Source organism: Drosophila takahashii, chromosome 3R, assembly GCF_030179915.1.
Source record: "Drosophila takahashii strain IR98-3 E-12201 chromosome 3R, DtakHiC1v2, whole genome shotgun sequence".
Taxonomy (NCBI): domain Eukaryota; kingdom Metazoa; phylum Arthropoda; class Insecta; order Diptera; family Drosophilidae; genus Drosophila; species Drosophila takahashii.
Window position 1 is genome coordinate 22,313,770 of NC_091681.1, and position 72,089 is coordinate 22,385,858.

Consider the following 72,089-nt stretch of genomic DNA (forward strand, 5'->3'; position numbering starts at 1 on the left):
ATCCCACAAATCCAGCTCATGAGGACAGGGCCTCGCGATAATGACCACCTATAGAGCACACGCAGCATACCGAAGGAGAGACAGACGGGCGCATGAAAAATCCCAGCCACAGATTGGGAAAGGGCTTGCTGGGACCTGCAAATGCGACTGGAACTGCGACTGGAACCTGCTCATGCTGAGAACTGCAAGCTAAGAGATCCGAGTTGGTACTTAGTTAAGGCCTTCTCGCTGATCGTCGCCGGCTGATTTTAGTGACGACCTTTGAAGAGGCGAACACCATACGCCATATACCATACGCAATGGCCGGTCCAGGGCAAGGCACTTTTCATAATCTTAGAAATGGCCACGGTTCGGGTCCCAGCAACTTGCTAAAAATTGCACTTGGGTTCGGGGCACACACTTACACTTTAAGAAAACATATTTAAGTTAAGTGTTTAATAAAAAATATATGTTTTCTCACTTTTGTTGCCTTTTGAAGTGTTTAAAATTAAAATTTAAACTTAAAATTTACTTAATGTTACTTAAAAAAATCTATTAAAAATATATGAAAAGCGGTTTATCCAAAACCTTTAACTGAAGTAAACCGAACTAAAACTTAAAAAATATTTTCAACTAAATTTTTTCTCAGTGCGAAAAATCAAATACTGGCATTAAGATCGAACCACGATCCATGCTGTGTGGCTCACGTTCGCCTCATAAGTTCCTCCCCGCTTCGGACCCACAAATTCCACATCCCAGAATCCAAATCCCAGACGCAGGCGCTCCCTTGCCAAAGAATCAGCAGCAGGTTAATGAAATGCGTTTCGGCCACAGTTTCGGCCAATGATGTTGTTCTTGGCCCTCTCAGTGCTCGCTGGGCCATCCTTTGGCTTTATTGCATTCGCTTTTGGGTTTTTGGCCGGCATAATGTTTCAATATTGTCGAAAGCCGGGCCAAAGGATGATGATCAATGATTGTTAGCTTAGCGTGTGGCCATGCACGGGTAATAAGTTAAAGTCAGCGCAGAGGTAATATTTCTGCGCTCGGGCTTAGGATACAAATTGTTTCGGATCGAACGGGCAACGGCAGGTTCAAAAGGTACGAGCATTTGGCCAAAAAGGAAAGCAACGTGAGAGGTCGCGCAAAGGTCGCGAATAGCTTCATTAGTGGTCAGGTGTCCTAGCTGGGAGTTTTCCTTAAGTGATTATTCAAAGTCATTGGTCATGACTTCAAAATCTTTAAATTGATTTTAAGATGAAGAGTGGTTCTGAATAAATAAAGAAAATTTTTGAAAGATAATAATAGTAACACAGAGCCTCTTAAAATACTTTGCTAGAAACTAAATTAGTTAATAAACCATATTCAAGGCTAAGCTTTTTGAGTTTTAGACCCTTAATTTTAAATAGCAATAAATAATATTTCTAATTTATGTGATAATTACCGTGATAACTAAACTCTTTGAGGTTTTTGGGGAAACCCGAATGAATAAACCACTTTCCCCTCTTTGAAACACAATGCCAAGTTTCCTCCCACAAAATCGAAACAAAACCCAACACCGATTCCTGGAAGCGAATGCCTTTGGCTGCGAAAGCCACCACTACCATATCCTGCCTATCTATGACTCATCAGCACCAAGCAAGTCCAAATTCAGGCCCAAATACGAACGAATCTCTGCCTGCGGGCAATCTGTCAACTGGCGTCAGACGATCTTAGACACCATTGGCCCCGGCCAAAAGCGAATCAGAAACTACAACTCAACTGGGAAGCTGAGGAGCGAGGATTGAGGATTGTGGGTTTCGTAGTGGCAGGTGAGGAAAGAGCCGGGACCCAAGGCGATTTACACCGCGTTACGCGTCCAACTCGGTTACTTGGCACTCGGATAGTAGGATAGGATAGTCTTTTCTGGTGACGATGAACTGGGCAAAAGTGGGATTGGGATTGGCACTGGGCTGCTGACTGCTGACTTCTGCTTCTGTTCGTGCTTTTGCGCCGATGCTTTTGCTCTTTTGGCTCTTTTCGCTCTGCTCGCGGCTATCAATTGCCCAAAAACGTTGCACAAATTGAAACGTTTGACTATATTTGGGTCAGCTAAAGTGATCACATTAACAAGTCAATAGGAGTGCAGCATCCTTTTAGGGCATTGCACGTCAGCGAGTCAGGATGGTGGCCGTACAGCCTCTACTCCAGTCTACTCTACTGTATATATATATCTTCAGCTGGACGATGTCGCCGTAGTCGGGGTGTTGACACAAGCAGATTGATGTGTACTGGTTTCCCCAGCACTGGCCAACTGGTCAAGCCCAAAGGTGAGCGCAGCGTGAGAACTGGGATGGATGGGATGGGTGTGGGCCCAAGGGAGCTGCCCTGGAAATCCTGGCCAAGATGACTGAAACTGTGCTGTGGAAGTGGAAGAGAGAGTTCGTCTGAAAAGCAGTTGATGGAAATTAGAAGATATGAGTGCTAAGCTTGCAGAGATACTGATTGGATGTCTTATGATAGGATTGTAGTATTCCTCATATATGAGGATCTAACATATATGTTAGATCGTGAATAACTTCAGTTTATGATCCATCGGATCACTTTTACTTGCTTATTGACTGTATTGTGTCACTTTGTAAATTTTTAAATTGGTGAAGATAATTTTTAATCGACTTCTATTAGGTGTAACTCTTATTTATGTTACCACCAACTTTCAAAGTTAAACAATTTTATAATAATGAGGAAAATAAAAAGTATAATTTATAAAATATTTTACCCATAATAAATACATCTAGTTCTTTTAATATGTCTTCCTCTACATATCGTTTATTTCAGGACTTGCAATAAAGTGAAACCTCGCAACCTACTAGACCATAATTCAGGATTCCTCGCACTGAACCCCCATATTAAATATATGTGAGATCTGGCCGAGGAGTGCTGGCTGGCAATGTAACCTTTAAACCGTTTAATCTGACAAAGGAAATAAATAAAAGAATTAACATTTATTTTTAAGTACGCACACAAGTATGTGCCTCCACCTCGACAACCTCCTTTGCCTGGGTGCAACCACCACGATGACGGCGAGATGAACCGCCAGAAGAACAGAACTGAAGAACAGCCAACCGAAAACGCAGATATACAGACACACAGAGCCGCAGAAAGAGCCATGTCCGAAGCATTTTTGAAACATGCGAATTGCTTGTACGTGACACGCAACTGCAAAAGGAACAACCGGCCACAAGGAGTGGATAGGATTCGGGATCGGCATCGATGTGGATGTGGATCGGAGGATGCACCAAGACGAGGCCGCAAAAAGAGACGAAGACGCAAACGAAGACGACCATGTCCAGTCAACCACTTAGCCATGAAAGCGGTAACTACATGCAACAGATGAAGCATGCGCTGGGGCATGCAGCATCATCGGCAGCAGCCCGGTCAAAAGCAAAAGCCAAGGCAGGCTGGCCAAGTTGAAGGTAAAAAGGTAAACTTAAATGCAAAGGCAGAGGCAAAGGCAAAAGGTAAAGTACTTGGAATGTGGTCGAGCTGCAGCAAGGAGCAGAAGCTGCGGCAGACGCGGCACGTCGCCTTGGATCACACAGAGTGAACTGCGTCGGGAACAATGAGCACAGTGGGTTCGATTTGGCTAACTAATGATAGGTATATAGCATAAACAAAACCGCACTTTCACGAAAAAGAATTGAATTTTATGGATTATGTGAAAGAATTTATTTTATTTTTTAAAGTTGCTGGTATAAACTTTTAAAAATATTTATTTTTTCAAAGTTTCCGTTATAAAATTTTATAAATATTTATTAAAAGACTATATATATTTTTTGCTTAACTCAATAGACTCATCCCACTGTGCAGAGATGCTCAATGAAATTTATTTGGTGATGGTTGAGCGAAGCGTGAAGTTGACTGCCGCAGAAGCCCCGCCAAACCAGACGCTCGCACACAAAGGAGACTCCTCTGCGCGGATCCCGGGTCCCTCGCCCTGCCACTCCCCCCATTGAACTCCTCCGCCTCCTTAGATTGCCCTATTCGCGATCAATTTAATCGCACAAATAATATGCCTCGGCCTTAGCAGGAGTTTGCTTTGGCTTTCGAGCGGCGAGTAAAAATAAGTAAATATGGAATAATCGTTATGTGTGTTCCATATGCATTTTGGTAAAAAACACTGTGTGATTTAGATAGCTTGCAACTAGACAATACCCTTTTAAAATATATGTATTACTTGTAAATTTTTTAAAAACATTTTCAGAAAGATTAATTTATATGTTTATGGCATAATTATATTATTCCGTTCTCGTTAGGACTCAAAATTTAACTCACAATATTGTTCTTAGGGAGTGTCATTCCGTTTAACAAAGTTTTGTGTGGGATATGAAATATAATAATAAATGGTTCCCAAATCGATTCTATTATTATTTATAAAAAATATTAGTAACTTTGTCAGTAAATGGGAGTATTATGAACCCACATACCCTCTCTGATTCCTGTGGTTCCCGGGGTCCAGAAAGAAGGGCAAGAGAGCTCCCACCTTATCACTCGGCAGAGATCAGAAAGTGTGTGAATACGAGGGAATACGAGTATGAGTACGAGTACGATTATTTGCGACTGCTTTGCATTTCTCGGGAATTTCGTTCGCTGGTCAACCTGTGCACTCGGAAACAAGGGACTTGGGACTCAGGTGACCCCAATCGCCTTCTCTTTCACTTTGACACTTGTCCGCGTCCTCTGCGTCGGCGGTGATCCCAAGAAAATTACGCTAATTTCGCAAGCCACTTACGTATTGAATGCCATGGCTGGACTCGGACTCGGACTCTGACTCGAATTCGGACTCGGAGTCGGACTTGAGCCAGCATCTGGGATAATCGGCAGAGTTGAAAAGGCAATTACATGGCCTCAGACGAGCCGAGTCGAGCTGTGCTCCAATTTTCCTCCAATTTAATTGGCCTTTACACCAAACGCTTCTGCAGCAGGAGCAGCACGTCGCTCGAATCACTCAAATGTCACCATAAATTCCGCACATGCGCACACATTGGTATGCCTATTTTTGGGATCTCTCTCCTCTTTCACTTGATCTTTCCCAGCGCGGTGAGTCGCTCTTGTTACCACATCCACATCCACATCCTCAGTGCCACTGGTGATGGTGATCTTTTGTTACCATTTTACCATGTGGCCGGGCGACTACCTCGATTGCTTGGCGCTTACAAGATGCCTATTTTGGGAGTGGCGCCTTTTTACGTTTACGCGCACCACTTCCACAGGCGGCTCTCATTTACGCCGCCCCAAAATGTGACCAAGTGTGAATATCCAATTAGCGGGCTTCTGCCACAAATGGTCAGCGGACTCCCAAGTGGGTGGCAGCCAAAGCGGTGGATTGCCACTCAGCGAATCCGGATGGAAATGCTAAATTTACTTGGGTTTATTTCCTTTTTTTGGGGGGTATGTTGTTATTTAAGTCCTTTTTTCCGGAAAATGAAAGACGTGTTATAAATGCTTTTTCAAAGTAAAGATATCATTTTCTATTTAACTACTTACTTAAAATATAGAAAGGGAATTGAATGGGCTTAAATTTAACATGCGGACAAGGAAACGGGCCTTAGTTTTAAAATTCTTATTGTAATAGATTTTCTATTCAATTATAACAATTTCCTTAAAAAATACATCCGGAGGTCCCATGCTCCCCAAAATCGTCTTTCAATTTAGCCAACCTATCTTGCCATTTTAGCTCAATATTTATGTCCCGCAACTAGCAGCAGTTTAAGTCAAAATTACGCTTATTAGTGGCAATCAAAACGGCGCAGCTTGAGTTCAATATGGATCTCGATCAATCACCCAGCCGCAGATGGGGATATTTACGGGGACTGAGAAACCGATCTAGAGACAGGGACACACATTTCGAACACGCCTCCGATCGAAGGAGTGCGATTATATCATACAAATTAATAGACGAGTGCGGGAAAGACTGGGAAAGGAGTCGAACGGACACGTACCGCTGGCAATCATGTTTGGCAACGTAAACGGCAACTGTTGTTCCATGGGAGAGGAGAATCGAAAGTAGACCCAACAAATTTGCACGCACCAAATGCAGGTGCAAAAAACTATGCGAGCCTATTAATTAGATCAGCGGTTTTATGGGCATGCCTGCGCCATATATCTTGTTCCCAACGTCATCATAACGCTAACTATGAGCGCCACAAAAGCAGAACCTGCATCATCGAAGTGCTGAGGTCTTGGTACTCACGTGCTCATAAACGGACCCCGTTTGATCTTTTGACGGTCTGCATGCAGTATGTAGTCGCACCACCGAATCCGAATGGGAGTCCCAGTCCAAGCCCAAAGTCGCACCACCACCACTACTTGCACCATGTGGCGCCTGGCTGGAGACGGCCAAAACGATGGCGTTAGATGGCGCCTGTTCGGACCACAAACCAAACCGATTCGTTAATACCAAATGCGCTTTCAAGGCGGTTGTAAAGACGCTTTATAGATACAGATACTTTGCCTCATTTCCACAACATATCTTTATTTTTGGGGCGGGGTAATTGAGTTATCCCTTTCAGCTTGGACAGAAAATGTGTTAATTTTTATAAGAATTATTGTTAGCAAAGAAAACAGACGATTCAAAAAATATATAGGTTGATCTTGAATTTTTTTAACCTAAACAATTTAAATATGTTATCACCTTGGCTAAATTTAATTTATAATACTAAACTTTCTTTAAACTACCTGCCAGCAAAGGCCCAATAGTTTTTGGCTTGTGAAGATCGTTGTTGTTTTTAATTAAATCTCTTTTGATGGCCTGCTGTGACTAAACGATAAACACACACAAAGTAATGTGATCGTGGTGGGGTAATTATTTTGTTCATGGGAAATCGATGAGGCCCCCTATTTGGCAGCCTTTTTACCACACGGACAGATGCAAAGTCCTTGCTGAGAACACACAAAATAAAGTAAAAGCCTGGGGTTTATAGACATTTAATTGATCTTCTCAGGCAGTTGAAAGCTGGTTTTGTGTAAACTGCCAAACCAACTTTATTTGCTAGACTTGAAAAACAAACTTTATGAGCTCAAAGATTTATTGTACGCAAATAATAGGAGCTTTAAAACACAAAGCATTTATTTTTAAACTAAAGAGGTTTATAGGTTTTGAACTTCATACCATTGTTATTTAATTTAATCAGTTAAAAACTTGTAAGACTTAAACGATTTTACAGCTAATTTATGGCTTTATTTTGTGCAATACCTCACCCACTTCCATGCCGAAAAATAATTGTATAATTCCTTTCCTTTTGCACTCTCATTACGGCGAACAAAATGCCAATTATTCAGCAGCAATTGTCATTAAATGAAAATCGGTTAATAACATTAAAATATTTCGGTGGATTTCAAACAGAATGAGCCAGAAGGAGGCGGAGGAGTGGGATGCCAAGAGCTGGAGAGGAAAGGAGGACAAGACATTATAATGACGAACGCTTCATGTTTGTATCTCCGAGATTTCCAATTTCGAGGCCCGAGATTTTCAATTGATATTTGTCTGGCAAAGCCAAAGCAAAAGCCAGCGACCGGGGGAATCTCTCAGGCCCAGACGCTCGGCTCATAAATTGAAAAAATAATATTTACACAAAGTAAACGCATTGAAAACAGTTTAAACAATAATCGGTAAGCGGCGATCAATAAATGCAACGAGCAACGGATGGCTCACCATCTTCCATCTTCAGCCGCTGGCAGCTCCTTTTCCCCATCTGCGAGTCTTGCTCTTGGCTCTCGGCAGCGGCAACTTCTCACGCAGTTGTGTGGAATTTTTTTTGCTTTGACTCATTTAAGTTTTTCTTAATTTTTCTCCTCGACAACACCAACCGGCGAACGCACCGCACCACGTTCGTCGATATTTACTTCTGGTTAACTTCTGCGTCGCTTTTCGAAAGTTCAACGTTTACGAATCTTTCAAGAAATCAGCCAGTGCTTCGCCCCACCGGCTTAGTCTTTCACCTACTTGAGGTGGGTACACTCATAGAAATTTTTACATTAAATCGCCCTAAAAAACTGACTTTTCGCCCGTGGATTTAGAAAATCGCCCATAAATCGTATCCGCTGGCGATTCGCCCGTGTATTTAGAAAAATTTTCTAAAAAATCCCGATGGAAATTTTGTTTAATTTAGGGTGATTTTTCTCGAATTAAGAAATATTTTCCTGTTTTTAGGGTGATTTGCCCTAATTTTAAGGTGTATTTTTCTAAAATTAAGGGCGAATTTTCTGTTTTTAAAGGCAAATGCCCTAAAAAATTAGACAAATTAAAAAAAATCGTGTTTGAGCATGCTTAACTGAATTTGGGAAGCATGTATTTTTTTAATCGTGTATATTCTGGGAACTGGGACTGCTTTAATTACACAACACCGGCGGAGGACACCGTTTCATATTGATGTATTGGTGTGTAGCTTATATGGGAGTCGCGTTAAGAGGGGGGCCCGATCTATACAGCACAGCCGTTAGAACTGAAAAATCATGTTTGTAAATGAATTAGGGAAATAAATATGAGGAGAAAAAACAACTTACTTTTTTTGGTCATTGCGAGAATCGAACCCACGACCTCTCGGTTTAGAGTCTAACGTCCTACCGCTGCACCACAGACCCATCGCGCAAGGCGACGTACAAACTCTACACACATATTATTTTCTTGAGGTCTACGTTATAATTTGACTAAAGGCAATTAAACCTTATATTTTTTCCTGACGACTGTGACAATTAGGACCGTATCTTGCCCGCAAACACGAAGTATGCTTTTAACTCAGAACTCCCATACGTTTTAAAGGTTTTAAGACTACTTTAATTTAAAATTCGGACGAAAAAATGTCCTTAGTATTAAAATGTTTAAAAAAAAAAAACATAAAAATCAAGTTGAATCACACAGGGTTCGAACCCACAACCCCAAGACCTTAGTCCTCATATAGCAAAGTTGAAAGCGCAAGTGATTAGACCGCTGGGCTACCGAATTTCACACTTTTGGAGTGATTTTTAAGGCGAATCGCCCTTGTATTTAGAAACATTTTAGAAATAAAATTAGGGCAATTCGCCGTTGGATTTAGAAAAGCTCAAAACGAAGCAAATCGAAAAAAATCGCCCTAAATATTAGAAAAATAGAAAAATTAACCCTAAAAATATTTTTTTATGGTTACCTGCCTTGAATTTATGGCAAATTTGTCGTGAAAATAGAAAATTTTTCTCAGTTCAAGGGCAAAAATTTTTTTAGGGCGATTTTCTAAAATGTAGAAAATTATTTTTATGAGTGTAGAACTGGGATCGAAGTTCCCTTCACTCAGAAAAACCTTGCCAGTATACTTAGGGTAATTCCAAGTTTAGAAGCATTCAAAATAACAGTCGTAAGAGATATTTTGGTTCAGAAAGGCTAATCTTTAAATTAATCGTTACCAAATATTATACTTGAATTTCTGATCAGGAATATTTAAGAAACTTTAGCTCATTAAAATATAAAAAAAATTTGTATCTAATGTTTATTATTCCTAAAGTTGGTACTTCCTTGATAACAATTTATTACTTCTTACCACTTTTCTAGAATTATCCATAAAAAATCTACGAAATTCATTACCAATATTGATTTCTGTTAGTGTTTTCACTCGCCTCAACTTGTCTCCCTTGGACAAGTTTGCGTTTTAATTACACGCAACGTTGTTGCCGGGCCGAGACCATTGGCCAGGGGTTCCTCCGATTCCGATTCCCATTCTCTCCCAGGGTTCCACCGATCCCCCATCGGTGCACTTGCACTTGCCGGCCGAGGAGAGGCGACCCATCGACCACGACAACCGTCGCTGTTGTCATCTTCTCCTCGAGTGTTGTCCCTCTTTCTTTGCGTTTAGCAATTAGAGTCCAATGAAGCGTATTCCTTATTTTTATGCATTATCGACTTAATGCCATCAGGAAGGTTGCGGGTGTGCAATGCCAGAAAATCTCAGAAGGGCCTCGCTCTCAGGCGCTTAAATTGCAGTTGACTTTGGTGAGTCGCTCTTTCCGGTTACCGCCAAAAGCTGATCGCAAACATTGATCACTTCCACGCCAGTTGGATTCTTCACATCTTGGAAACACAGTCGATTTCGTATAAATGGAATTGATATAATAGCACTTACTAATTAATTTCACAAGGATAAATTTTAAAATTCTAATAAAGACTTATTTCCTAAGGTCTGGTCACACTTCATGCTTTTTATCCAACACTGGTCACATGCACGATCTACAGAAAACTGCTGGCTTAACAAAATCTTAAAGGATATTAAATAACTTTGAGAAATAAATAAGAGAAAGCAGAGAAACATTTCTTTCCCATCCAAAGCCTTTACATATCTAAGTACCTTTTTATAAAGCCCATAAAAGTTTGATGTAAAGTTGCTCGACTGTATTTAAGCGAAAAAAAGGAAACGAACAGAAACTTGTTGACATTATTGTCGTTAATTTTAACTGGCAATGCCGGCAATGGCAAAGAGCCAATGCCAGGGCTTGTAAATCCTATAAACAAATGAAAGACAAACACAGGCTGAAGACGAGACAAAGCCTATCAGTCGGTGAAGTGAAGGCCCGGATCGGATTGGATGGGGTTGGATCGTTGGATCGGTGGATCGCAGTGGATCCTTCTCAGCCGCTCTCCCGTTGTCTGGGCAAATGTTAATTTTGTCTTTTGCCAGTTAAGCGTGTCGATTTTTTAATTAGTCGCATCGTCGTCCAAGTGATTTATGGTCCAGCCGTTGGCCGTTCAGTCGCAGCAGCCACATTCTGCACTTTGAAGTATTGGCTAAGCTAATAGGCGCTAAGGCGAAGATGGCCAAGGAGATGGAGCTTGAGATGGAGAGATGGATATGGCGGATGGCCGTGGCGGAGCAGTAGGTGCTGCCGGCGGGTTATGAGAGAATGTGATGTCGCTTATGGAATTTCTGCATAACTGCCAGCCCGGTTGATATAGTCAACGTGCTTTTATGGCCGAAAGCTGCGAGCTGCCAGCTGAGAGCCAAGAGCTATGAGCCAAAAGCTAACAGCTAACAGCCACAGGCGAGCAAGTGCAGGTCCGGGTAATGAGCTGACATTGAACATGTTAGGCATGTTAGAATTTTCCATTTGATGGCAGCTCAGAAATAAGCCATATCTTGTACGATTTATGACCCAAGTTACAGGGGTCAACTATGCGTGAGCCGCCAATTAAAAAATGCGGCGCACTTGAAAAAATTTCTTTAAAGTTTTTAGTTCTATAGAACTCTTTTAATATTTAAATAAAAAATTATTTAAGTACAACCTATGGATTTTTCGATGTGCAAGGATTGACGAGTTAGATGCAGAAAGGCGATCAGCAATGACCCCCGCTTTAGTGAGGCCAAAAAAGCGGTGTTCTAATTAAGCTTAACAAAATTCTGGCCATTCCAAGCTGAAACAAGCTCAGCAGGAGTTTAGCCAGTGGATCATGTTCGCAAAAAACACAACTCCATCGCATAGCACCCAGCTCAAAACTCACAACTAGCAAAAAGAATCCGCAAATCAGAGCTCCTAACCATATTTGCCAAACTTAACGATTGCATCAACATTTTTGCGCTCACTCGTTATAGTTTTCGCATGGGGGTCTTATGACAATGTCTACTCTTCGGAATGCTTTAAATGCTTTAAATGCTCACGCAGTCGTTTGAGCGATTTTAATGCAGTGAAAACCATTTGACGGAATTCCATGGACAGGGAATTTGGAATGGCCAAACACCTTTTGGCTCAAATTTAACACATCGTAAACAATCCGTCGTGAAACTATTGGGAACATAAATCAAACTGCAGCTGATGACCCCGGGCCAAGACCTTTACTCTCACTTTTCTCCTTATGTAAAAAAAAGCTACACTCATAGAAATTTTTACCCTAAATCGCCCTAAAAAACTGACTTTTCGCCCGTGGATTTAGAAAATCGCCCATAAATCGTATCCGCTGGCGATTCGCCCGTGTATTTAGAAAAATTTTCTAAAAAATCCCGATGGAAATTTGGTTTAATTTAGGGTGATTTTTCTTGAAATAAGAAATATTTTCCTGTTTTTAGGGTGATTTGCCCAAATTTTAAGGTGTATTTTTCTAAAATTAAGGGCGAATTTTCTGTTTTTATAGGCGAATGCCCTAAAAAATTAGACAAATTAAAAAAAATCGTGTTTGAGCATGCTTAACTGAATTTGGGAAGCATGTTTTTTTTTTAATCGTCTATATTCTGGGAACTGGGACTGCTTTAATTAAACAACACCGGCGGAGGACACCGTTTCATATTATTGTATTGGTGTGTAGCTTATATGGGAGCCGCGTTAAGAGGGGGGCCCGATCTATACAGCACAGCCGTTAGAACTGAAAAATCATGTTTGTAAATGAATTAGGGAAATAAATATGAGGAGAAAAAACAACTTACTTTTTTTGGTCATTGCGAGAATCGAACCCACGACCTCTCGGTTTAGAGTCTAACGTCCTACCGCTGCACCACAGACCCCTCGCGCAAGACGACGAACAAACTCGGCACACATCTTATTTTCTTGAGGTCTACGTTATAATATGACTAAAGGCAACTAAACCGTATATTTTTTTTCCTGACGACTGTGACAATTAGTCCCGTTTTCTTGCCCGCAACACAAAGTATGCTTTTAACTCAGAACCCCCATACATTTTTAAGGTTTAAAGACTACTTTAATTTAAAATTCGGACGAAAAAATGTCCTCAGTATTATAATGTTTACAAAAAAAAAAAAAAACATAAAAATCAAGTTGAATCACACAGGGTTCGAACCCACAACCCCACGACCTTAGTCCTCATATAGCAAAGTTGAAAGCGCAAGTGATTAGACCGCTGGGCTACCGAATTTCACACTTTTGGAGTGATTTTTAAGGCGAATCGCCCTTGTATTTAGAAAAATTTTAGAAAAAAAATTAGGGCAATTCGCCGTTGGATTTAGAAAAGGTCAAAACGAAGCAAATCGAAAAAAATCGCCCTAAATATTAGAAAAATAGAAAAATTAACCCTAAAAATATTTTTTTATGGTCACCTGCCTTGAATTTATGGCAAATTTGTCGTGAAAATAGAAAATTTTTCTCAGTTCAAGGGCGAAAATTTTTTTAGGGCGATTTTCTAAAATGTAGAAAATTATTTTTATGAGTGTAAGGAAAAGGCGGAAACAAGAAGCGCGGGCGTATCTAAACATGTCCAGCATTAATATGCAAATCGATGGACCCATCATAAAACGAAATGGAAAACACACAAAAACATCTTCTATATGTGTCACTGTGTCGATGTTCGATGTGCGTGAGTGTGTCCGTCCGTCTGGGCTAACAAAGTGGTAAGAGCGTGTTCCGGGATGCAAGAAGCCGCTTAGAGAGGAGTCCGTGATGGCAGTGAAAGATAATTGAGTTTTACAAACGGTTTTAGAAAGCTAAGGTGGTCAATAAAAAATATTGTAAGTAGGTAATTGAATTTGTATGCCAGAACAAATATTCTTAACTCTTACGATTGTTTTCTAAGAGATAGAAAATATTTCATTAAAATATTTAAAATTAATTCGAAAAAACTTCATCACTGAAACAAAACTCTTAGCAAGAGATTTACAAATAACAACCTTATTGAGTTGAGATATTTTTTTATTATCTGTTTTAAAATGTAGATAGATTAACTAATTTAGAATCTTTAGAATATAGAAATAAGTTGCATTAGTTTTCAAGAACGTCATGTAGGTTTTCAAAAATCTATTAAAAACTCTGGACTTTTGATGATTTTAATACAAGGTCAACATCATTAAAAATTAAAGTTTATAAACATTTCACGTTTGAGAAAAGTTCTTATTATCAAAATAAATAAATAATCCCAAAACCATTGTTCAAGATCACGTTATCATCTCTAGACTGAGAGCTGCCAACAGACGAAATACTAAACGAAAAGCGAAGCGAACCGAGCCAAGCCAAACCAAACCGAACTGCCCCATCAGCGACAGCATCTTAAGCTCATTTGTCACATAAAAATCATATATGTAATTTGCTTGACAACCAAAAGTGGACACCGAACGTCACGCGCCGGTGCAGCAAACGCCTCCATATTGGTGTAGGCTTTTGGCCGGGAGAAAGGTTGGGGAACGGATCGGGAAGAGCTGGATGCTGGGAGCGTCCACGGCGATGATGGCATCCAGAGTTGCGGCTTCAATCTCGGCGGCGGCGCATGCGTTTTGGTGTCGCGTTGAGTGAGCGTTTCCTTAAATTAGCTGCACTTTGGATGCACCATTATATGCCGCTTGCCCAGGCACTTGATGTGGTGTCGTTGTCGTTGTCTTGCTCTTGGACTCTTGGACTCCCTCTTCGGAGTCGTCATCATCATGGCCATTTTTGGGTGGGCATTAAGTGCCGGGCTCTCTGATGGAGTGTTGATGCCAGCCGAGGTCAGTTGGTAAGAAATTTATGGCCCCGCAATGTTTGCATGATGCATGATACCGCTGCCCCAGCATTTAGGTGGGCGCAATTGAGTTGGATCATAAAGTGCCACAAAAGAGAAATTACAACAGCCATCACATAACTAGCTTTCTGTCAAAAGCAATTTACGAAACCGATGGAATGAGAATATTTCGGGTGAATGGCTAACAAATTAATCAGTTGTACGAAGCTGTCAGAGTTCTTTGTCATATAACAGGATATACTTACCGAATTAACATTCTAATTCAAGGGCGTACAATATAATTGTACGAGACTCTAAACAATTTACTAACAAGACTCTAGCTGTTTAAACTTTCAAGCTTAAGAATTGAGAATTCGGAATTAGTGTTTTTAGTTTTAAGGATATTTTATAGATTTTTTTGAGTTCTAATTGGTTAAAGCTATTTAAATTTCATGTAAGAATTGTTAGAATTATTCAAGACTGTAAAATATTATTTTCTGAAATGGTTAATAGTTTTGTAAGTTTATAGTGACTTTATTCTTTTAAAAGTACAATCCTAAATACTCCCCCAAAGAACTTTCTACCTCGGGAATTTCGACAGTAATAAGTTGAAAAAGATTTCACTGTCAGAACAAAGATGCTGAATCAATTACCAACCAATTTCCAACTTGACTTGCATCTTGGAACTCTGCTGTGCAGTGCAACTTCCTTGCTGCACCTGGGAAGAGTGAAGAAATAGAAAAAGCAACTCTTACTCTCTCGCATCCGGTTCTCAGCGAGGGGAATATCTTCGGTAGAACCGTTTAAGCAATCCATTTAAACAACGAGACACTTCAAAGCGAAGCTGCTGAATGTCTATCTGCGCTAAATGGAAAAGCCCTCAACGGCTTAGGCAAACATTTGCAATTACAATTTAGCATATAATTGCAAACATGATAAACACTTTTATCTGCTGCTGCTGTTCACTCTTCTCTGCGCGGCAATGCCAATGCAATGGGATGCAATGCGATGCGATGCGAGGCCAAGTCGAGGCAAACCTGGTCCGCAGTTGGGCCAGTTGGGCCAAGACAGGACAGTACCAAGACCAAGAGCAAGACCAAGACCAGTCTGGCCACAACTCACGCAGCATCAGCAGGTTAGCCCGAGCTGAGCTGCCAAGAAGAAGCGTGTCGCCAATTCGTGAGGTTTACCTAGAAAAATGTCGCGACAATTGTGTCCGCAAAAAGGAAAACTAAACGAAACGAACAAAGCAGAATCCATTCAGAGATGAGTATTTAGCTAGGTCCAGTATAGAATTAAATATTAGGAATACAAAATTGCTATAATAAATAGAATATAATTAAAATTTAAGGATATAAACACGATACTCTCATATGTTTCTAAAATCTAATCAGAATCTAAATGATATGGTATAACAAACTTAAAATGAACAAGAGAGAACGCTATAGTCGGGTGCCCCGACTATCAGATACCCGTTACTCAGCTAAAGGGAGTGCGAAAGAGATGGAGAAAAACTTTGATCCGCCGTAACTTTTTAACGAATGGTCCGATTTAAAAAATTTCTTCTACATTTCGATAGGTATTGATAAACACAATAAAACTGCATTTTTACTTTTCCAAAATATTGAAATTTTTAAAATCGTATATAAGCGATTGTGGGCGTTAGAGGGGGCGTGGCACCCTTTTGAAACAAACTTGCGCTGCGTAGGAACACCTAGAATCTGCATGCAAAATGTCAATCTTCTAGCTTTTATAGTTTCCGAGATCTCAGCGTTCATACAGACAGACAGACAGACAGACAGACAGACAGACAGACAGACAGACAGACGGACAGACAGACGGACAGACGGACATGGCTAGATCGACTCGGCTAGTGATACCGATCAAGAATATATATAGTTTATAGGGTCGGAAACGCTTCCTTCTACCTGTTACATACTTTTGCACGAATCTAATATACCCTTTTACTCTACGAGTAACGGGTATAAAAACGAGAAACCCTTGCTAAAAATTTCCAAAATAATTTAAGATGTATTTGTATAAAAATGTACTATCCTTTCCTACTTTTTTCGAGTAGAAAATAGAAACAATACTTATTAAGCAAAGTCTAGGACTCGCATTTTCCAACTACCTTTCGCAGCTCCTTCAATAGCCGCCGCCAAAGCAGAAGCTAAAGCTTTGGAGCTGAGCTGAAGGAACTAGCGGAGTATGCAATTGAAATTGAAGAATTACGCGAAGAATGTCAGCGAACATAGTAAATGTTGTACACATGGCCCAGCCCGCTGGCAGTGGATCCCGATCTGGCCAGAGGGTCGCATACATTAAGGCCGGTTTTCAGGGGACTAGGATAGAGATGGGGGTTCTGGGGTTCCCAGATAGATACGTAGTACGTACTGGCAGCACGGGGAATTGTCACAAGCGGTTAAGTGATCCACAGCTGATCGGAGGAGTCGCTGGAGCAACCCCCGCCATTATCGTTTTTCTGCTTTTTCCTTGAGTCTGCGGCGGCATCTAAATGAACTAAAGATCAACTTCGTTTTAGTAGCCTTAGCCTCATTACGAATGGAAATGATGATGGACAATAATGACGCGACAACAGGAAGTCCAAGTCGTCGCTGCAATGCCGACGACAAGTCGTCAACTCCGCTCGATTCCCCGTTCCTCATTTTCCCGCTCCCTGCGATTGCGATATAAACTGAATGAAACCCCCAATCGGTAGAGAAGTCGAAGTCGAACGCGAACTCAAACTCAAACTGGAACTGGGCTAGTGCATCGTTAAATTGATTTGTGTGTGATCCGATCCGCACAACTAGTTTCCGATGCCTGAGAAAGCTCTCTGCTTCTCTGCGTTCTGATGGCCACAAAAAAACGAAATAGTTTCTGTTTCAATATTTGTTTGAACATTTCAGAAATGCCACTTAAATGCCAGACTTCTTCAGACTTCAGCACCGCGCTTCCGTTTATGGTAAGTTCTTGGCCTTATCATTGTCATAAGAGAGTTGTAAAGAATCCGGCGAATGTTAATGAGATGGGAATAAATCAACCTTTGTGGCACCGAGAGGGCCACAGAAATAATCGATGCCGTCCAGCAAATTGAGAAACAAATTTACGACAATTCAGGAATTGTTGAACTGCCAGCCATTGGAGAACGGTTAAAGCCCATTGCCAGGATTGTCATAATTTCGACAGGCCGACAATGGGAAAATGCAAAATGCACCAACACCCGCAACTTTCAGGCGCTGGTACCGTTTTCAGCCGGGCTGCCCTGTCCGCCTGGCAATAGAAATTAAAGTTAACAAATTTCCGACAATGTTTGGACAGTTTTGGGGAAGAAAAAAATAGCAACCAGCCAGCAAACATAGAGAACAAAACGGCAACAACAGCAAATGACGCCGAGTACCGTAATTGTGGCTCTTTCGGGTTCTTTTGTCCGCATTCAAAGTTGTCAGATAAATGGGGAAAAACCAGGAGAGAGCGAGTGTCTGAAGGGGTGGAGGATAAATGCACTCGGAATAAAATTATGTAACTAAGTATCGACGAGAAAAACATAAAACAGTAAGGGGATCGATAAATATCTGTATTGGTTAGTTTTTATTCAATCTTTCTTGTTCCCTTGTTAACCCTAATTTTAATGTAACAGACGATCGAAAAAACCGCCCTTAAAAGTTTAAACTATTCCATTTAATCACTAAAGACATTATCTATTTTATTAGTGTAAGTTGAGACATTAATTTATAGACAATGACTATTATACATTTAGAAGTATATGGTATTTCATTGACGGAATGACTGATTTTTTTTTATCTGTATACTTTTCTCTCAGTGTAGTCCTATTGCAGATCGCTTAGCTGACAATGCAACTCGTAGGTAGCCGGGCCAGCTTCCTTCCATCAGCCAACGCAGACGCCCCAAAGGCCTAAAAGTTGCCGCCAACTTCTAACTTCCAATTGCCAAACATTTCTCCCCCGCCCACTTCTCAGCCACTGATCCTTGGTTTTTTTCGCGGATTTCTTTGGGATTTGGCCGTTTTGCAGGAGGAGTCTTTGGCTCCGAGCTGCGAATGTGTGTAAAGTTAAGTTGTCGTCGCTGTTGTTCGATGAATCGTGATTTTGTCAATTGGAGCTCAAATTTTTTTGTGCTCGGTTTCCTTTGTGAATGTGAAAATGTGGCATGGTGGCTTTGGTAATGGGAAACGTATAGAATGGGTGTGGGAAAGGCAATTAGAGCGATGGAAAGTGCCGTCTGGTTCTAAATCGAATGGGAACCGAGCATGAGGAATCCACTTACCAGTGATGCATTCACCTTTTTTTTGTGGGGGTTTTTCGTACCATTTATTTTTGGAAATAAGACTAATGAGTCGATTTTAAAGATAGCTTCATAATATAGTTTTACCTAAATTTTGTAGATCCGTTTTCATATCTTTTTTGACACACAAAAACCTTCGACGTGCCACGTTCTGGCTTATGCAAACAAAATAGTGACTGTCGGAAGGCAAGATCAGAAATCAAATATTGATGAGTTATGGTTAAAGTGAAGAGACCGAGACACAAGTTAACACTTTTTGAAGGAACTCAGAAATTAAGCAGCGATCTCTGGCACTTGGCCAGAATGATCAGTGATCACACAAACAGAACGGTTTTCGGTTTGTTTGCCTTTGACAAACAGAAAGGCAAAAGGGAGAACAGAAACGAATCTCAAATAAATCAACACATGCCACAAATGTATAAAAGATGTGAAGGCACTGAAGACTGCGACTGCGGCTGCAGGCCTCATAATCATATTGATGTATTACAATAGTTTGTGGAAGTGCCGAGCCAACGCAACTCGACTCTTTCAGTTTTCAGTTGTAAAAAGCGCTCGTAAAACCTACAAAAACATGGCTGAGAACGCGCCCAACAATTACAAAGGCCCAAATGAGTTGGGGAATGAGGAAAACGAGCCAAGAATGTCTTGGCCGACAGATAAATAATGGAAATGCATACTAATTAAATGGTGAGAACTCAGCTGAGCCTGCCTAATTATTTGCACTCCAAAAGATCTCGGATTGCATCGCTGGTGGTTTATCATCATCAGCATCATCGTTATCAGCATCTCAACGAGATGTTAATTATGATGGAGCAGAGTGTGTCGAGTCTAATTGTGAATGTCAATAGATTCGGTGTGGCTTTCGTTTCGTTTTTCAACATTTCCACTTTAATTGATTCCAATGAGACGATAATTACCAAAGAAAAGGCAATTAATGGGAGCCGTTCACATGGCCAAAAAGGGAAACAACGAAACCGATATTAATGAAATGATTTTTCATAATTAATGAAATTTAATGCAGACCCAGAAATCAACGTTCGGCTCTCAGCGCCGAACAGAAGTTCCCACATCATTAATAAAAAGTTAAACCTAAAAAGAGAGAAAAATAAAAGCAGAGTAGCGGAGACACACACGAAGTGGCCGAGGAGTTGGCGCTACCAAGAGATGAAATTCAAACGAACTCGAGCAGCAGATACAGAGTTACAAATGTATCTACAAGTCGACAAATTATGCAGCGACAAGCAAGCGCAGCGGCCGGAGATTCATTCTTATCTGGCTTGTTCTTTCGGGGATTGGGGTTGCCTTGGTTTTTTTGGTGAAAATAAATTATAAACAGTTGGAAATTAAGTCGAACGTTTTGTCCGCTGTCCGTTTAGTGGAAATTTATTGGCCGGGAATCTTCGGGCGCTACCTGAACCGCGGACTTTGATCTACGGCCAGATTAAGCTCTCCTCTATTCCCGCTCAGCGGCTTCACACTCTATTAGCTGCAGCTGATCAGGCTTCCCTATCGATCGGTTGCATCTGTAAGCGTTCACTCAGATACTTTATCGATTTCATTTACATAGTCCACCAAATAGATAAAGCTTATATCTACTTAGCTTCTTCAGTTGCGGTGCCTCAAAATGTTCTCAGCTCATAAAATTCCACAGTGAATCATTGTCAGTCCCCCCGTTCCCATCCGCCATCCTCTGGTTTCCAAGCCCGAATACGAACCCGAATCCGAAGACTCAGCCCCAGACTCTGGGGCCTGCATTTCATTTATTGTGTAATTCCCTACAATGTACTTTTGGTTGCCACGGATTTCTTGTCTTCGCTTTTGAATTTGATTCTTGATTTTATGTCAGTTTATTTATGATAAGATGACCTTTTTTCTCCTTTTTTCCGCTGGCTTCGTCTTTCCCCGTCTTTTATTATTTATTTTTTTGGCCGTCCCGAGAAAAGGAGTTCCGAATCTCTAGTTCTCACTCGGTCTGGCTGCATGAATGAATGGATGAATGAAGCTCATTAAATTATGGATCACTTAAGCGAGGGGCTGGGAATCTGCCTGGAGAAGATATTGAAATATGAGTAGGATGCACTGAAAGATAAAGCTATCGAGGGAAATCAAGTGATATTATTGGGGTCATTAAAAATCTGATAAATCTTATATAAATATTTTATTAATATGCTAAAAAATCGTATTTTTACTATACTATTTTCATGAAATCTTTTAGTGTACCAACTTTGATTTTCTCGCAATGCACGATTTATATATCCCTAAGCGCAACCCTTCTTCAAACAAGTACATAGCTACAATTTCCGATCATGAGACGGCCAAGACCATTCAAATCGTCAGGCAGCCTCGGCTCACTATTTTGGATTTCGAATCGGAGCGGAGATTTGAGCGCTGTTGTTTTGGCTTCTTTTTTTACAGCCGATTTTCAAGATCAACAACGCAGCGTCACGAGAAGAGATGAAAAGCGAGATCTTTTATGGCGATTAGTGCAAGACAATGAATGCACGATGGATTCGAAAAAACAACACAGAAACAGACAACAAAAATACAAAACTAAAAAACTAAAAAAAAGAACATTTTCGAACCGGAGTGACAGAGACGGAGACAAGCCTACCAGAATGAGAGCAAGAACACTGAGTTGTTGATCTTTTTTCTTACTTTGGTTTTATTTCGTTTTATGAGAATTGAGCCAAACAATTTTCAACGCGCTCAGACAAAAGCATAAATGCGGAATGAGTCTGGCCTGGGACACTTTATATTGTCTTTTTTATTTTTTCCTTTGGTTTTTTGACGGTCTTTTTGGGGCAATATTACTGTCAACGAATGTTCCCATTGCTTATGTTTATCCAAACATAATTGAAATGCCTCCTCAATGGGTTAATTTGGTGTGGAGCAAGGGGCTAACGTAAACACAATTAGGTGCCAAAAAAAACGAAATAAAGGGAGGAGAACGAGCGGAGATCTCCACTTACGGGCATCTCCACACGGGCCAAGATGAAATGACAAAATCTAGAGTAAACCAACTTGATAAACAAACAAAGTGGACGATCATTGATGATGGTCTGTTTGGGTCCCAAGTGTGTGCGACGACCTAACAAAATATTGTCTTAGTGCATTTTAATGGTTTAACCCCTTGAGCCCATCGGCCCGATGCATCTTTGCCGCAATTGTCTCTGGTAAGCGATACGCCGGCCATCTCCCATTGCAGCGCACCTTAGACTCCACGATTTCCCCTCCTGCTGGCTTAATGACTGGCCAGTTTAAATGCAAAGTTTACACTCGGGTGAAAAACTGTTTCTAACAGCAGGAAAACTAAAGCCATCTCAAAAATTCATTTTATTTATTTTCCCATGTTTCTGATATTTCTAAAAGATATTAAGATAGGTTTAAAGGATAATAAACCAAGAGTTTTAGCAACGAGAAGATAGTGTTTTCTTCTAATAATATATTATAATTATTATATTAAGTCCCATAAGATTTAGCATCAGTTATATGTTTTCTATCTTCTTTGAGAAACCAATATTTTGCCTAACTTATGTGTGTGAACTTTCGTCCATGTTCCCTCCCGATTAGATCTACCATCAGGAATATATCTTCTATAAATACAATTTTTTCGCTGTGCAAAGTTGCTTAATTAGGCAGCATCACCGACAGAATCTCGACCTGGACGCCGTCTAGTCGCTTATTTCTCCTTTAGTACCGCCGCTCCGCTCAGTTAGTAAATCAGACAGATACGCACTCGGCGGGCAGGCAACTTCATTAACAGCCTCTCGGTTAGGCCGTTTAAAAAGTAGAAATAAACTATTATTTATGATTATTGTGAGAATTTCACAATGGCATGCGAGAATTTATTGTTAATGCTCTGCAGCTCGACTCGCCGCTCTTTGGTGCGTTGAGTATGGTCTGTGATTTGTTGTAATTTCTAAAAGATGCAGCACAGTGGTTGTATTCTAGGCAAATTAATATTCTTGTCACAATGTCGCACAGCTTCTAATAATGGTCTTTAAAATAGAAGATTTTTAAAATAATTTACAATTTAAAAGTTTACATTTAAACTAAATTTGCAATTTTTAAGTCAACTTTTTATACTTTAAACTACTTTTCTCAAGGACAAAATTATTTAATTTTAGAATTTAATTAAATGAAAGTGTTCAAAATACACCTTTAATCTTTAATTTAAACTTTAACACTTGGGTTCCACTGTACTTCGTCACGTTAACAGCCTCCAACAACAAAAACATAGTTAAGCCATCTCAGACAGCTGAGACACCAACTTTAATGTTTTCTGGCTTAACATATTCCTCTTAATTTCGTTGTTTCTCCACACTGCATCAGCCGTAAGTACTTGGCTTTCTTTCCTGTCTGATTATTGCTTGTATATTTTGTTGCACTTCTGCGATTTGAAATTGCAATTAAAATAGCATTTTGACGGCGAGATGAATTCCTTGATTTGCAGCCAGACGGCTTTCCTCGATTTGTTTTTGTTGAACTGGTATACTAACATACATTTGTAGGAAAAAGTCACTTTCAGGCTGTTTAATCCATTTTTAATTAGTTAACAATTAGTTAATTAACAACCGTCTATAGACTATTCTATAGGATCGATTGTGTAATATGATGGCACCGTTTATAGAAATTATTCCTGGTAACCCCGCTCCCAAATCTTTTTTCCAATAACAAAACATTTGTATTTATAATTCATTCATAAAAATTTTTTATTGTTTTTTTTCATATTTTTTTCTTTGCATTTTTTGTTTGTTCGTTTTTTTGTGGCTTTTTTGTTTGCTTCCTTTTTTTTAATTCATTTTTTTAATTACTAAAAAATTTCATAAAATTGTTTAGACTAAATCGTAAGTACAACACTAAATTACAATTGTATGCAAGTAACTACTATTTTTATGGGTTTTTTTTCATTTTTGTTTTCTTCTGGTATAAATATTTCTTTTTGTAGGTCTTATCAACTTTTTACAATTTCTCTCAAGTGTTTCTCTAATTTTTTTGTTTACTTTTTCGATTTTTCATTTGCAATAAAAATATAAATTACTAAAAACGACTATTTAAAAATTAGATATTTATAAAAAATATATGTGTGTGGCTATAGGCTGTAAAAGCTTATATCCCATATGAGCGCAGTTAACAGGATCGGAGAACTTTATGTACAAAATTGGATGAGAGAGCTGCGTTAGCAAACGTATAAAAATATATATACTGTGTAGGATTTATCAGATAAGTAGCTGCACAGTTTATTTCTAGCACTTTTACAACTAGTTTTCATTTCTTTACACTAACGAGGAACCATTTGCAATTTAACTGTAGTTTTGTTGATTTAATTTTGACGTTTTGGAATTTCGCAAACAGTTTTTGCGTCTTTCGTGCTGCACATTGTCTGGTTGTCTTCGGTTTTGAGATCAAAATTAAATTGTATAAACCTTTTTGCGTATATAACAAAAAATAATAATAATACGACTATTTGGAGACTTTGAAAAAACACGAATTTTCATTTGTTTTGTGTTTGTATATATGTGTGTATATTTTTCATTCACTTTTTGCTTATCGTCTTGTTTCTATTTTCTTTGTTGTTCCAATTCAGTTTTCGAGTTTTCATGAAATTTGTTTTCTTTTCGACTTACAATTTATAAATTCAATACATTTCGTTTACAGTTAGGCGCTAACTACAAATATTATTGACTTCATCGCTGATAAATGCTCCAAATCGGAATAGGCCAAAAAAAATAATATAGGGTTTGTAGATGGACAAAATTAAAAAATAAAGATTAAAATAATAAGTTTAAAAATCGAAAAAAAATAATTGGTTGGTAGGGTAAATTAGAAATACTTAAAATAGAATCACTAAATGTTTTGCTTGTCTTCGCATGTTTGTTTGTTTGTTTGTTTGGGGTCTTTAAATTAACATTAAGCTAGAGTCGTTTTAAGTTTAGTTTTATCTTCGTTCGCTACATTTACATATACATAGTTAGAAACTAAATAGTCGAGATAGTGTCAATTTATGTAGTTTTTTTGTGTGGCTTTTTCATCTTTTTCTCTTATCCATGTCGTATATCGATGTGACCTATGAGTACTATTTACAAATCGCCCGATCCGACCGACTGCCTTGCATAGAAAAGCAGTCCCGTTTCGGGCGGCGTCAATGAGGAGGTTTCTTTTCAATCGTTTTATCATTAGTTTACATTTATGCGTAGGCTACGGCTACCGTTAATATTTACAATTTAAACCAAACTAAGTGAAAAAAGATTAAATTGAAGCAGATTTTTCAGTAACATGCAAAACGTCAAAACGTATGGAGAGTCGTCTTTTCGACTCTGTCGTCCAGTGGTTCTTGGTCTTGGTCTAAATTCTAGCAAGCAATTGGTCAAGTGATTTTTCTTTCGAGGGTACGGGGGTGTCAAAAACAAAAATGTTTGAATTTTGAAAGGTTGACTTTATGGTATACAACTTTAGGCTTAGGTCAGTCCATTGGAATAATTAAGGATGCAAAAGCTGTTTCCCGTTTGCCGTGTCGATCGAGTGTTTCGTATGCTCTTAATAATTTTCAATATTTTAAAATTTCTACATAAAATGTAGAGTTTCCAATTTAATAATTCCTAAGATTGCATTTTATAAAATCTATAAAAAGAGTTTTCTCGATCGACAAAACGGCTAGGTCGCAGTTCTGCTAATTACTATACAAATTTTCAGGGAGTTTACGAGCTATGCCTGTTACAGATTTTTCATTTTTCGTGACGACTACTGCTTCAATCAACAACAACATTTTGGCGTCTCTCTCACATTTCGAACCCAACCCAGTCTTTTCTTTGTGTGTGTGCTGTTAGCTCCTCCATGCGGATTTCTCCGTATTTCCCTTACATATGCGGAGTGCCGCAGACGACGGACCGCTGCTGTTGCGCCGTCCCCGCTCCGCTGCCCGCTGCCGAGGCGGCGGCCATTAGTTGAGATGAGCAGGCTCCCGCCACTCCCGCCGCCGCCAACGAAGGCCAACGCTGGCTGCAGTAGGATCCCTCGCCGAGCACGGAGATCCGCTTGCCCTCCGCCGCTCCCGGTGCTCCTCCCGACGCTCCCTTGGAGGAGCTGCCTGCCGGTGAGCCGCGGTGCATTAGCGTGGGATCGGTGTTGAGCTGCTTCTGCGACTTGGCCCGCTGCAGCGGAGCCACACAAAAGTCTGAATTGGCATTGTTGTTGTCCGCCACCGAGGCCACATATCCGCCGTACATGAGACACTCGTCCGCCGCCGCTGCCGCCGCCGCCGCCGCTGCTGCCGAGGCGCAAATGTTGTTGACCGACTTGTCCCAGGTGTTTTTGATGATGTTCGGGTTGCCGCCATCGAAGGTCAGTCCGCTGTTGCTGCCCGTTTTGCCGCCCAGAGAGGCCGAAGCCAGAGCTACGCCCACGGCACTGCCATTGTGATGCATCGTGGCCACCGCATTCTGCTCGTTCTGCTTCCTGGCCTCCGCATCGTCCTTTTCCTGGGCACGCTTACGCTTGCGCTTCATGCAGAACACCACACAGGCCGCAATCACGGCCACCAAAGGCATCGCGACAGAGAAGACAGCGATGAGCACCACCTGGGCATTGGTCAGACCATCGGCTCTCGCTTGCGTGGTGGCTCCATATTGGTGGGCATCGAAGGTCACCGAGGCGTAGGACTCCTCATCGCACTGCTTGCCGCGGAATCCATTGGCGCACACGCATTCGAAGGAGTTGACACGGTTCATGCAGGTACCGCCATTATGGCACGGATTACTGCTGCACTCGTCGATGTCCACGGAGCAATCCTTGCCAGTGAATCCCGCCCGACAGGTGCACTGATAATCGTTGTTGAGATTCAAGCAGGTTCCGCCATTGGCACACGGCCTAATGAGGCACAAGTCGACTTTGCTGCTGCAGTGAGTGCCATGGAATCCGGGAACACATTGGCAGCGATATTTGTTTACCATATCTATGCAGGTGCCTCCGTTTTCGCACTGGTGACCCAGACAGTCGTCGATGTTCGTCTCGCACTTGCTTCCCGAAAATCCCGCTGGGCAAATACACCTTCCGTTGGGCTGACAGCTTCCTCCGTTTATGCAGGGATTCGGACTGCAGTTGTCCAGCTGGAGTTCGCAGGTCGGTCCACTGTAGCCAATGGGACACTCGCACTGGTAGCCCTGACCCTTGCTCCCCAAACCGGGACGAACGTTACGGCAGATACCCTGATGGCAGGGCTTATCCGTGCAGGTGAGCACTTTCTCCTCGCACATCTTTCCACTCCAGCCGCTGGGACAATGGCACTTGTAGCCCGTTTTCGTGGGTGGCTCATCGATGCAGGTTCCGCCATTCTGGCAAGGATTGACATCGGCATCGCAGGAGTAAATCTCAGTTTCGCAATCATCGCCACTGAAGCCGGGAGCGCACTTGCAGGTGTACAATCCTTCGCCGGTATTGAAACAGGTTCCGCCATTCTTGCAGGGTCGGTGGTTGGTGCAGTAGTTCAAGTCCTGGTTGCAATACAAGCCACCCCATCCCTCGTTGCAGATGCAAGTCCAGGGTTTGTTGCAGGTGCCGTGGATGCAGTTTGGTTCCAGAACGCACTCGTTGCACAGAGCTCCCTTCCAACCCAGTTGACAACTGTAAAAAGAGAGAAAAAAGGAAAAAGGGGGTGGTTAGTGTGACCGTAGCTGGATGTGGGTAAGAAATAACGGTTAAAGCGCAAATGTGACCATGCTGCTGTATGAGTAACTAAAAGTTTTTTCTTTTACTCGCTTTAAAGACACCATTTTAAACTTATTCTTTTCATTTCTTTTTCAAAAGACTAAAAGAAATCCACAGATACACTTAAAGATCTTTGACTCTGTTTATTGAAGCGCCGCGAGCGCTGGTTTACTTTTGACTTTTAAATGCGAGTGAGGAGGACGGAAGGCCAGTGCTCCATCACCTGTTCCACGCATCTCTGCATCCCGCTCCCTCCCCCACGTACACTTGTTTGCATGCCACGCTTGATTGCAGTCGAAAAAGAGGCAAAAGATGGGCAAGAAAAGAGCAAAGAAGAGAAAGAGAGGGGGAGATGGGGGAAAGGAAGATGGCTTGTCAACTTGAAAAAGTCTCGTTCGCAATTGAAATAAAACGAATGTCTCTGCAAGAAGTCATATCCGCACACTTGAAAACGAAGAAGAGAAAGAGAGAGCTGAGGGAGTTTACACAATTTTTGCATTTCTCACGATCATAAATTGATTTCAAGCCAAAAAAAAAGTGTTTCCTCTGCAACAAATAAAGCAGGCACGCACGCACATGCACGCATTGCCAGATGCAAGTGTTGCCAACTGTGAGGCTAAAAAGCCTTCACCCACAAAGATTTCAATAGTTAATAATTCAAACCAAGACAGCTAACCTGTTGAAAGAGCGGGCGGCGGAGTGGGTGGAAGCGGTGGAGTTGGAGAGACAAGTTAACAGACAAACAGACTGACTGGGAGACAAGTAGTAATTGATATGCGTCAGCCAGTGTGTACACAAAGAAATGTCAAAAAAGCAACCGTCGCGTTGCCAACTAGCAAATGTGTGCTGTATGCGCTTAGAATTATTAAAATATTCCCACCATCAAACAACCTGGCTAAGTGGCACGCATACCCGGGCGTATCTGCGGTTTCCAGCTAACAATTCGATTCACAAAACAGTTCCACCAATCACTTTACTCCACTGGAGGCACTCCACTCCATTCCACACAATGATGTGTTGATTTTGGTGCTCTTTTTTATTTGGCACAATTATCGGCGGACCACAAAATGTTTGATTTCCGCCTGGCAGTGGAGAGAAGTTTATTGGCCAACATAATGCATAAATAATGGGCAACATCCTCTACTCTCGACGTTTGAAAATCAATTCAGCACTTTGCTGCTAGAGAGGTAACATTGGCACACAATCCATTGTATTATTAGAAAATAAACCTATGGTATAGATAAAAAAAGTTATGTAAAAACACAAAGTCTAGCCATATTGAACTTTATATTCTCGTGCAGCTGTTTTTTAGTTGAAATTGTATGCTGCAAATATCTGAAAATATTTGCCAGCGTCGTCAAAAGTGTTCGCTTACACCTTGATGGGCAAAAATGTGGGAAAACTTCGGTACTTGTAATTCAATTTGGCCGCCTTGGCTTTTACTTCGCTTCAAAATTGTAATGCAAAACCCTGGCCAAATCAAATGACATCGCGCCGAACCGAAAGAATTTCTGCGGGCGCCGAACGAACAAACGAGCGCGGGTAAAAAACGTGCATTAAAATCCAAGCAAAAACTAAAAAAGAAAAATAATAAAAATAAAATAAAAGAGCAGCAAAGTGTTTTCTGCCCTTTTCGCAAAGCTCACGGTAGCAGTCAAACATTCAGCATTACATTGAAAAGGTGTGCCCCATCATGATAGTTGTTGCTGTTTTTCTTGTTGTTTTTACTGGGTGGGCAGGTAAAACAAAAACAAAGGCAAACAACAAAGACAAACAAATAAAACGTGCAAACACAAGGAGGACAAGAATCATCATTAAATTGAAGGCAAAATAACCCGTTAGTTGCAGTTGGCAACAGTTGGCTTTGGCTTAATTGAAAGCATTTTCTTCTCAAAGTTCGGAAGATGTATCAAGTTTTCAAAATGAAAACATTTTAATAAACCATCTTAATTCAGCAAATTAAATTTGATGATATATTTCCTGATGCAACCATCGGCTCACAAAGGCCTAATCAACTAAATACGATCAAATAAAATACTTACACGCATTGATTGGGTTTCTCGCAGTGTCCATGCTCACAGCCTTTGGCGCATTTGGCTGCAAATAAAAAAGAGGGGGAAAATTTAAATATAAATTAATTGAAATGTAAACAATACGGGTGGTGGGGGTAAAACACTTTCCCAAAAAAATAACTTAAATGGCTTTGAAATAGACTCCCCACCTGTCCGAAGAAAAGAGAAACAAAAACATAAACCCGGGGGACACCCACTCGACTCGAGCTGCACAACCCACTCACAGACATCGAGATCCATCAAATTGAGGCAATTCAGAGGCAGAAGTGCCGAAAAAACTTTCTTTTTCACGCGTCTGGCAATGAAAAATAGACAGAAAAAAAGATGTCTCTGGGAAATAAAACAAAAGCAGCTCGCTAAACAATAGGAAAACGTTTAAAACGTTTTAGCACAGACTAGAAAAAAATACAAATAAAAAACAGAGACTATAAAAAATGAATCATGGCCAGTGGCTCTCAAACTCTCGGCGTTCGGCATTCGGCAATCGGCACTGTGTGAGTGTTTTAAGCCAAGCAGGAATAACTTGTTTCTAAGGCCAAAAAGGAAACACACAAAATGAAATAATCCCATGGCCAGGAGAAGAAGCAGCAGAAGCCTGAGCCTTAGCCTCAGCCTCAGCCTGAGCAGCTGAGGCGGAGGCCGTGGCCCAAAACAGCAAAACAGATTCCCAAGCTTAAAAGGTTCGACGAAAACTTCGATTGGAAGCTGGGCTGGAGATGGAGTTGGGATCTCTCCGAAGAATGTGGCAAACATGTTTCGACCGGCGAGAGAAGCGGCAGCAGCAGAAGGCAGGAAGTTGGGGAGTTGCCACAAGGGCCTAGAGAAGGGGCACAAAAGTCGTGAACAAAACTAAAAAAGGCAATGGCAAAAGGAGCCCGTGGAACAGAACGTGGAAGGAGCCGCCGAAGCCGCCGAAGATGATGATGCTCCTCTTTAAAATCGAGTGAGTTTCATTCAGAAGGCAGCAGGAAAATTGCTAGAAAATCACAAAAACGTGTTCTGCGAACGGGGAGGGGGATGCTGCTGCTGCTCTGCCCCCTTTTAATATATATAGTAGAGAAAAAGCGTAATATTGGCAATTGCCAATGATTTTTATTACCATCGCCCGCAGTAGACGAAGGAGGCTGGGCTTGAAATAGATTTTCCAGAAAGTGAAAAAGAAGTTCACACGCCTTAGGACAGAGATAATCCGCGCTAATCGAATGATATATATTTATGGCATATTCGAACTCTTCCGCTTACTTTCACTTTTGGTAGCCAAAGGGTTCTCAAAAACTCTTTTTATTGTATCTCCCGCAGATGTATCTTTTTAGCACCCACTGACCATCTGCCTGTCATTCATGAACTTTAGTCAAAATAGCTCATTTCCTTGAAATTAACTTCATTCATACACACATATACGCACTTGGCCGAAAAGCAAAGAGGAAGAACCAAAACCTTTTGGGCCAATTTACTCGGTGTTTTGTTTTTGCAGCCTGCACGTTTGGGCTTTTTATTTGCTGCTGCTCCTGCTGCTGCTGCTGGAAAATAATTTTCGCACATGTGTGTGCGAGTGAGTGTGTGCCTTAATTTAAGCTCATTTCTGCGCATTTAAGTTGAAAATAAAATATAGCAAGCAGGAGCAGCTGCCTCTTCCGCTGGGCAACTTGCTAAACCGGCAGCAGGACACAAAAATTATCTGCCCCGAAAAAAAGAAGGCAGCAGAAAAGACAAAAAAAAGAGACGAGAAGAGAGGACGCAGAAGAATCGAACCGAATAAGAAGAAGAATCCCGTCGTCGTCTTCAGGAGACTACGACATTTAAGGTGTAATCAGACGTTGCCACAACAGCCCTAAAGGAAGTTTGTTCTTGGGTCGACGACGCTTCTTCTCGGGTCCTCAGAAATGCTCGGCATGCAGACGATGAAGCAAAGCAGCCCAAACCCAAACTCAAACCTTGATCATCATCTGTATCTGTATCTGTGTCTGCGTAAGGGGTCCACTCGCACAGATACACCACCACTAGCACCGATACGGATACAGATACACCGGCACCACACCTTTTTGGTCCAAAAACCCGGGCCCTTGCACTTGGCGTGGGAAGATTTTTGTATGCCCTGCTCCTCATCATCATCATCATGGTTATGGGGTATGCTATGGTATGGTGTGTGTCTGCTCTGATTCACAGTTTAAAATGTTGGTAAAGCAAAGGTAGCCAAACAACGATCGACTGACTACCAACCAACTACAAAGGGCTGCCCGAATTTCTGCTCTCGGCAGTTCGTTAGACGTTTTGTTCTTCCAATGACAAATGACTTTTCCCCATTTTGTTTTTCGTTTCCCGAACTTCATTGATTTTTAATTTATTTGTTTGACTTTGATTTTCCCCCGCCTCCCACTTGATGGTCAGTTTCTGTATTCTGTATTCAAATTTTTCAGTTTCGTTTCGTATTTTTGTCAACTCATCTCGCCGTACGCATTCGAAAATAATTATACTTTAATTCGTTTCGGGGCAGCAGTTTTTGGGCATTGTGTACAATCATCTCATTTGATTTGACAAGCAAGTGATTTTCAATAATAATGAGAGCTGGCAGGCAAAAAGAAATAAATAAACTTCAGTTTTGAGCCACTTGAGTCGGGAGATCGGCAGAAGCAACAACAAACAGAGCGGACCAAGTGTTTTCGGGCTAAAAAATGCGTGGAGTGGCGATATGGAGGCTATTGATCCGTGTGGATATCTAAGGTCGAGATATCTAAGCTATCGAAGATGTTTCAACAGATCATGAAATAGTTTTCATAGAAATGTTCTAGGTACTTTTCTTGCTAATATTTAAAAGGTTCCCTTGACTTTACCATTTAACCTTTTATAATAGATCCCCCACCCACATGGTATTATTTTGTACTTACGTATGTGACAGTAATCGCCCTGCCATCCGGTCAAACAGATAATTTCGCCCGTCTCAGAGCAGGTGGAATGGCCAAATGAATCGTCGCGTGGCCGGCAGAACTTGGCACAGCCGGATCCGTAGTAGTTGGCATCGCAGGTGACACGGAAATCGTACTCCAGCGACGTGTACTGCGACTCCGACTTGTTCGTCTTCCACTCGGAGGACACCTCCAGTACCTGCTGCACCAAAAGCCGCTGGATGAGGAGATCTGGAAATAAAGATTTAGACCATGATAAGTGTGTGAGAACAAGTTGAGCCCGGCGATAGACTAATGAAGATTAATTGGGTTAAAGATGATCCGATGAGATGGCGCTCGGGGCCAAAAAAAAAACCTCTGTTTGGAATGCTGCAAATGGGAAATGGAAGTGGAAAACCAAAAATCGAAATCGAACGAATCTCGCTTCGCTTGGCAACTTGAAAACCCCCGAAATGCAATTGCTTGTCACAGAGTCAAGTGCTCAAAGCCGAGGTATGCAGTTTGGTAAGGGTACTGAGTACTACTTGGTATTTGGCGATGAGAGAGGCAAAAGCTGGCAGACAGACACGGGGCATGGCTAAAATACAGCAAAGAGAAAAAATAAAAGAAAAGAAGGCAACAGGCAGACCGCCAGCCAAGCTCGTCGAGGCATTTTTCAGCTGTTCGCCGACCGGTCTCGAGACTTTGGGATGGCTGGCAACTCGTTTGTGTGCGTCGCGTATCTACAGATACTGCAGCGGACACCGATGCAGATACAGATACATGTGCAGCCACATTATGCCATGGTCTATAAAGTAAATTGCAGGTGCATGACTATTCGAATTGCATGCAGCTAAGCCAAAGTTAAAGTTAAAGCTAAAGCTAAATCCAAAGTTAAAGCCAAGCCAGAGTCAAGTTTTCTGTTTGAAAATCCTACATAAATCTCTCTGGAATTTACATGTTAAAACCAAGAACAAAACAAAACGGAGGAGACCCCCATTTAAATGGCCCCTGAGAAATTAGAGCACTGAAAGTGAAATTAAGAGCGGTATCTAGTTCACTTTTCCACCATTTTTCCAATACCGATCTCACTATTGAGCAAGCGACCAGAAAAATATTTGCCCAAATATATCAAAGCATATTGTCAAAGCTATATTTTACACAGGGGCCTCACATATGGAGCGAGTGTCCATTGGACAAGCAGCCCAACTGGTTGGCCAATAAAAATATTAAATAAAAAATTCGGCAACTCCAAAAACTCACTAATTAATTACCAAAAATATGCACAACTCAAATGCAGCAACAAGAATTCTTAGCCAGTTGCTCGAGCCACTAGCTGTTGGCTGTTAGCCGTTGGCAAATGCATTTTTTGGCCAAAAACCTGGCGAGTGTGTGTGGTGTGTGCTGTGCTTCACCTGCCGACGAACGGGGCCGACAACATGGAAAAGCATTCAATGCAAAAATCGCACCAGCCAACAACATTCCAAAAACAAAAAAAAATTGAATTGTACTTTGTGGTTTTATTTACATTTGCAACAGCGACACACACAGATAAAGCCCATAGGATTTGTGGCATGACAGGTTATTAGACAAGCCGGCAAGAGACGCACAATTTTTCCAGCCAGTTTGGCCAGTTTGCAGAAAAACGTGCAATAAAATATATCAGGCAAATTTTGTGAAAATATTTACGCAAAGCTGCATTTTCATAATTATCTGTGGAAAGGAGCGGCGTGTGACAACTTTCGCAATGACTGACGACGATCGCGGAAATGTTGAGATTTTTGTGGGAATTTCTCCAGGGAGGTAATTAGAAATCAAAATATCTTAAGCGAGTGTCCTATATCGTATTGGAAAAAAACCTCTCCCCTCTTCAATCGCTTTGTCAACAAATGAGTGAAATTTGTTTGCAACAAATTTGCAACAAGAAATCCAAACTTGACTCTGACTCCCGATCTGCGGATCCCCCCTTTGAAAATGCCTCCCCAAACCATTTTTTATTTGCAGCATCCGCCTCCCCAAGTATCGCTGACTTGGACTTGAGGAATTTTTTCGAAAATACCATTTTATCAAGACACACGACGACGACAACAAAAACGAAAACAACAACGACAAGTTTTGTGGCAGACAGACAGACAGAAAGACAGAAGAGATCGAAGGAAGCCAAGTCGAAAAAGAGAAGTTGGGCTCTTGTTGCCGGGCTGCCGCTTCTTGATCCAATGAGTTAAAATTAAAAGATAAGCATTTTAACAACATCGAACCAGGAGAGCAGCAGGGCGGCAGAGGCAGAGCAGCGATCGGCGGCCACAACAACGTGCAACTAACAACTTTGGCATTGGCAGAGATTAATTGGTAGGTAGGGATAGGTGAGGAAGCCGAAGAGGCCGCCAGAGTCCGGCGAGAATCTCGGATCTGGAGAGGCATGAGTTGAAAGATTTCTGAACGCATCAAGGCGAGAGGCCAGAGAATCACCTTGCAATACCCACTACACGGTACGAAAATTGTGATTTAATTAAATGGGGGATTAAAAAATAAAACCCTAAACTGTTCAACAAGATTTTCTAAATATTTTCAAAACGCTTTTCATAAAAATTTTATGTGGTATACCCAAAATTATGCTAATATGTTAATTTTGTAATTTTCGCACAGTGCCTTTGCCTTCGAACTGGGATTCCGATTCTTTTTGCCCAGCAGGTCCGGTTCCTTTGGCTCTTGGCCGTTTAGCTGGCCTCGGGGTATGGGCGAAAACCTGGCGAAAAGGTCGCCATGTGCGTTGTGCCCCTCCCCTTTCACCCCCTCAGCCTCCTCGCCTTTATGTAATTTATGTTAAATGAATATAACAAAAAAGAGCTAAACTCGTTGGCGTAAATTTGCTATGCAAGTCCAAGTATGCGGGAGATCGTCATTCGGCGAGCATTCAGCGAAAGCAAAAAGGAGGAAAAAACTATGTTGCATACTTTTAAATAATGAAATTAATCCTTGACAGGCGGCGAGACTAGGAAATCTCGGTGTGCAGAAATTGAAATTGCAATTGCTGTTCGGGGGGCAAGGAGTTCGGAGAGTACGATACTTGTACCGATAAAGATCTATTAGCCTGGGACCGCCTCGGAAATTAGCCTTGCTCAGCGGGAGGGAAGCCGAGTGAAAATCGAGTGGTTAAGGAGCTCCCAGCAAAACAATTAAAATTCCTTTACGGAATAGGCCAAGCTAAATATAGAAAAATCGAAAAGGGCTTATGAAAAAGGGCGAGACGAAAAACAAAGAGAATACAACATGCTAGAAATTCCTATGAAAACTCCATAAATCCCGAAGCAAAAGAAAGTGCAGGTAGCTAAGCCCCAACAAGCAGGTAGCTTCTCCTCCGCTCTTTCATCAAAAATTGTGTGGGAAAATCGGCCACAAAAAAAGTGTTTTTTAAAATCCAAACTGAGGAATTCTACTTCTTGTTTTTTCTTGTTGAAGAAAGAAAGAAAAATCGTTTTGCTTTGTCAAGGATTTTTTCTTCTTCGCTTCTTGGCTAGATCCTTGTGTGGTCTCCTTATCGCCGAAAGACAATCAGTTACTACACAGAGATTCATGTAGCATTGTTTCCAAGATGGATTACACACGATCTCGCTGCGATCTCCTGGATTCTCGATCGAGACAATCGGACTTTACTAGCAGCGTTTAGTTCGTGAGCCCGAGGGCTTAATTGCATTTTAAGCAAATGAGCGAGGGATGGGCTAACCTCAACTTCGAGCACACTTCCGTTCCAAACAGGCACAGACAACAAAAGGCGACAAAGTCTGGCCCTCGATTATCGGGGGATGTGTGTGTAGTGTGTGTTGTTGGTTATTTAAAACCACTCAATACCCCGGAAATCTTACACTGAGCGAAGAGGAGCAAGTATCAAGTTGCAGGTTAGTTTTTGCGATCTTTTTTGACAGCTTTCGATCATCACAGGAAGCAGGATGATGGTGAGCTCATAACTTTGGGCCACGTTTTCAAGGAAGTAATTTCACGACCCGAAAGGTAGTTTAATATATTTATTTTACTTACTGTTGGTGCGAGCATTGCCGCTGTTGTTCGTATCATGCCAGGCCTCGACGATCAGCGAGAAGGTGCCCTGCAAATCGGAAAGAGAGAAAAGGAAATGGTTAAAGAAAGTTCAAATCTAAACGGGAAATGACAGGCACTAATACCCCCAAACACATACTTATCAAACCGAATCGTCTATAACTAATTTCGAGCTAATGGGAAGCTCCGCCGCCTCCACAGAGAGCACTCATTATAAAGAGATTATGACAGGGCCGCCCACACAATCACCCAATCCCAAACCAAAAGCCCCGCTGGCCACCAAATCTAATGCAATGCGAATGCATTTCAAATGCAAATCGGCAAAATGCAACTTCGAATGCAACCGGCAGGCAGCGCCCTCAATTCACACTTGATTTCGAATGCAGCGCTGCTGGAAAAACCGGCAGAGATGACACAAAATCCGAATACGAATCTGAATCCAAATCCGAAGCAAAGCGAAAACCAGCCGATGGAAACTTTTGCAGAGGTGTCTACTGGGCGTGTGTGTTGTAGTTTTGGATTGCGTAGAGTTTCGAGCTTCGAGCTCCGAGTTCCGAACTCCGAGCTCCTAACTTCGAGTTTCAATTCGCATGTAAATGACTAATTTTTCGACCAACTTTCGATTTTGCGTGGGCTTTGGGCCAACCGGAGATGTAGAATTAATTTGGTTGATAAGCCACCGTTGCCGATTGATTGCATAACGATTGCATTTGTGTGTGTCAGACAGTCAGGCAGTCAGACATTGAAATTGCACTTTTCGCGGATCTCTTCTATTTGTCGCTGCTGCTTATAAACGTAAAACGTAAAATTTATATGGGCACGACAGGAAGCAAATCAGACATAGATGATCGGCTTTAACCAGCGGCACACAATGGGAAATGAGCAGGAAAGGTAATAACAAGCGAATGGCTAAAATGAAATGAAGCGCTGCGATGGTTTATTGGTTTTATTGTTTATTGTGCAGAGAAATAAAGTTTTCAACAGTGGCTACGTGCCAGCTGGTTGTCTGCATAAAACTTCCCATAGTGGGAAATTTTTATGTTCTTGCAAAGGGAAATTTTCTTAGATCAGAAATTTCTTATTATATTTTATATCTCTGGCAATTTAAGAGTTTTCTTTGTTTTTTAAACTGGGGACATTTTATTAAAACTACAGGGAAATGTTTGTATTTTACCTTTAATGTTTTCCCTTTGGCAAGTTAAGTATATACCTATAGATTGCACTCGTGCACTGGCGTATGCCAGATCCAAAAATAAATGAGGCAACATGCTTCAGCGGCCGCTTAGTGAATATCGCGTGCGTCGGTGCTGTATATCAACGTCAATATCCAGCATATAGCATATAGCGTACAGAGCATAGGGATCTGGATAGGGTGAAGTGCCCTGCGGCAGGAGTAGGAGTGGTAGCCCAGACACGTAGCAACAGCCACAGGGGGACTGCTGGCTCTCAGAAGACACAGCCCGAAGACACAAGACACAAGACAGAAGACACAAGACAAGACGGTCGTCTGACGCAAAGGGGGGACTAAAGTAGCAAAGTTCAATACGAACAAGAGGAGCATGAATGCTGCCTGCCATTGCTTGACTATTTTTAGTCGCTGGGGCAGAGGGCGGTGGCGGAAAAGGGGGAGTGGCTACGCCCCACCCCACCCCTACATGCAACATCGGTTGCCACCATATCTTCTGGCGTGTCGTCAGGCATGCGTGGCTCGTCTTTCGTTGTTTTAATTAAGTGCAACATTAAATTAGTTGATGCAGCAGCACAGCGGCAACTGCAGACAGAGTCATACTATAATTAAATTTATAGTTTGACCTAGAAATATTTCGAAGTTGAAAGTGCGCGGAAACGGACCGAAATAAAGTCTAGAATGTGTTAGAAGCCTAAATAGAATACTAATTTTAGAGAGCAAAACAAAGAACCGAGTTTCTTGTTCCACTAAAAATAAATTGATTACAAGCGGAGTAACCAAAATAAAAACTAGAATTTTCTAGAAAATCTATAAATACTACGAGGGAAGTTTCCGCTTTTTACTACATTTAAATTATTCCTAAGATCAACAATTTGGCGCGTGCTTTTCGAGACTCCCCGTTTTAACTTAATTATGGTAGCCCACAGTTCGCTAATTGTTTATTTATGCCTACCCGCAGTTTAACCGCTAAAAATTTATGCAGCTTACACATTTCACGTGCCAAACATCTTTCGCTACCTGGGTCCGGTGGTAATATGTAATAGCCCCCCTCCCAACTTTCCTCCCCCTTTTTCGGACCATGACTTTGCACACATGTGTGTAATGATAATAATAGTGACGCTGCACATGCGCAGCTCTAAGCAATTAGGAAGTAAAGTGTCTACGCAAAGAGAAATAGCAAACGGGGGATCGAGATAGAGAAATACCTATATGGGGAGAGAGAGGTAAAAACACCCCTTAAAACTGCGGGCGCACTGACACAAAAATACGTTACAAACTCCAGTTATTGCTACTGGCATAAATACTTTGAAGCTTGAATAACTTCTTCGTTTCTAGGGTGGACCCATCATCATGTAGAGCCTCTTGTCGTAATAATAATTAAGAAATGCACGGCATGCCGAGCTGAGCCACAGCCGCGATATACATATTTTTCTTGGCCAGTCGAGCTGAACAGAATTAAAGAAGAGCGTCTGTGGAGGTATTTCAAAATTTCAGCAATTTATTGAGCACACGTGCGCTTCGAAGAGGGGTACAAAAATAAAAAGGGGTAGCATTTCTACCTTAAAAAATAAATCACCAAAAAGGTGACAACCCTAAACTGAAACCACCACCATCCAAAAGCTATGAAAACTTTAACTCAAGAAGACTTTGTGTTAAAAACGGGATTTTTTAAAAGGAAATTTCTTTCAAATAAAGAGTTTTTATAAAAGGTGACTTAGGGAAGTACGACTGTGTATATCTCCCGAGAAGTCAAAACCGGGAAAGCGTAGGGCAAAAAGTAACGGCAACTTCAGGAGCCCAAGGGTGGGTTATAACCTTGTGTGCCAGCGATCTGGAAATTGTCGCTCGCCAGTTCATATAGCATATAGCATAGTATCGTATCGTATTGTATGGGATCGGATCACTGGTGGTGGTGGTGCTGAATATGGTGGTGACGGTGATATAGTGGTGGTGCGCCGTGGTGCGGTTCGCGCACGCGTTTTCAGCGCATTTTTAATAGTCGACAGATGTTTGGTGCGGCGTGTGCGCCACAGCCAACAACCCTCGACAAGGACGCTCGGCGGAAATAAATGAATGCGGCGTCAGGGGAGTTCGGGTTTATGCCTCTCCCGCGGGAGCGATCGGGGCTACTCTATAAAAAGCCCAAACAAATTAGCAAAGATGCCGCACGAATAAGTTTTCTGGCGAAAAACTACGCGCAAAGGCGAAGAAGACAACTTGGAAATTTTTATTGACTGACTGAATGAGTGACTGGCGTCGTCGCAGGGCAAATCTAAATATAAAAGCCATCGGAAACAGTGAGGGCAGAAAGTGCTCGGATAAGCCTTTAATTTTTATGACAATTCTGTAGGGCAATCACAATAAATCTGGAACTGTTTTTAGGTTCTGTAGCTCTTTAGAGGTATTTTATAGTATTATATTTCCCGTATTATTTAAGATATTCTAGTACTTACCGGCCATGAGAACGAGAAGGGGAACTGGATGGGGTTCGTGAAGCCCTTGTTCTGGAAGCGCTGGGCGTCGGTCAGGTTGACCGAGTTCTCGCCCAGAATGGGCGTCACCACGTCCCCGTAGGTGCACTGCGAGGTGGTGTCGATGGTGGCCTGGTAGTGCTTCAGGCAGACGCGAAACCGCGTCTTGCAGCTGCCGAGGCACTTGCCCGTCGCCCCATCGGACTCGCCGCTGCAGCAGCGGCCCTCGTTGTCCCGCCCGTGATCGTTGCTGAAGTACTTCAGTCGCAACTCAAAGCTGCCGGAACTGTGAACCTGCAACGGATGCAACAAGAGGGGGTATTTTATTAGTCAAATCAAATTAAAAAGCAATTCATTAAGGCACACACATTAAAAATAAATAATACAACAAAAAAAGCGAGACAAAAAGAGGGGCAAAAATCGAAAAACAAAGAATGCAGCTCCCAACAAGACGATAAATCTTTCAGCATGGTATTTAAACAAAAACTGAAATTGCAGAGGAATTTTTTAGCAGCGGCAGCGAACATTCAGAGACCCATGCAAAGGACAACACGAAAACAGGCTTATGAAATATTAAGCGAGAACCAAAACCGAATGAATCCAAAACCGAACCGAAACCGAAAAGCCCGGGCCACATGACAAATGCTCAGCAAGCGGTCGTTTTCTTCAGTTTCGGTCCGTTGCGGTCCGATTCGGTTTGCAATAAATTCCACTTGGCTTGGCTTTCTGCTCGACTTTCGTTTTGAAGCGCCGACAATATTTGCATATTTGGATTTGCAAATTTGTTTGATAGCCGTCGTCTCATAAATTTCTCAATTAATTCGAAGCCGTTTGGAGTTTGAGGTGTGAGGGAAATTAGCTAAATGGGTCAGGCTTGTGTTCGAAAGTGTCGTTTGGTTGATTTTAATTGATTTTTTAATATTTACCATGTAGGGAAGTTGTTAATTTTCAGTGATATTACCATATCTGAATAATTTCCAAAAAAAATACTTTTTTCCCCACTTTAAAAAAACTTTTTCAAAAACTTCCCCTAGTGGGAAATTCGAAGGGAAATTGCCATTACACCTCAGTTTGGACTTGGCACTTAAAACTTAATTATGACTTCATCATCTGGGCCCATAAATGGGCGAGACAAGCGACCAATGCCCAAAAATAGGCGCACTGCGGAGTTATTGCTCCGTTTTCTATAACTGTTCGGCAATTAACATTTCAGCCACAACAAGTGAAGCTTGTTAAAACGACAATTTAATTGTTAACAAGACATGAGCACCACAGTCGCCTTCTCTTTCTCTTTCTCACTTATTTATTGTCGAGTGCTCCACATGTGGCTTGGGAAGTTTTGTGGGTTTTCCTCTTCTCTTTCTCGGCTTTTGTAGGAACACGGGTGTTTAATTGCTCAATTAAGCAGAAGTGCGGTCCACAGATGCTGTGTCGAATCGCAGGTGTAATCGTAATCCCAGCCGGAAAAGTAGAGCTTAAGATGGCGCTAACATTGTTCAAAGGCTTTTCCAATTGTAATTGTAAGGGAATTTGGAGCGAAAGAGAGGGAGCATTGAATGAATGTAAGCGCAAAACGAAAGACTTAGGCAACGAACGCGGGCACAAAACGAAAAACGTGTACAGCAAGAAAATTGAATGTTTGATTATAGATTGGCATGTCAGTAATGCAACACAAAATGTAAAAATTATCTAATTCATATTTTTTACATTTTAATGCGTTTTTAAATTATTTATTCCTTTATAAATAAATCCTATAAAAAAGGTAAACATCTATTCAAGCTACTTTTTTTCTGTGCATGTATTAATAAGCAGCCAACAAAAACAAAACGGACGCAAAAGAGCAGCACATCGAAGAAGAAAAAAACACAACAAAAACTTAAATAAAAGAAGCAGCAGCAACAGGCAGCGACGGCGACGGCGACGGCGACGTCGACGTCAGAGAAAAACGATGAAAAAATGTACAAGTAAAACCGAATTGTTTCCCACGGCATACGATTTTGCCGGTCAACATTGATGGTTAAAACGAGGGAAAGAGACAGAGCGAGAGAGAGGGCGGCAGTGCGGCGGCAGAGAGCGAGAGAGCAGCAGCAGTTAAAAGGTGTAAGCGAATGAACGCCAGGTGAAGAAGAGCAGTGCAATGCAGCCATATTGAAAGATCGCCAAAAGAGAGACGGACAGAGAGAGGCCCCAAAGCTATAACAGTTTAGCACAGAGAGGGAGAGAGCGAGCTAAAGCGGTAGTTGTTGTTGTCAGCTGAGCGCAAAAAGAGCAAAGCGTGACTTAAAAGTGAATTGGAGTCGCGTGTTTTGCTAGTGTGTGTGTGTGTAAGCTTACAAGCTGCAGCTGCCAGCTGCTCCAAAGAGAGGGAAAGAGCGGCTCTCCCAGAGCAAAAACTTGTTTTCAACGGCGCTTTGAAGAGGAGCATAAATATGCGCAAAAAAAGAAAAGAATAAGAAGCAGGCAAAAAGAATTAATAGACAATCAAGCCAAACGATGCGTCTGAATTAATAAAAGAAAAACAACAAAAAGACAGAGGGAGAAAAACCATTGAGCGGAAGGAAGGTTAGAAAGGTGGATGGGGGCGGACGGGCGGACGGGGGCATGGCTGGTGGAAAGCCAAACTAAACTTAGCTAAAAAACAAAAAATGAGACAAACAATAAAGGCACACACAAACAAAGGCGCAGCAGTTGACACAACATGTACACAAAAAACAAAACAACAAGCAAATCAATTTGCATAACACCGAACAAACATTCACACACACTTTTTAAAGATGGTGGGAAGCAAAAGCAAAACAAAACAAAAATGCAATCGTTAAAACCACAATAGTTTTGTCCAGCATTTGACACCAATTTCGGTTATAGTTTCTCACACCGTTTTAAGGTGACTTAAAATATGCGGTAAATATTAAAACGCTTTCAAGGGAATTTGATCTTTTTTAACCGTTTTATCAAAAAATATAACAATTTTTAATCATAGAAAATATTATTTAAGATTTTTAGCCCGTATATCAACATTTCCCTGAAACTTTTTCAAGAACATTCAGTTACACCTTGCACAATCTTCCTCATAACTTTGGCATAGGTGCACTGGTAATGGTTCTTTTTCCGTTTCTTATTTGCCTTTGCCTTCAACTCTGAACTCCACTACGACTGAACCCCCGACAGCTAAAGAAGTGGGGCTACGAGGGGGTTCCCCAGGTGGAACTTGAAAGCTGGAACTGCCAACCTCTCAGGTGGGAGACAGACACTTGTTAAAGTGTTAGAAAATAGTGCGTTGCATTGTTTACCTTTTGCTTGAGCCGTTCTTTGTCTCTGTATCTTTGTCTTTCTTTTCACTGGCCACTACTCCTATTTTTACTGCGATCACTCAGGCTTGAAGCGACTAGTTAGTTAGTTCTTCGTTTCTTTTCTCCTCATTTTGCCATTTCCACGTCAACTTGCCTTGACTGACAGACAGTTGTTGTAAAAAAAAGAGAGGAAAATATAACACAAGGGGACATAAAAATGTATGAAAGCACGCATTTTTATTATAATTTTCCCTGACTTTTCCTCGACTTTCCTACAGGTGTTTGCTTTGATGCCCCTGCACTGTATGTTGTTTATTAATCATTTAAATTCATCATCATAATCAACCGTTAACAACGGGCTTGGGAAACAGTTACAAGCGCAAGTGAATCATCGCATTGTGTGGGAGTAGGCGTCTCTTCCTCTTCTCGGCTTCTAAATTGCAATTAATTATGTTATACGAAGAAAGAGTGGAGCCGAGAAGACTACGAGAGCTTCCCCCACGAGTCCCAGTCTTCTCATTCATTCATTCATTCATTTCCATTCCTTCGGCGCTCAATGTTAATATGAAAATTGCATAAATGCAAAACCCAAAGACAAGGCGACTACGGTTATTTGATAGTTAAATTGAAATTTAAACGCAGCATGGGACAAGAAAGGGTCGTCGAGAAATTGTGAGAATAATACGCTATAGAATAAGGAGAAAATTGAATTAAATTGCATTGCTAATGGCTGCCTAATTGCCCGAGATATTATTTTAAATGGCAAATTAAACTATTCCACCTTTAATTTCAGTGGGAAATGAGTCAGAGTTTAGGGATCCACTCGGGGCAGATGTTTCCATATATGGGGAGACATTTTCAGCTGGTCGCAGCAGTCTCAAGACCCCAGGAGGTTGGCGTCGAGACACTTTTTTGGGACGTTGTTAAAATTAGCGACTAAGTAAAGGACTGGAAAAAATAAGCTGGTCGTCGAGTGAAGTTAAAGCACGCAACGTGCCAAAGTTGGGCGAAAATAAAGCGGAGAACGGAGAGTGGAGGAGGACAAGAGCACATGCAATGTGCACGGTAAATAAATGGGTAAATATCATCGATCAACTATAAATAAATGAATATTTTTAAAAAGATATCAAACTTTTGATAAATTATTTTTAAATATATCATTTTTAGATAACAAAAAGTAAGATATTCCATATTCCAATACATTTTTCAAAGACTTGTTTTGGGTACAACTTTTTATCCGTGTAACCAGGGGATGCTGGCGTTAAAGATCAATGAAAGCATGGCAGAAAAGAATCGCAAGGAGAGGAGCAAGTGAAGCTGAGCATGTGTCGCGTTGACCTACGCAGAGCGTAAAGTAAACCGAAAAAAAATCGCATGTAAAAAGCGCATGCAAAGCGGAGGAAAAGAGGAGGAGATGACAGCGACAACGGCAGATGTTGCCCAGCATCATCAACTTTTTAACATCGGCTTGTAGCCCATACTATAGCCTCACATTGAAATCGAGCAGTTTTATAATTTTTTGCTGCTGTTCAAGAGGCATACGCTACGCCGTTGGTGGTAAATTTTGATGTTGAGGCAGACTTTGATTATCTCTGGTTCTTACACAGTGCAAAATGAAGCTGAATCTGTCTAGAATGTGTAAGTAAAAACAGGAAATGCTAAGTTTATTTAAGGATAGGATTTTCAGAACTACAACAGTTTTTAAAGAATAAATTCTCTGATATTCCCTTATCTGCTTAACTGTTTCTAAAACCTTTCCAACGTATATTCGATATTTACCCGCTGTGTACTAGTATTCAACAATTTTTGGGGATGGACCTGTTTGGCCATTGGCCTCGCCTGTTTTCCAAACTAGTTTTCATCTATGAAATATGTTCGTTCCGAAAAGGGTGATATGATCCGATCCACGATTTCCACCCCTAAAAGCCAGCCCGCTTAAAATACCAGCTCAGCTGTTTCTACCCAAAAAGTTCTCAAGTTACAAGCGTTTGAAAAATGAATTGAAAGGCAAAGGCGATTTTAGAGTGGTTTCAAAATGAGATATTTTGAGATCATTTTAAGGCAGCTACTTTAAAATATAGTGAATTTAGTAACCTGGCAACCCTAAAGCTTTAATCGTTTCTTCCTTTTTGGCCACACACACATGCGCGCACACCACGCCAGCTGCAAAAATTCAGCGGTGAGTGCACGCGTGCGCAGAAGAAATAAATTGTGAAAAGTGCCAAAAATTTAGCTAGCTGAAGGGAAAATGTGTGCTTTTCCCTGGACCTTATAACTCACCTGCACGATGACTGTGAAGCAAATGAATGCCGTTAATAAACATTTAATCCAATGCATGTTTATTGATGATTTTGTTGCTGGTTTTTGGATTGAGTGTCGCTTTAAGTGTAATAATCCACGGGCTGTGTGTGTGTGTGTGTGTGCGGCAACTACTCAAATTGTTTATTGTATTTTATGTTGTGTATTTTTTGGTTACTTGTCGCACATGGTTTTGCAATTCGCTTTAAGCGTTTTCGTTGTTTTGCCGCTGGTTTTGTTGTTGCAAGCTACACGTGCACGCGCCACATTTTTTGTTGCAATTTCCTCGAGTGTGTTTATTTTTAAGTGTCGCGAATTCGAAGCTTTTCGCGTGTCTTCTCCTTTTCACGCAAAGAAGCGCAAAAGGGAAAAGCGAGAGAGGGAACTAACGGTGCCGCTGTATTTTTTTTCTATTTCGGCGGAAACACTTTGTATTTTATCTCTTCAAAGATCATTTATTTTGATTCTTGGTTCTGGCACTATTTTATTTTTCTTGCATGAATTTCAATCAAGAACTGCCAAGATTCGTGGAAACTGCAATATTTGGCTGGAGTATTGCATTGGCAGTTCGCGTCACACACTGAATGGTTTTAGTCGCGGACCGGGGACTTGTGTTTTTCAGTAGCTCTAGCTGCCTTCGGGAGCTGCCTTTCTTGAGTTACTTGCGCGGCCGAGTTGAAAAACGTAATGCCGTTAAGTTCCGAAACCGAAATCCAAGTCCCCTATAGTTTTACCTCGGCCGCGAAACATACTAAAATATACCACTCTCTCGCCGCTCTCTGCTCTCCGCCGACTAGCTGCATCTCGCTCTGCTGCACGGCGAGCGCGCTGCACTTCTGCTCTCGCGCTCTCTCCGCCTGGCCGCCGGCTCTCTCGCCTCTCTGCGGAAGGGGGACGCACTGAGGTCCTCTCGCTCTGACTTACGTAGTTGGTGGCGCAGCTGCTCTGTGGAACGGGTTTCGTGGGCAAAATTAGGAAATTTGTGCTGGGGCATGGTGACTCGACCTTCTGCTACCCGGTACTTTACTAACAATTTTTTCATTTCGCGTTTTTCCAGATAGCCAAAACCAAAACATCCTTCGCATTGATTTGTTGGACCAAAATCATAGATTAAGGAACTTGGGTACCGTTTTATGATATTCAACAGTTTTAATGAATTAGGAATTGAAATTACATTAACCGGATGATTCGAGGACTACGTTTCTATTTACTTCTTTAATGGGTTAAGGTTTCCAGGAGTACAGTCAGAATTGGTAAGAACTTCATGATAAATTCTAAACAAAAACGGAGAGTATTACTGTTAAATGTTTTAAATTGATGAATAAAATAATGTACAGAACTTTTGAATATTTTATTTGCTTAGAAATATTATACAGATTAATAATTTTAAGATTTAATTAGCTCTAAAGTAATCTTAGGCTCTATAAAAATATATGGCTTATACAATTTCCTTACTTTTATATTTTGGTTTTTTTTTTTTTTAAATATTAAAAAAGAAAACGTGTCTTTGGTGGTCTTTTATCCGCACTCTCATTAAAAATTAGCCCAATCACCTTACGAAAAGAACAAGATTAATATAATTCAAACATTGTAAATCACTTGATAACAGCAGTTCATTGAAGACGCCTGATAAATGGGTCTACAAGGCAAAGGGCTAAGAAGAACGTGACCAGAACTCTCTTCGCGCGAAATAAAGTTGTTGAAATTTGTACAATAAAAATCGGTCTTCATTAATTTGCATCGAACGAAGGAACATTTGCATATGCATAAGGGACAGACCAGGAGGAAGCCCCAGAAAACGAAACCAATCAAGTCAACACCCAATTTTACAAGGAGGACCCAAAATTTCTCTTGCCAGACTTTCAAGTGTCCGCCACGATTCCTTACACAGTAAAGCTTCCTTAGCACTAACTACAATTTTGCAAAAAAAAATATCTATCTGCTTGATAAAAATATATCATGAAATATTTTATTTGACATGGAACAAGATTCAACATTTATAAAATAGAAAATCCTTCTTTACATAAAATGAGATTTTTAAAGCATTTTTATTAAATCTTAAACGTGAGTAAAATCGATTTTTTAGGTTTATAGAAAAGATTATGACTGATTTTTTAATGTAAATATTTACTTTTAGTAAAATCCACTTTTATAACGCCTTAAATGATAACAGTTACTTTTATACATAATTTATGTAATCTTTTTATAAGCTAAAAATTGATTTAAATCTCCAGACATTAATAAAATATATAAAAATTAATTCACCATAAAGAAGTCTAACTGTAATTGCAATATTTAAACAAAAAATATTTCGCGCAATAAATTTGACAGTAAAGTACTCGCACCGGGAGTTTTCGAGACCCGAGAAGAGTGAAAAGTTTTTAAATTAAACACAAATTTATGATCAAACAACGGCAACGGCGAAATAATAAAATGAAAAGGAGCAGTGAGAAGAAAAACCTGCAGGCTGTGGGGCAAAGCCAAACGGCAGCCTCTCGATCGCCGGACCACGTTTAACCCCCTGAAGCCCCCTTCGAGGCCCCCCTGTCTTTTAGAGCCAAGTTAGCACCTGTAAACCGGTTGGCGGTCGGCAGGTAACCGAGAGCTGAGAGCTCCATCTCCGAAAAACAGATGTCCTGCTGCTCCAAATTGAAAGCGCAACATACATCATCCATCCTTTTTGCGTGGACCCCTTTTCCCTTAACCCCCTGGCAGGCCCAGGCCCCTTAACCCGTCGAAGGGCGCCGTGCAGTTTGAATAATAAGACAGCAACAACAAAGAAATTGGGGTCATGTACTTGGCCAAGTCCGCCAGACAGGCAACATCTTTCACTTTGCAGCATCTTCTGCCGATCCTCTCGTATTTTATGCATATTATTCAGTTTTTTTTTTCGGTTTCGACCAGCAGATATAACATTTTTTCTTGGCCCTGTGCGGAGGTTGAAAAACTTGAAAATTAGTCGCGTGGCTTGTGACACTCACTGGGCTCCGAAGAGGGGCTTTTTAAGATCTGGAGGCGGGACATGCTCTTCGTATCGTGAATGGAGCGTGTGTCGCTCATGATCTGTTTATAGTTCAGATGGATGATGTAACGATCAATTGCAACCTGTTGCCGATATTTCTCCGGTGGCATGTGTCGCTTAATTGCTGAACTTGTTATCGGAAAGGCTTATAAAAAATAAACAAGACAATAATGTGTGGGTCTGTTGATGATATGAAAGCATTAATGAAAGTAAACAAAATTTGTGTAATGAAACAGCATTTTGAAGCCTGCAATTTTTATATATTTATGTTAATAGTATGTTTTACATCTCGTTAAAATATTTTTAATAAAAATGTTTTATTTTTATGCACTTAAAAATAAGAAACTTTTTGTTTTTTATTTTTTATTTTGTATCCGAAATATCTAGACTTTTCCTTGCTGGCAGGTGCTGCCCAAAAAAAATTCCCATCCGATTTTTCCCACACAGGATGCAAATGTAACAGAACCGAATAGGAAACCTTGAAACGAAAATTCGATTTCATGCAAAACACAAACGGGAAATCGGAAAACAGAAAACTGGAAGCCCCAAAACGAGTATCGAGGCCTCTCATGAGGATAAAAACGAAGGACGAACATGTGCGCTTCCCACAGACTCTCTGCAGCAGGTACATCGTTTCACAAATCGCCTAGAGAATCCTGCGGGATATCTATCCAGAGAAGGACTCAAAACCTCTTCCCAGGCAGCTCAAAAAACAGCTGCTTTTCGATCTTCAGTTCTTTTACGAGTTTTTAAGATTTTTATGTCTTATGTTTTTACTGTTTCAGGTTGATGGTGGAGGTGTCGCCACTCGAAGATGCGAACTTCACTTCCGTGTGAATTTTCCTGCGCCGGGATTCCGGGATTTCTGGATTTCGCACAACAACAGCTGGCTAGTTAATCCTTTGCCAGTTGTTAGATGCAGAAATCTTCGACTTTCGCTTAATTGGAAGCAGCAGCAACAGCAGTCGATGGCGAAACCGCAGCAGTTGCTGTCTCTTTGTTATTGAATTCGAAACTTATCGGAAATCTTTCTTGGGCCTGAGAACGGAAACGCGACTGGGATCCTTCGGAGCACCCTGTTTGCTAAAAAAGATGAGAAGAAAGAGGGTCAGATCAAATCAAGGATCGCTGAATGCGAGGGTGGATCAGGTGCATTGCATAATCTTTGCCTTTGTATTCCTGCATATCTCATCTGTGGGAATATCTTTCGGTTTCTGGCGGGGGGATCCTCGTGGAACGGAAGTTGATTAGCGTGGGAAGTCCTGGGAGCAAACAGAGTTCTCGAAGGGGTTGCTGATTCCATCCAATTCCGGTGGAGTTCACAAGTTAGGAACCAGTTGATTAATATTTAGGAACTAATAAAATTCATGTTTTCATCCTTTTTTTTAAAAATAATTTTAAAATATTAAATATCCTGTGACCCTGATCTAAGTAGGAAACTTTTGCAGCTTTAATTCGCGGAATCGACAAGATTTCGCTCCACACACACTCATAAAAATAATTTTCTACATTTTAGAAAATCGCCCTAAAAAAATTTTCGTCCTTGAACTGAGAAAAATTTTCTATTTTCACGACAAATTTGCCATAAATTCAAGGCAGGTGACCATAAAAAAATATTTTTAGGGTTAATTTTTCTATTTTTCTAATAATTAGGGCGATTTTTTCCATTTGCTTCGTTTTGACCTTTTCTAAATCCAACGGCGAATTGCCCTAATTTTTTTTCTAAAATTTTTCTAAATACAAGGGCGATTTGCCTTAAAAATCACTCTAAAAGTGTGAAATTCGGTAGCCCAGCGGTCTAATCACTTGCGCTTTCAACTTTGGTATATGAGGACTAAGGTCGTGGGGTTGTGGGTTCGAACCCTGTGTGATTCAACTTGATTTTTATGTTTTTTTTTTTTTTTGTGAACATTATAATACTAAGTACATTTTTTCGTCCGAATTTTAAATTAAAGTAGTCTTTAAACCTTAAAAACGTATGGGAGTTCTGAGTTAAAAGCATACTTTGTGTTTGCGGGCAAGAAAACGGGACTAATTGTCACAGTCGTCAGAAAAAAATATACGGTTTAGTTGCGTTTAGTCAAATTATAACGTACACCTCAAGAAAATAAGATGTGTGCAGAGTTTGTTCGTCGTCTTTCGCGATGGGTCTGTGGTGCAGCGGTAGGACGTAAGACTCTAAACCGAGAGGTCGTGGGTTCGATTCTCGCAATGACCAAAAAAAGTAAGTTGTTTTTTCTCCTCATATTTATTTCCCTAATTCGTTTACAAACATGATTTTTCAGTTCTAACGGCTGTGCTGTATAGATCGGGCCCCCCTCTTAATGCAGCTCCCATATAAGCTACACACCAATACAATAATATGAAACGGTCTCCTCCGCCGGTGTTGTTAATTTAAAGCAGTCCCAGTTCCCAGAATATACACGAATTAAATACATGCTTCCCAAATTCAGTTAAGCATGCTCAAACACGTTTTTTTTTAATTTGTCTAATTTTTTAGGGCATTTGCCTTTAAAAACAGAACACTCGCCCTTAATTTTAGAAAATTACACCTTAAAATTAGGACAAATCACCCTAAAAACAGGAAAATATTTCTCAATTCAAGAAAAATCACCCTAAATTAAACCCAATTTCCATAGGGATTTTTTAGAAAATTTTTCTAAATACACGGGCGAATCGCCAGCGGATACGATTTATGGGCGATTTTCTAAATCCACGGGCGAAAAGTCAGTTTTTTAGGGCGATTTAGGGTAAAAATTTCTATGAGTGCACACGCGCTTTGTCCATTCAAATGGCGATTCCTGGAATTCCATCCGCATGTCCTTGCCCATCAGCTGGACCACTGGCGGTAAACATCCTGTCGTGGAACCCATTCCAACCCGTTTCATTCATGCCCGAGCTCAAGATCGCCATCAGCATTCAAGGCGAATGCGTAAAAGTTTCGCGTAAACAGAAACCGGAAACAAGAGGAGTGGATGCCAAAAAGGAACTTTCGGCAAATTCGTGGGAATTTCGTGGGCCACTTCCTTCCGAGTGCGGGAGTCCTAACAGAGTCCTTTGCTTTCTATGAGCGCGAATCAAATTACGCGTGCTGGCAAATCGAATGGATCTCTGCACTTAAAGAAATTAAATACTTTATGTTAGACAAAAAAGTATGAAAATAAGAAAATTTTAAATATAATTCAAAAAACATTTTCTTTATCTCATTATATTTATTGTTTTTTTTTTTTTAATTTAGGGACACATTCCTTATATTATTTTGCCAATAAACCCTTGGAAAATAATATTCAGAATATAAAAAATATAAAATATATTACATTTTAATATAATAAGCAGGGAACGTAACTGTTATAAGTTTTATTTTAAAAATCACACTTTAACAGTTATTTTCTGATTTGTAAAGTAAAACTCAAAGAATAACTGTTATTTTTTGAGTTTTATAATAAAAGTTGACAAATAACAGTTATTCGTCGTGATCAAAATAAAACTCAAACTTGATTTATGGCGATTTTGTGGGTAAACAAAATTTTACAAATATATAGGTATAAAATATGCGCGGTTGCCTTTTTTAACAAATTTTTAGTAAGTTATAAAAAGCACGGGTATTATGTTTTTTTTAATTATTTCATTTTTTCAAAAATGTCAAGGGAATAACTGTTATTCATAAAAATCAAAAAATAACAGTTATTTTTTGAGTTTTATTATAAAAATCAAAAAATAAAAATCATTACGGATTTGTAAACTACAATGGCTAATAAAAATTGTGGTGTATTTAAAAAATTTTTAGGACCCTTCTAAGTGCGCGATTTTTCTGTATGAAAAATTTACAATAACAGTTATTTTCGTTCCCTGATAATAAGGGCCGTTTTCTCGTCCGCCTACTTTAAATTTAACAAACGGCCGAGAAAACGGCCCTAAATATATTAAATTATATTTTGATTGATTAAATTAAAATTTTGTTCTATAAATTGCATCTAAAATCGTTAAAGGGATATAGATCAATACTTTTTTAAAATTCTTTTTCGGTGCAGTTGAGTGAAGGCTCCATCCATCATCCACATGCTGCTGCCTTTGCCTTGGCTGCTGTTTGTTGTTTTGCACCTTGAGCCTTGACTACTTCCGGTTTGCTGCGCGAAGGACGACAACTACACAGCAGGTAGTTGTTGTTCTGCTGGTTGTTACTGCATCCTCATTGCCGGACATTTCCTGCGGGCCACTGGCCATGCAAATAAGGATGTCGCCATCGCGGCCAGTAAGCAGGACATGCGTTCGCACAGCCAAGCAATCGCTGGGATATTCTGGGCACCACTTATGTATATGTATATATGGCGGGGCCAGCATCAAGTGGCCGCCACAAGTCCTGCCAGCAGGCCGGATGTTGTTGCCATCGATCGATTTGGGAATAGCGAACTTTAAGTGGCCTAAGGATGCTATTTGCTGAGTCGGGAATGCAGGGCATCTCAGCATGTGTGTGGGCAAATATTGCACTATTTACTTCTAGAAACGCTATGTAAAATATAGAAAGGCTGATTTATTTTAAGAAAATTTTGCGTTATTTTGTATACACTTTTTTTAGTATCTATTACTTTTTACATAACGTTAACCATATAACCATACCTCCCCTTGCAAAAATGTGTTTTATTTGGTTAGCAATTAAAAACTTTCGCCTTTGTTATTTTTCAGTTAATTGCCAAAGACAGCGAGCGTTTTCATTGCCATGGCCAGGACTCAAAGGACTAAAGTAAACAACATTAGCCAAAACGGCAAATTGCAGATATGGCCACCAAACAAATGTCTAGACAGGGCAGGACTAAAGTCCCGGTGCTGTGATACACCTGCCCAGGTAGTAAAATTAATCATCATAACGATTAAAGGGGGAGGAACAGGATCTGTAGTGGGAGTTCCCCGGGCAAACGCCTTCGATAAGAAACCGTATTGCAGAACTACGAAATAATTACGAAAATGATTATCTTCAAACCGAAATGATTGCGCAAAAAATAAAGGAAAATTCTTCGGCTTCGAGGGACATGCTTCCCTTTGATAATGGAATCTGCCGATGCTCAGCAGGTTGCCGAGTAGAAAATAAAAATATGCCGAAATCTTTTCAAAAACAGCAGTACGTGCCCTTTTTTTTGGACGTGGAATGTTCTAGGCATTTGTACAGTTCGGATTCTTTACCTACTAGAGATAGTTCTATGGGTGGTTCTGAACATGTGTTGGACACAGGCCAGGCACGCACTTAGTCTTACGATAAGATATTTGAATACCGGCGACAAAGAGATCCTTAAGTAAAGTACAGTTCGAATGGTTTCAGTTGTGAAATCAATTAGTATATATCACTCTGCCCGAAATTTCTTTGAAGTCAGTTTAGGTAGTTCGCCTGAAGTTTAGCTGAAGTGTTTGCAGTAAAAGATGGCTGATACTCAGAAAGGCATATGGTTTTAAGTAAAGGAACACTTTAAATAATAAAGAGTTTTTCTAAATTTCGATAGGAAATCAAATCCGGTATATTTAAGCAATTTTAGTTCAATAAATATTTTTAGAAAAAGAAGTAAATCAAAAAAGTCGGAGATAACATTTAAAATATTTTTACAATTCCAACATATTTTATAAGATTACCACTCCTAACTCATTTTAAACAGCTAAAACTCGATGACAGCTACAATTACGGATGATATTATACCCAAGGAACAAGTGCTGCAATCGCAACTGAACCATCCATTCAGAAGTTCTGAATCAGAACCGACTTGTAATCAGACAGTGGAATATCTTTACCATACGCACTCGAGCAGGTACAGTTTCGTTACGCCAGCTCCACCAACAATAACAATTACAATAACAACTACAATAACAATAATAATAATGAACAACGAATGTCAAAGCCAATAAAGAGCAAAAGAAAAGAAGTCAACAACATCATCATCCGCATCAACGTGATCGTGTCAGGTTTTTTCTCCTTCACGTGGAGTCAGATAATCAGCCCGCATAAATACAAATTAAAGTGCAGCCAACTTACGGTTAATATATGCAACAACAGCGACAACAACAACAACAACAAACGACAACATCACCATCACAACAGCAAAGTTAAATAAAATGAGAAAGAAATAGCATAAAAATTAAATTTGTCGCGTGTTTGGTCGCCTGCTGCTTCTGTCTCCCTTCTTTTTACCATTTCCCCAACTTAAAACTGAAAACTAAGGGGGCTAAGGGGGCTAAGGGGGCTAAGGGGGCTAAGGGGGTCTGGAAAGGGTCTGCCAAGGTAGCTGGCCCCAGCATTCATTGCTAATCATGGTAATTATGGCAATGAAAAAGTTGCCAAGCCAAAAAGCAAGACGAACAGCAACAGCAGAAGATACTCGCAAAAAACCAGCAAACTGACGAAAAAACTGCAAAAATAAATAAGAGCCGAAACTGGGGAGCAGTGCCCTAGGATCGCTAAAGGGTATCACAAGTTATATGGACAGTATGATAGAGCAAATAAAACTGGGTGTACAATATTATAATTATAATAATTAAGGCTTAAGTCTTAAAATTATCGAATGATAAATCTATTTGATCTTATATTTTTCAATTATTTGATAAGGCACTTTTAATAATCAAATCCCTTGGTAAAATGTGTTATTGAAGGACTATACCTCACCTAGTTTAATAAATTTGAGTTATGCCAAGATTTAAGTATTAATTAATAAAGTAAAGAAACATAGCCGATTAAACAATTGTTATATAATTATAAACAGATTCTTATTTAGTTTTGAGGATGAAATATTATTTTTAGGGAAGCAATCGGGATATATCCCGAAGATATATCTTTAGTCAATCATCAGAAAGATATCGAAAATTGCCATTACTATCATTTAGCTTTGAAAATGAAATATTATTTCTAGAAAGCATTGGGAATATCTTTTAAGGGTGTCCAAAGGTCCGTCAATCTGTTCTCGACTACCCACTAGTATTGCTTTTCCCCAGGGCTGCTGCTCTCCAGCTCTCGTCTGATAAACAATGAAAGAGGAACAACAGTAAATACACCTGTTGACGGGCCGTCGATGTGACTGACTTGTGGCTACGCAGGCGCAACAACACGACTTCTCTTCTCTGCTCGTCGGTTGGGAGAGCTGGGGAAACGGAAGTTTATTCGCATAAGCACAAACACCGGATGCAGCTTGCTTCCAGGACACTGACGAAAGTATCGGGAACAAAAAATTAATTTCGACTTCAACAACAGGTTGGAGCTGGAGTTAAGGTGAAGTAAATTATTTTTTGGCTCCTTCGGTGGGGAAACCGAACCCGAACCCGTTTAGGCTTATCTCTGCGTACATCCCCGAAAATAAAGCGAGCGAAAATGTTCAATTTTGGTTAATCTCCCTATAAAATGAGGGGCAGCTGCCGAGAGATCTGCGACTGAGTCTTTTGTAGATCGCCACTGGCAACTTTCCATGGACTTAATCTTTTTGATATTTTGCCAAAACTGATTTTTCATTATCATAAATGACAAAATGCATTAAGTGCCGCTGCAATCGGCTGCCGGTGAAGGGAAATATTTTGATATATCATTTAATATTTCTTTGCGGCATATCTGGGTCAGTGATTAAGATTTTTAAATGCCAATTATCAGCGCCGGTTTGCGCGTCGAAAGAATTCCGCCGCCCGACAAGTCATAAAATAAAATATATATAATATTTCAAAATTGCTGCCCCTTTCGGGAAGAAATATTGACAAAGCTTAGGACGCAGACAACTCTGGACACTGGGGCTCGGGTCTTTTGGCTCGTGCTAAGCTTTTGCAAAATGCCACAATCAATATTGGAGTTTCTATATTCACGTATCGACATTCCGAGAAATATTGGGGTTAAGTTCAGTTTCGCCGCGAATGCTCAGGTAGCCACGCAAGTCGGACTCTGAAAAATATATAAAAATCCCATGTCCCGATAAGGTCAGCGTTCAAATAAGATAAGATAATGAACTGCACAATCTAAGCAAATACAAATCGAATATGGAATGTTGAAAAGTTTAAAGAGTTCCTCGTAAATACGTTTTTGTACGTTATCAATCCGCCGGGGCAGCTGTTACCTTCAGAAGATAACCCAAACAGGCACGCGCTATATAGTCAGAACCCATCCGATCCTATACGATCCCATATCCGATCCGAACTGTTTGCTCAGTGGTGCAATAAAAACTGTTTGCCGTATCCTTCCGCTTGGACATCTGTCGCAAGGATATGCGCATTTTATTGCTCCTTCGTTTTATGGCTCTGATTATGCCATTTGAAACTAAGTTGCGCCTCATTAAGAGTTCGCTCAGTTTTATTGGTTATGGCTAGTTAAATTAAAGTATTTTTTCAGGACTTTTACGGCTGTGTAAGGAGAGACAGTTGACAGCTATAAACGGGGGTGATCTTCATTAAATTGATATTCCTTAATGGACCACCTTGGAAAATGCATAAATATTTCAATTAGTTTTATAGTTATTAATGGTTATAAAGGACTCGTCATAAGGTCTATCGATCCAGATAATGCAAATAATTTTTAGAACTAATTGAAGTTAAATGGTAAAGCAAAATATGTATCGAAATGTTTAAAACAATTTTTTACTTGATCTTAAAATGTATTAATTTTTGAAAAAATGTCCATATTTGGTGTTATAGACAAAAAAGTTTAGAAAGAGGATTCAAAATTAACGTTTGAGGCAGTTTACTGGTTGTATTGGTAGTTTTGCTATAACAAAAGCCAAGATATAACATTTAAGATATCCCTTTCAGCAGCTCTTCTTTATAAGATTCTGAAATTCTGCAAAGGAGACCACAAAGATGACTGCAAGCTGTGTTTGATATTGATACCAAGACAGTAGCCCGGACAATAAGCCATAAAGTCAGACAAAAGATCAACGTTAGATCATAGTCTCCCCCAACTCATTCCTTGCGATTCCTTGGCATCCCATTCCTTGTTGGCCATTCTTTTATCCACCCCTGAGCAGATGAGCCGACGCCTCCGATCCTGTCGTCAATGGCAGCCCAACTTCTGATCGAGTTTACGTCCTCCTTTGTATCGGAAAATGTTATACATTTCACATTAGATTTTTTTGGCCCCTTTGTGTCCGACTGACTGACTGCCTGTCAAATTCTGGCCTTCTGTTTATTGCATTTTGTGGTCGATCAGCGAGCGATAAGATATTTTGTGGGGCTGGGACTCAGTAGTCTATCCATAATTACAAGGATAATCGCCTGATTGGTTATCCATCATGTAATATTTCAATTTCCCTTAGGGTTTTATTTTATGAAGTGGATCATCGATCGATCGCTTGAGTGGTTGGCTAAGTGTTTGCATCTTGCACTTTGATATGGATAGCTAGATAATGGACGGGCATAATGTGAGATCAACTACACTCATAGAAATTTTTACCCTAAATCGCCCTAAAAAACTGACTTTTCGCCCGTGGATTTAGAAAATCGCCCATAAATCGTATCCGCTGGCGATTCGCCCGTGTATTTAGAAAAATTTTCTAAAAAATCCCGATGGAAATTTGGTTTAATTTAGGGTGATTTTTCTTGAAATAAGAAATATTTTCCTGTTTTTAGGGTGATTTGCCCTAATTTTAAGGTGTATTTTTCTAAAATTAAGGGCGAATTTTCTGTTTTTATAGGCGAATGCCCTAAAAAATTAGACAAATTAAAAAAAATCGTGTTTGAGCATGCTTAACTGAATTTGGGAAGCATGTTTTTTTTTTTAATCGTCTATATTCTGGGAACTGGGACTGCTTTAATTAAACAACACCGGCGGAGGACACCGTTTCATATTATTGTATTGGTGTGTAGCTTATATGGGAGCCGCGTTAAGAGGGGGGCCCGATCTATACAGCACAGCCGTTAGAACTGAAAAATCATGTTTGTAAATGAATTAGGGAAATAAATATGAGGAGAAAAAACAACTTACTTTTTTTGGTCATTGCGAGAATCGAACCCACGACCTCTCGGTTTAGAGTCTAACGTCCTACCGCTGCACCACAGACCCCTCGCGCAAGACGACGAACAAACTCTGCACACATCTTATTTTCTTGAGGTCTACGTTATATGACTAAAGGCAACTAAACCGTATATTTTTTTTCCTGACGACTGTGACAATTAGTCCCGTTTTCTTGCCCGCAAACACAAAGTATGCTTTTAACTCAGAACTCCCATACGTTTTTAAGGTTTAAAGAATACTTTAATTTAAAACTCGGACGAAAAAATGTCCTCAGTATTATAATGTTTACAAAAAAAAAAAAAACATAAAAATCAAGTTGAATCACACAGGGTTCGAACCCACAAAACCACGACCTTAGTCCTCATATAGCAAAGTTGAAAGCGCAAGTGATTAGACCGCTGGGCTACCGAATTTCACACTTATGGAGTGATTTTTAAGGCGAATCGCCCTTGTATTTAGAAAAATTTTAGAAAAAAAATTAGGGCAATTCGCCGTTGGATTTAGAAAAGGTCAAAATGAAGCAAATCGAAAAAAATCGCCCTAAATATTAGAAAAATAGAAAAATTAACCCTAAAAATATTTTTTTATGGTCACCTGCCTTAAATTTATGGCAAATTTGTCGTAAAAATAGAAAATTTTTCTCAGTTCAAAGGCGAAAAATTTTTTAGGGCGATTTTCTAAAATGTAGAATATTATTTTTATGAGTGTAGGCAGCTGAGGTAACACGATGATCATAGGTATATTTGATAGGGATTTAGGTCAGCGATGAAAGAACCGATGGGTTTGAACAATTAATAGAGTACAGTCTAGCCAAAAGCTGGTTCTTATACGAGTTTTTCTGCCTTCATAATTATAAAATGTACAAAAATTTAAAAATAATTGAATTGTTTCTACATAGATATTTTTTTAAAATGAAATAGCAGTTATTTTTTTGAGCCACAAGGATTCTTCGTACTGCAGATCCAAATCATCAGATGAACCTTCAGATGCTTAACTTCAAATTTAGCTAAATGATTGGAGCAACCATCGGAACACCTCAATTGAGGGAAGACGAGCGACCCTTGGCAATCTTCCCGGCTCCAAATTACTTTACGGCTAATCGTTTTGTGCGGCAACCAGCAACAAGGGGAAAGATAAATGGAAAATGAAAAAAACAACAGAGTGAAAAATAGAACATATTGCTGAAAAGCTCGTAACAGGCGCAAAACGTTGCCGGCCTGACCCCGAAGGCAACCCCAGCGGCAAGGCAAGTTGGTGCCACAGAGATCCCCATCCCATCCCACGACCAGGTATTCAGCCATGGCCACATCCACATCCCGATCTCTGCCAGAGACAACAGTTGGTGTCTGACAGCAACCTGACTCTCTGATCAAACTGAGTCCCGGACTCGAACTCAAACTAAAACTCAAACTCGGACTGTGTGAAATTGCCAATGCGCATGCGCGCAAACAATAACAACAATTTCCACATTTAATGATAATAATGACGGCGATAATAGTCCGAAATTAGTTAAACACGAATTATAACAAAACAAAACAAGAGGAAATGCTAGGTGGAGGCACCGAATGTGGGAATGCCCTGATAATAAAGCTTTTAATATGGTTATTAATTAATTAGAATACAATAAAAAATAGTTTGGAGCTTTGGCTTTCATATAGTTTCAATTATTTTAAGGAATTAAATACTTTGTTATTTACCACTAAAAATACTCTAATGTAGTCTCTATTTATATAATTAGTTAGTTAGTTAACAACTCCATAATCAAAAGCTAGAACCCTATATCATAAATACTAAAAATAGTACGCAAAATGTTATTTGATTTATTGGAACCCATTAATATTTCAAATTGCGATCCCACGAGATTGTCCTTTTATAAATAGTAGTATAAAAAGGCTAGGCCACCATATAATACATATTTTAGCAAAATTTGTGTTTGATTTGTTAAATTTTAAATATATTTCCTTATATAAATATTGTATTTATAAATGCAGTGAATTTCAGAGTAACCTATACCAACTCCTCGCTAAAAGTCTGGTACCCTTAGCAAGAGTATAACCAGGAGAAAGATAGCCGGGACTTGAGATGGAAAAGGGTGCTCTGGATCAGCTATTTGAGGCCTTAAGTGCCGCCAGCTGTTGCCCAGAGCGGAGAGCTGGGAGCTTCGATCTGCGAGCTGCGAACTGCGAACAGCGAGCGAGATTGCTTTAGCCGACTTTGGGCCCAACTTAATTTGGCTCAGGTGGCGCGCATTCATGGAACAAATTTATAACAATTTCCAGATCAGCATGAAAACAGGGACCGAAAAATTGCTAAAGGGTTACTAGGCAATCCGGCAATATGTCCATTAGCGGAAGCATTCATCTAGAAAACAACACGCCCATTATAAAGTGAGGGAATTATTATTATTCTGGCCATCGAAGGGTCGGTCCACTACACTCGCGTGTATTTTTGTCACGTCCGAGTCAAGAATTTCCATTTAGCTACTTTATGACATACTTATTGCATTTACGATTTGCCTCCCCACCCTTTGACCTGCGCGAGGTTGACTCTGTCAAAACGAACTTTGAAGTGACCGCAGGGGCGGACAAGTCGGCCTATTAATGGGGTTTTACTTTAACGATTCTACGTGATGATCTGCTCAACCGGACTGTGGACCGATCTATCCGTCTATCTCCCAACTGACCACACACACAACTTCTCCCAGTGAGCCACATCTATAATCATCGAAATGATATCAAGAAGCCGGCGATGAACACAATTTATGTGTCAAAACTGAAGTGAAGGGAGACCTCCCACTTGGAGGAAAAGTAAAAGGCTAAGGGCCGGTTTCTCGAGTGCCGGCTAACATTTCTCGAACAGATAAAGTCCTTGCTAAGGCATTTTGGCTTTCTCGAGCATAAATGTGAGAGCTAACTTTGACAGGGACTCGGAGTCCCTGTTAAGCGTTTTCGGCTCGATAGAATGACAGCTGATTTCCCAAAGCCAACTATGAAGAAGAAACGAAATCACAGCTGACTTTTCCTTTGAATTATACCCAAACAGCTGATGAAATAATCGAAGCAAGCCATTATTTGCGCTTCACAGCACAATTCTGTGCGTTAACAGCACTCTGTAATTGTTTCTCGTTCAGATAAATTAAAGTAGTCGAGAAAGCGGATTTGCTTTTACGAACAGTTTATCTGGTATTTAAGTTTTTCGAACAGATAGCTATCAGGGACTTTGACAGGGACTCGAGAAACCGGCCCTTAATCGATCGAAAATATCATTTGGAATTTTCATGGGAAGTAAGCTAAAGAAAAAGTTCTTAAGTTAAGGTTGTTGAAAAACGAATCAAATAGCTATTAAAATCCAAAAAAAATTCAATTAGGAAAACAAAATAATATTTAAACGTAATTATTATACGGATTCCGAGGATAAAAGTATTCAATTAACAGAAACAGAATTTTAGGTGAGATATTTAATTTCCAATTTTGCACTTAAAATTTTCTTGGTATTTCGCAATTTGAATTCCACTTAAAGATCTCTTGGAAATGTGTGCGATTGCTTGTTATTTGATAACTTAATTTAAGAAATTTACCAATGAAATAATTTCGAAAATGAGTTGCTTCTGTTTAGCATTCGATACCCAGTGAGCGAACATGTCGAACAATTGCAAATAAATTAGTGAAAACTAATACGAAACGAATGAAAGGAAAAGAAAAGAAAGAATTTTCGCTATGCGCAAAAAACAAAAGAAAGAAAAACCTGAAACAAAAGACGGCCAGAAATACAGACGTGGAAACCGCAAAATGACAAACGTAAACGGCACCGCAGGAGGCCTCATGATGCTAGCACGCAGGCAAGCAGGCGGGCGGACCTTCAGGACACCAGAATCCTGGGTGGGTTGAGCCCTGAAACACCCACAACCGAACCGTGATTCGTGTCCTGCCCGCCTTTGTTTTTGCCAAGGGTCCAGACACATGCGGCGTTGCAGGCGGCGCTGTAACAAACCACTTGGAAGGACGAATGTAGGGGCCTGGTCACTGATGCTTGACCAGAAGACACACTGAGAGAAAATACAGTCTCAAAATAAAAAAATTGCAAATTATTAAATTTTTGGAAATTTAAGTCATGCCCAAGTTAATACTTTCTGTTTTTTTTAATTATTATTTTGTTCTCAGATTTAATCTTCTCTGCTTCTTTTATATCTTATAATTCCCAACCCTTTATTCTAGAAAAAGTTATATCCTCTTCTCATATTTTATTTTTATTTAATTTAAATATTTTAAAAAATTGTGTTCTTTTGCATATTCTACGGAATTTTCAAGACGTTTTGAAGTCCTAGATTGTACTAGAATTATTTTTCAGTGCACTGACTTAGGTTACCATTTAGTTCCGTTGAAAATCAAGCAGTGTCCAGGTTTGTCCATATGTCAGCAGCAGTTGTTTGAGTCGTCCTGGCTACCGATATGGATATTGATATCTTTTCGCCGGCTGTCCCTAGTTATTCACTGCCTAATCTTTGTTAGTTTCCTTTCGGGTTCCTGTGCAATTGTTCAACTTGCTGACAACTTTCGGCAAATTGCCACTACTGCAGGACACAGACCAGAGATCCTGGCAGATACATATCTCGAAGAATCTTTTGGCTTGGATACTTTGTTAACCAAATTTACACGCGACAGGCGGCTGCAAGTTCTTGTTGCACGGCTGCAAGTTATCAGCTGAAACTGATCGCCCAGGCAACCTGCAAACTGTCCAAGAACCAAAAGAAACCCTTCTAACTAAGCTCAAAAATTCAATTTCGACCAGCTCCAAATCAAAGGTGTTGCTTGACCCTTCAGCGAGGGATACTTAACCAGAAAAAAAAAGAAAAGGGTAGCAGCCGAGAGCATCTGCCAATGAATGCGTAATGACCAACTGCCAAAAAGTAGTGAGGGAAAGGACTCCGAGACGGCTAATGAACGACGATGTTGAAAATCTACAACGTGTCTAAAAAAGCCGAAACCCTTGCGCTTACAGATGCCAACGAATTATATGCCAACGGGTTGGACACGAGAAGGAAAAAAGAACCGAAAAAACGAAACGAAAACAAAACAGTTGCCGAAGGGTTCGAGTCAAAGTCAGTCAAATGATGGCATGGCGCAATTATCGAGGCGGGTTAGGGATTTACCACCTGGAGTCTTGGATCTCTTGAGTATCTTGACCAGCCGGCTAGAGCCACCAGCAGCCGTTTTCCCTGCACTCTGAAAAACTGTGAAAATACATTCTCTTTTAGACAAATAGATATTTTATATACCCCCAAGAAAAGTACCCAACGTAGGTCTCTTTAAATTTTATTAAATTTTACCAATAATAAGACCTTTAATTTCTATTTTATATTATTATAGGAACTTTATATTATTATGGGAACTATTTATTATGAAAATATGATTACTTTATAGAAATAATTTATTGCCAAAATTTATAAATGCAAAAGAATGACACCTATAAGAACCAGAATAAATGGATTCGAAAACATTGGTTCCATAGAAATTTTTTAACTCATAGGCTTTCTTTTGTCAAAATGTGTTGTTCGTATAAACGCGAACTATATGAAATTCATTGTTTCTCTGAGTGTGACTGATCCCGAAAGGGTTTAGTCTTAAATTTAATTGAGCTGTATCTGTATCCAAGAATCGATTCGAGTTGGCATCTGCGGCGGAGTGACCTCCATCTCCATCGTTATCTCCATCCCGCTTCCACTCTCTCTCTCTGTGTCTCTAAGTGGAACAAATGCCTAGCACAGGGCACGTGCCCAGCTTGACTTCGAAGATACTGTATCTGTATCCTCGGCAAGGAGCGTCAACTGTACTAGGGATCGTCCTTGCAGCAAGCGGCTTGATGTTGGCCATAAACAACAGCGACTGACACCAGGTGCTAGCTGGACAGCATTTTCTTGGTCTTATCAGTCCTCGGTCCTCGGTTTTTGGTCCTTTTGTCCGGTTTCGAGTGCTTCGGCGCCCATTGTACTACTCTGTCGTCGCCCGCTTTGTCCTGCGCAGCGAGCGTGTCCTTGCATCTTGGCCTATTGTTTTGATTCATTTTGTCAAATTTATATAAAATTTATTACGACTCACGAAGTCTGCGCGGTTCGGCTAACCGAAAATCTTCATTTAATGGTGTCAAAATATGGAATCGCAGACTTTCGTCGTCAGTTTATGGGGGAAAATCTATTGAATCTTATGGGATGCGATGAAAGGTTGGGTATCATTGAATAGGACATTGGATCATGGTTGGTTGGTTAAAGATAGAGCACAGGATGTTATAAGGAATTTCCACGCGGGAGATTTATATAATCTAGTGATACTTGGGGATCGGTATATGACAAAGATTCCAGAGGTATATTAAGTAAATGCTTGTATTGAAAGGAATTTTCTTAGCAGGGGGCTACCTAGATTTTTGATCTGGAAAATTCTCTTCATTTTCCTTACAGTTTTTACTACAGCCATATCACATGCACTTCTTAAAACGAGCATTAGATTAATATCCACCATCTAAATCCTTGAGATAAACTATAATCACCCTATTTAAAACATGAAGCAAAGAAAATTCTTTAAATTCTTGATCGATAAGAGGATAAGAGGCATTAGCATCGAAATCCCCTAGTTAGAACGTCTAGATTTACGATAAAAACTATTTGCTTGCTAATTAGTGCATATCGTTAGCAGAAAATCTACAGGGAGACACCCAGAAAGACCAGAAACGTAAATCCACCGCCAGGCTCAAATATCCTTGCGAATATTTAAGCCGGCCAAAGGTCAGTTCGGGCCACAAAAGCACGTGCCATTGTCAGAGTTCCAGGGCAGGTGATGCGTAAAATACCGACTAGACTGAGGTGCCCCATTGTTTGGCCCGAAACACCCACAGTGCGTGCACGTATGCAAATATTTTCAAAGAGCCGGGGCAGCTGCAAGATGGCTAGAAACAATAGGGAAGCAACAGGCAGGATCAAATAGGGACCAGGACCAGAACCACGGCAAACAAAGGTGAAACGCACTGAACCTGCTGGCCCAAAGCCAAAGCCAAGGGATAATTTCTTTTCGGCCTCCCTACTGTTTTTGAGGTATTTGCATTCGGCCGAGCCGAGGTCAAATGAAGTGGCCAGAACAGATGTGTTTTACTTCTCAACTCTGGTCTATTGCACAACATAAGAGCGGTGTGGTTAATACCAGGAAAAACATTCACACATCCACCTTGTTTGCGTAAAAAAATCACGCTTAAGTGTGAATCGCTTTTCGATGGGGATTTATTTCCCTATAATAGAAATGTTCTCAGAAAGGATTTTGTCCAATATCACGTACCTTCAAAGAAAATGGAAAAATACAAATTAATCCAGGCAGATGTATTTTTTCTTTGCCTAAGATTCAACATTCAAATTTACCAACATCTATAACCCTTTCGATGGGACAAATGTAACAAATCAATCTGGAGCATCGCAGTGAAAGGATTTCTGCACTCAATGCAAAAGAATAAACATTTCTCTGTCATGTTTGCGTAAAATTCAACGGGATTGAACAATCGTCAAATGTCACAGACAAGCTGCAAAAATTTCAATTGATCGATAGAGCCAGCCGATTGTTTGAAAGGCTTGATATCTATATGGAGGTAAATGAAGGCAATTTTCGCCCTTGACATCAATGGGTTAATTCAGTTGCTTGTTTCGCTATCGCCAAACAATGTGGGGGCGCTAGATACAAATACAGCTGCCCATGAATTCATGCAAAATTTTCTAAAAGGGATTTATTGTCAATAGTTGAGCTACTTATTGAGCAATGCAAACATATGATTGATAGGAAAAATAGAGCTGAAGAAGAAGGGAGCTTAGAAGGTCTTAGAAAATCATCACGAATTCGGAAGTTTATGATTGTTATATTTATCTTGGTATTATCTCTAAAAAATATTCATGATAATTTTAGTATCAACACTTCTATTAATATTTCATGTTTTTATACGATTTATGAATGTATTTAAAAGTCGCCAAATAAAAAAAGATAAGATTAAAAGAACTTAAATATTTGCTTATAAAGTTAGGATAATAGGTACAATGTACATCTTCTTCTAAAAGTTGGTAAATTATTTTTATGGGAAATGGCTTATAGACATTTCACCACACCTATCTGAAGATCTTTTTGGACTTCGCCTACTTTCAAAATTAACCAAACTTGACCGGCATATTCTTGGGGGCCACCTGAATTGAATATGAAATGAGAACCTGGTTTATTTCCAGAAGCATTGAATCATCGCATGGCGAGGCAAGAAAGTAAACTTCTCTTCAGTTCTCCAGGCACCCGCACTATTCCGGAATAATACCCCGCTGGCAGAGGTCTTTCCCTCGACGATGATTCCTTGATTCCTTTCAGCCGAATAAGATTTTGTTTTTTAACAAAAAAAGAAGATCACAAAGAGAAAGAAGTCGGCCAGCATTGTGCGTTGTGCGTGGAGGACAATGCTCCAAAACTTAAAAAAAAGAGGACGAAGGACGAGAACAGATCATGCGTGGTGTTATGTACGCTGTTTGCAGCCTGTTGAGGAAACATCTGCCCCGCTCAATTTTTTCTCTCCTCTTCTTTTTATGCCTCGTCGTCTTCTTGTTGTTCGTCTTCTTGGTATTGTTGCTGTTGCTGCCGTACGCACGCAGGACCTCTTGGAACAGGATACTTACAAAAAGCAAAAGCAGTAAAATTAAAAAAATAAGAATGCACTGAGGAAAATCTGTACTATTATAATCAGCAGAGTAATATATTAAAAATAACAGATTGAAGAATTTCTATACTAAGAAAGCATCTATTAAATTGAACTATGTTTTTTAATGATTCTATTATTTTTATATATTTTAGTAAACATTTTAAAATTCCCATTGTAATTTCCCTTAATTTTTACAATTAGTTTCTAGAGGTTAAGATCCTGGTTTACCATTATACAATTTATGGTATATATTTTAAAATTCAAACCAAAACACTTTTTTCCCAGTGAAGTTTAAAGCGAGGGCAGGCTGTACATGTGCTCTGCACTTAAGGCCGTACAGTCCTCGAAAAAGGACTCGCCTGTCATCTAGGAACAATGTCAAGGTCAAGCGGAGCGCGTGTCCTTCCCCGCCTACGACAATTTCCGTCGCTGTTTTTTAATAGAAAAAATCTCTCAATTTAGTAAGGCACACGCAGGATATGCGTATCCTGCTTTAGTTGCATGTGCGGCATGTGCTCCTTCGCCTGCAGCTGTCACTGGCAATGATCGTCCTGTCACTTCATCCTTTGGAGCGCGTGCGTAGTCTGAAAAGAAAACTAATAACAAAAAAGGTGGCCAGCAAGTACAGTGAATGGGGAAAAAATGATTTGATATTTTTTAGTCTATTTCCTGGGGCCCAGCTCAGCTGCCGTCAATTAACATATGTATTGTCCCGCGCCCACATAATGTCCTCGGTCAGCAGATGTCTCTCCGCAACCTCTCATATATAATATATATTTCAATTCAACTTTTGACAATATTTGGCTTCTGCCAATCCTTTCGCTCTGCCTGCCGACAATTGCCTCCGTTTGATGCAAACCCATCGCACAATGCCGGGATTATCCTGGAGTCCTGGCCAATCCTTTCATTGTTGTTTAAATTTTGATACGCTGCCTGTGTTTGCTCAATGGCCTTTGACAATTTCGCAACTGTTTGGAATTTGATTAAATAGGGGACATTATTTTGGCAGATGGTTTCAAGGGGACTGGGTGAAAAATCAGTTCAGGCTTCGGTCTGCTAAAAGAGTTAGATCATTATTTGTTTATGGATTGAAATTAAAACAAAACAATAGATTAGTCTGGGAATGCATTATTCAACAGCTTTTTTCGATCTTAATAGATACAAGTTATTATCAAACAAGAGAGAACGCTATAGTCGGGTGCCCCGACTATCAGATACCCGTTACTCAGCTAAAGGAAGTGCGAAGGAGGAGATAAAAACTTTGATCCGCCGTAACTTTTTAACGAATGGTCCGATTTAAAAAATTTCTTCTACATTTCGATAGGTATTGATAAACACCACAAAACTGCATTTTTACTTTTCCGAAATATTGAAATTTTTAAAATCGTATATTAGCGATTGTGGGCGTTAGAGGGGGCGTGGCACCCTTTTGAAACAAACTTGCGCTGCGTAGGAACTCCTAGAATCTGCATGCAAAATGTCAATCTTCTAGCTTTTATAGTTTCCGAGATCTCAGCGTTCATACAGACAGACAGACGGACAGACAGACGGACAGACGGACAGACGGACAGACGGACATGGCTAGATCGACTCGGCTAGTGATCCTGATCAAGAATATATATAGTTTATAGGGTCGGAAACGCTTCCTTCTACCTGTTACATACTTTTGCACGAATCTAGTATACCCTTTTACTCTACGAGTAACGGGTATAAAAATACATAATTAAAAAATAAACTTAGCTCCATAAATCAATGTAGGTACTTCAAAAATATAATATCAATCAACTTTATTATTCTTCCCCCCAGATCGACCAAGCAACCATTCCAAGAATTACACCTTATCGCTATTAAAAGGTCCTTCAACATCAAGATACCGTATTTTCATGGATCATAACTCAAAAATTTCTTATCACACAATTTGTTAAAAATTCGAATTAGGTCAGGACGAAAAAATCGACCCAGTGCGATTCAAAAGAATTTCTTTAATTTCCAGGCATTTATCGATCAGCAAGACATTTGTTTTCCTTTTTTTATGGAACACGCTCAGGTGAAATACACACATTTAGGCGTATCGAACCCCCGGGCGGACTGACCATGTCCTGGAGTTTCGTCCTTGGCCAAGTCCTAATCTCTAATCGCTCGTCACGCTGGCAAAAGAAAAGAGGACGACGCTGGCAGGACTCATTTTAGACGCTTTAAACCGGCGATAAGCATCGGCAGGTTCAAGGAAGAAGAGTAGGAGCAGCAATAGCAGGTAGTCCTGCCCCATTGTCCTGCTCACGATTTTTTCGTCCTGGCCAGCAGCCGGCCCCTGGCAGCCGGCATTTAAAATGTTGCAATGTGCATTGTATAATTTATATCATAATTCTCCATGCATTGTGTCCCTACTTTATGGCTGTCCTGCAGCTTTATCCTGTTGCTTGGGCTTATCTTGATTTCAATTGTTGCTTTACGGGACAAGAAATTTTTGTTGCTCTTGTTTTTTTGTAAATATACTTTTTTACCAGATAAAATTGAGACATTTGGAAGTGGTCGTGTTGAATTTACAATTTAATATCATTGAAAATACTTATTTAGTTCCGATTTTGTTTTTATCTCTAATGTAAAAAAAATATAACAATCTTAGTAAGGACCGTTAATTTCGGCATTCCTTAAAAAATAGTTATCCTCAAAAAACCAAAACGAAAAGTAGAAAAATCTACAAATAATTTAATACATATATTATTTATTTGATAAAAAATGTACCACAAATAATTCAAAGCTAAAAAGATCTTCAATCTTTCTACAAAATATTTTTCTTGTCTCTTCCGTTTAAGAGAATCGATCCTTTGTTCTTTTGTATTTCCATAAATTTCCCTGCAAATCTCTTGTAATTCCCCTAATCCAATACTCCTATCCAATTATAAGTGCAGGGTGTCATCTTTCCGTCTCAAAAGAGCAAACGACTTCCTTCCGATCATGCAAATTTTCTGAAAGGAAATGGGAAATTTGGATCCAGTAGACCTGTCCCGCAACCTTTTTGAACCTGTAACCGATAGTTTCCTGGGAAAATCTTTGACCCGCCCCGTTGTAATTTGCCGAAATCCGTGATCCCCTAATGATTAGAGTTTGCCAAAGACACAAAAACTTCCGGTTTGGCAAAAAAAAAAAAGAGAAAAAGGAAATAGGAAGCGCCCGATTTCGATTCGGATCGTCGGACAAAAGATGCGTAGGTAGTACAGAGTGAAAAACTCGGTGTACCTGTCACGAACAGCGACAGATGCGTTCCAAGGATCCAGAGATCCTCGTTATAAGGATGCGGAAGCGACGGCCGCGGTTCCGTGCAGCCAGAACCAAAACAAAACCCGAAAAAATAAGAATGAGAATGCGAAAAACAGAAATCAGAAAGCGGAAATAACAGCAGTCCTGAGGACCCGATTCCGATTCAGATTCCAGTTCTGTGCAACAGTTGTCCCTGCACTCCCGAAATCACAACTGTTCCCGGCTTGTTTTGAATTTATTTCCATTTTTACTGCTGCCATGCAGTATGGTTGTATTTTTCTGTGTTTTTTTTTTTGGGTCCGGCATGTGTGAAGAGCATTAAGCATGGCTCAAAGGAGGATGCTGCGGTTTGATAATGTCAAACATGTGTCTGCCAAGCGGCTTTGCATGCCTAATGAGGACGATCCCCGATGCACCGCCGATGGCTGGGAAATATGCCAAGTCCTAACGGCAATCGAACCGGCAGACATGTGGGAAGATTTCGGATCTGATTGAAAATATTCAGCAGTTTTCCATTTCTCTGGCGTCAATGGGGTAAACATTGTAACAGATTGACAAAACTTAATATTTTCGATCTAAAACATAAAATCTAGCAACATAAATCTTATATTTAAAAGAAAATTTGTATTTCTCCCTAATTATTTTCTGCATACCCATAATAAAAGTTGAGCAATTACTCCCGACAATCCAAAAACTGACTCATCCCATTGGGAGCGCCACTTTAGACCGATTCGCAGTCCGCTCACAATTTGGCCATTTGCATTTGTCCAAAAACCACACGAAAATGGAGCAGTTCCAAGCCATTGAAATGCCCGATGCGAATTTATTGCGCTAAAAACCCCAACTGCATGCCTGATTAAAAGCGAGTACCAAAATTAAACGTAACAAGCCGAAAAGATGGAACCAAATTATGCCCAAGGAATAAATATATAAATTGCTGAAATTAATGAGCCATATTTTGTCGCAATCAAATTATAAAGACAAAGGCAGAAATCGAGACAAAGAGAGGCGGCGATTTCGAGGCTGGGAAGCGATCCTGCGACAGGGCGTGATTATTGCATTTTAATGAACAAATTAAAAATCAATGCCCGACCGACCGATGATAACACGTACATTGTACTTAAATTAAACAAATCCACAAAATTTGTTATGGCAGGTTGGATGAAGAGGGGAATGGAGAGGGTGGGGGCTCCAAAGGGAGTCCATAAAGAACTGTCGATCGAACACCGATCGTGAGAATGGAAATGGCGACAATGTCGAATGCCGCCGTCTTCGCCTGCCTCCTGAACCCCATAAATCTTCATAAGCTTGTCACGTTTCCAGTGCAACAGCTACTCGTAAATATCTGCTGGCTAACCACGCTGACGAAGCTCTTCCCCCAAAATACAATAAAAATAAAATAAATAAAAGGAATCTCAGGTATTGAAAAGATTTTGATTTCTAAAAGTCCAGAAAAGTTTAAAATTTAATGAAAAAAAAACACTTTTCAAAAA

At 40.3% G+C, this 72,089-nt stretch overlaps 2 protein-coding genes and 1 long non-coding RNA gene across 3 annotated transcripts; 1 reads left to right on the top strand and 2 right to left on the bottom strand.

The window, feature by feature from the left end:
* Positions 1 to 18,083: 18,083 nt before the first annotated feature.
* Positions 18,084 to 18,687, bottom strand: LOC123003036 (uncharacterized). Its single transcript, XM_044394176.2, is given in 2 exon segments — positions 18,084 to 18,443; positions 18,677 to 18,687. Coding segments are annotated over 2 exon segments (246 nt in total). The 3' UTR covers positions 18,084 to 18,208.
* Positions 18,688 to 24,234: 5,547 nt separating this feature from the next.
* On the bottom strand, positions 24,235 to 46,350 carry Delta (neurogenic locus protein delta). The gene is made up of 6 exons (XM_017141572.3): positions 45,635 to 46,350; positions 40,047 to 40,358; positions 36,387 to 36,453; positions 32,355 to 32,603; positions 29,440 to 29,494; positions 24,235 to 27,313 (listed from the first exon to the last, which is right to left on the bottom strand). The coding sequence occupies exons 1-6, from the start codon at positions 45,689 to 45,691 to the stop codon at positions 25,552 to 25,554; spliced, it is 2,502 nt and encodes an 833-aa protein (XP_016997061.1). The 5' UTR covers positions 45,692 to 46,350; the 3' UTR covers positions 24,235 to 25,551.
* On the top strand, positions 30,850 to 32,445 carry LOC138913345 (uncharacterized). Its single transcript, XR_011419030.1, has 3 exons — positions 30,850 to 31,273; positions 31,887 to 32,258; positions 32,321 to 32,445. It is a non-coding gene; the product is annotated as an uncharacterized lncRNA (long non-coding RNA).
* Positions 46,351 to 72,089: the final 25,739 nt, after the last annotated feature.

Bases quoted from the DNA above. Each gene is read 5' to 3' on its own strand.
- Delta (XM_017141572.3), bottom strand. From the start codon at position 45,691: ATGCATTGGATTAAATGTTTATTAACGGCATTCATTTGCTTCACAGTC. The intron at 29,495-32,354 runs GTAAGTACAAAA...TTTTATTTGCAG, and splicing joins GGGCGATTACTGTCACATAC to CCAAATGCGCCAAAGGCTGT. The intron at 27,314-29,439 runs GTAAGTATTTTA...CTCTTTTTACAG, and splicing joins GAGAAACCCAATCAATGCGT to TTGTCAACTGGGTTGGAAGG.